This window comes from Sorex fumeus, unplaced genomic scaffold (assembly GCF_029834395.1).
Source record: "Sorex fumeus unplaced genomic scaffold, SorFum_2.1 ptg000006l, whole genome shotgun sequence".
NCBI classification, from domain to species: Eukaryota; Metazoa; Chordata; class Mammalia; order Eulipotyphla; family Soricidae; genus Sorex; species Sorex fumeus.
The window spans coordinates 60,363,030-60,435,118 of record NW_026606063.1 but is presented as its reverse complement, the minus strand read 5'-3'; the positions used below and the strand labels follow the sequence as shown (position 1 = coordinate 60,435,118).

The window sequence follows — 72,089 nt, the reverse complement described above, 5'->3', positions numbered from 1 at the left end:
TGTAGACATTTTTTCATGTGCCATTTGTATTTCTTTTTTAAGGAAGTTTCTTTTCATTTCTCCTCCTCATTTTTGATGGTGATGGAGGGGTTTTTTTCATATAAAGTTCTACCAGTGTCTTGTATATCCTTTATAGCAAGCCCCTGTCTGATGGATATTGGGTAAATAATTTTCCACATTCCGTGGGATTTTTCTGTATTTTGGTCACTGTTTCTTTTGAGGTGCAGAAGCTTCTTAGTTTATGTAGTCCCATTTGTTTACAGTTATTTCCACTTGCTTGGTCTGTGTTGTTTCATCCTTGAAGATGCCTTTAGCTTCATTATCATGGAGGGTTCTGCCTACATTTTCCTCCATGTACCTTATAGATTCAGGTCTGATATTGATGTTTTTAACATATATCTGACTTTTGTGCTTGACATTAGACAGATCTGAGTTTATTTTTTTTAATGCATGTATGTGCCCTGTTTTCCCAGGACCTCTTGTTGAAGAGGCTTTCTTTGCTCCATTTCACATTTCTTGATCCTTTATTCTTTAGTCACCAAAGAAGACTGTTAGAATTGGGCAATCTCACTCTTTCCCCTGTAAGAGCTATGTTATCTTGGCCCAAATTCAAGCCCATATGATTCTTCTTGGTCCTCATGCACAGCTACTCTTGCTGTTGTGTCATCACAGCATAGCTGGGTTTCTGGACAAATGCTGTTCTGTTCTGTTCTCCCCAAATTTAACTTGGCCTGGCCATGGAGTCCCCTGATACTATCTATGATATCAGTGTTGCTGTTGTTAGTGAAGTCCTTGATGTCAATTCAGTCTTTGGCTGGATCAGTCTACAGTGGTCCCCTACTTGAGCAGATTGTCCAGTGAACACCAAAATCACCCACATATCACAAATCACAAACCATCCTTTTATTCGTCGATTGCCTTGAGCAGGCCCCAGTAACGTCTACTTCATCCTAGCCCTGAGATTATATTCAAGGCTCTTTAGGAGAATGAGCCCCATCATTGTTACTGGTATTTGGCATATTGGGTACGCCACGGGGAGTTTGCCAGACTCTGCCCTGTGGGCAGGCTACATTCGGTAGCCTGCCAGTTTGTCCAAAGAAGGAATGAGATGTCATAATAAGATGTTCAAAGTTTGTCCAAGTTTGTCCAAAGTAGGAATAAGATGTCATAATAAGATGTTCGCGGCCGCGCAGTTCCGGGAGCTGGTTTTTATAGTCTCTGAGTCTTGGCCGCTGATGGGATTACATGGCGCCAGGGGGCCAGTTGGTGGGTGTGACCCCCGCCTACTGGAATTTGGAGGATCTGGGTGGAGGATGCTTGACCCCAATAGAGTAGGCTTGGAGATCTCGGCCCCAGAACCCGCGTGGCTTTGTCCCTCTGCCGGTACCTTCAGGTGTGCGGAGAGTGGTCTCAGCATGGTGGTATCTGGTCCTGGAGGTCTTCGGCTGCCGGAGCCCTGGTCAGGGCAGGGAGGAAAGCTCAACCCGCTCCCCTCCAACGGGCCCCAGCGAGGACAGCCAGGCGCGGGGGCAGGAGACTGCACTCTTCTCTTCCGGGAGCTGGTTTTTATAAAAAAACCCACATATTAAGAGACTGTAAAACCCAGCTCCTGGAAGAGAACAGCATAGAGTCTCCTGCCTCAGAGCCTGGCTGTCCTCACCAGTGCCCCTTGGAGGGGAGCGGGTTGAGTTTCCCTCTCTGCCCCTAGCAGAGCCCCAGCAGACAAAGATCTTCGGAACCAGCCACAGCCATGCTTAAAATCACTCTCCACACGTTCAGACAAGCCTCATGCATGAAGGAAGTGGCAGAGGAACCCAGGCATGCGGGACCCAGGGCTGAGATCTCCAAGCCTGCTCAGATCGGGACTGGGCCTCCTCCACCCAGATCCCCCATCTTCCAGTAGGTAGGCATCACGCTCACCAAATGCCCCTGGCGCTGTGTTATCCCATCAACCGCCAAGACCCAGAGACTATAAAACCCAGCTCACAGACCTCTTATTGTCTAGTTCTTACCCTTAGAGAACCCAGCAGGCTACCGAAGTATCCTGCCCACATGCAGAGTCTGGCAAACTCCCCATGGCATAGTCAATATGCCAAGACCCAGTAACAATGATGGGTCTCATTCCCCTGACCCTGAAAGAACCTCGAATGTGGCACTTTCTAAAATCTCAGGGTTAGGACAAAAGAGACGTTACTGGTGCCTGCTCAAGGAAATCAATGAACAGGATGACAGTGATACTGTGATTATCAAACATTAAGTCTTCATATATATGAGAGCCTGACAGAATATTCAACCTTATTCCATTGGTCTTTGGGTCTGTTTCTGATCCATTATTATGCTATTTTAATTACTACTGCTTTGTAGTACAGTTTGAAGTTGGGGAAGGTGATGCCACCCATCTTCTTTTTTCTAAGGATTGCTTTAGCTATTCATGGAGGGTTATTGCTTCATATGAATTTCACGAGTGTTTTGTCTATTTCTTTGAAAAATGTGAAAAATGTGATGGGTATCCATATAGGGATCGCACTGAATCTGTATAATGCTTTGGGAGTATTACCATTTTGATAATGTTAATGCTCCTGATCCTTGAACAGGGGATGTGTCTCCGTTTCCTAGTGTTCTCTTTTATTTCTTGAAGTAGTGTTTCATAGTTTTCTTTGTATAGGTCTTTCACCTCTTTAGTAAAGCTGATACTTGATTATCTGAGGCACTATTGTGAATGGGACTGTTTTTTTTTAATATCTCTTTCTTCTCTTTCATTATTTGTATATAAAAAAGTCATGGACTTTTGGGTATTGATTTTGTAACCTGCCACTTTACAATACACACCTATTGTTTCTAGGAGCTTTTCTGTAGAGTCCTTAGGATTTTCTTAGTATAATATCATCTGCAAATAATGATAGCTTAACTTCTTCCTTTCCTATCTGTATACTCTTTTTTTTGCATTTTCCAAGTACATCTTTTATTCCCAAACACTCTAGGACCTCAGTACATTCTTCACAAGATATGGTGTTTTTGTACACTGTTCCTAAATTTGTGGAGGGATTTGTGACTGCCTCAACCAATAGAGTATGTTTGAAGTGCTCCTATGTAACACTTAAGGATATATTATGCAAGTCCCATACATTTAGATCTTGTTCTCTTGATGTCCTGACTGTTTGAAAAACTGTTTGAAAAACAGTTCCCATGATTTCAGAAAGCCCAGACAGCTGCAGAGAGGCCTGCACAAGGACATAGGAACCTCTGATCCCAAACTTTTGCAATCAACTATAAGCTCATGAACCATTTGAAATGCACTCTTCTGTCCATTGTTGAGTTTCTCTGGTGAACATTGCTTGGAACAAAATCAAATTTAGAGCCCTGTCCAAATTACACATTGTGAGCAAAAGAAATGACTGTTCTGTCATTGAGTCTGTTGACTATCTTTGAGTTTGTCGTTACAAAACAACAAAAAAATTGAATATACACTATTGAGAATCACCAAAAATTTGATAGAGACCCCCCCCTCTATTGGGAAGTATTTAGCTAGAATCAGTAAAAACCTGACTTAGATAGGCTTATACAAATACCAATTGCTTTCCTCATATTGATGGAAAACAGGATGTAGGGTGTTGCTACTGTTGGTTTAAAGACAGCTCTATCAGGCCTCTTGCCTCTATAATTCTTTAGTGCTTTCTCTCAGGTTTCATGCCTCAGTGTAACAGGGTGTTTGTGTGACTTCAGACTCAATGTCTGTATACAAAGAAGGATGGAAAAAGGAGGAAAAGAGGCCAAGTCAGTCCCATTTACAGCTCTAAGCCTCTCCTTAAAATTCCCCAAGCTCTCTTTATCTCTTTGCTCTGTGATATATTTCTGCTTTTCCATTTTCTCTGCCAACAACTTAGTTTAGGCTCCTGTTAACTGGCTAGAACTATTGTAATAAACCTCATCTTGCTTCTTTCATCTTTCTCTTTTGCCCTATCTGTATACTCTTGGTATCTTTTTCTTGTCTAACTGCTATGGCAAGTACTTCCAGTTCTATATTGAATAGAAGTGGTGAGAGACAATCTTGTCTTGTTCCTGGTCTTAGAGGGAAGGCATCTTAATTTTTCCCCATTGAGAATAATGCTTGTTGTGGGCTTGTGGTAGATGACTTTGACTATATTGAAGAAAGTTCCTTCAACTCCCATTTTGTTGTGAGTTTTTTATCATAAATGTTGCTGTATCTTGTACAGAGCTTCTTCTGATCCGCTACCAGGCCAGAAACTCTTGAATCAGTACATCCTTTAGCCAACGTTTTTCACTGGGGTTCTTGTGTGGGGATCTTCTACATGACCTCCTCTTTCTACTAGCTTGATGAGCGAGCTCTAGGGCCCTGGCCTGTCATTCTTCTTCCCTCTCTGTGCCAGCAGCCAGTTTACACAGTCTTGTTGACAGAACAAGTTCATGTAGTTACAGGTGTCTTGAGGTACGGGCAGCTGACCATAGAGTGATGTCTGTGGGGCAGAGAGAATAGGAGGATAGAAATCAGGATATAATTGAGAGGGAAAAGGGTTGAGGACAATCAAAGAAATTTCACAGCAATCTGGAGGCATGATGAAAACCCTCTAGAATATGACCCAATGAATCATACTCCTTAGAAATATCCCCAAATTTCCTGTTTGTTTCATAAAACTCAATTAACCTTTATAAATGATAATTTCCCCTATGGTAGAGTGAACATAACTAAAACCTAGTGTTCTAAAACAATCAACTTGGCACTAATGCTTATAACAGATTTTATATACTAATAAAGTATGTTTGTTGGCAAGTGAAGAGGTTGCAGAAATTCTCACTGAGAGGCAGCAGAAAAGCAAGCAATACTCTCTAAGAAATGGAGAGCTTAAGGTTTATGACACCTGCTGATCCAACTGAGCTCGTGTTTGAAACACTGGGTCCCAGTAAGAGTGAGAGCTCTTATAGAATATCTGACAGAGGGTGGGATTGAAACATTTTCAAGCAGCTGGTGGAAAAGTACCAAAGCACAAATTCTCAAGAATGTTATCTGTAAAACAAAGGTGAGTCTGTGTCAGGGATATGAGCACATTTGGAGCACACTCTGCGGTTACAGAGCACACTCTGCAGTAACTATCTCAAGGACATCCAAAGGCATTCCATGGTTTCATCATGTCACCCAGACTCAGCTTCCCCTTGACTTTTCCTGCTTTCAGGTGTTAGCCTGTTTGAAATGAAATAGGAGTCTACTTGCCTCATCAAAGAGAGAAGGTGTTTTCAGATATAAAATGTTTAAGTAAGCATTATGATAAGTACACCCAGCTGTATCATTACATTTAAACTCTCCTGGATGTATGCACACTTGCTTTGATAGGCATAAGATGAACAGAACTGGAAAGGTTTATTTAGAACTTATAGAAAGACAAAGGTCAATGGAAGCAGGAAGATGACACTCCCCCTAGGGCCAGCTGATTGATCTAGCAATGCAAATGCAGGCTTGCTGTAGAGTTGGAGCCTGTAGAATGTGGGAACAAGTTGGGTGGACCAAATGAGCTGACTGAGCTGGACATTTGGCCTTAGATAGGACAAGGAAAGGGAGAAATTCAAGAGTCAGACTTTTACTTGAGCAATTAGGTTACTGGGAGGAGGTGGCAGGAACAGACTGAGCAGGCTTGCCAAGGCTATATTTAAAACATGTGAAGTCGAAGATGTTTATGGGATAGTGAGGTAACATGCCAGGTACAGTGAAAGACAGGACCCTGGAGCTCATCCTAAACCATCTCCTGTACTGACACAGAAATTTCAGGCCATTCACTTGAGTTTTCCATTAATAATTCCATTATTAATAGTAATTAATAATAATTGCTATTATTAATTACCTGTGAACTTGAATATCACATCAGGAACCCCACTGATAGCTTTTAATGACCATCCCAAAGACTAGTCACTCTGAAGAACTGGTTCTCCTAACTGCCTGGTCAGGCCACCGTGCCCTAGGCTATATTTCACAGTCATGCCTCCTACCTGACCTAATGTGAGCCCTGCACTTGTCACACTCCCCCTCAGGCCTGGGACTCCTCCTTGTGTTGCTGACAAGGAGAAGAGACAAAGATGTGCACTCAGAGGGACAAGGGAAAGAATAAGTTTAGTTAACACCAGTGTCAGCTCAGCGGAGTCATCTTCAAAGGCTGAGAAAGTGGCTCAAGGTTCAGAACCCATTTCTATAAGTTCATGTCCAGGCTGTGTAGGGGATCATGCAAAGTCACACAGGACAAGGTGATACAGTTTACAAATATGTCAAGATGATTTAGACACAGATTTGACAAAAGTAGGACCAGAACCAGCCTTTTCCTAATAGTGGTGATGATAAATACAGCAGGAGCCAGACCTCCCTTCACCAGAATCAGACCTCTCCTCATTAAAATAGGTGTAGGCCTCATAAATCGGTACACAGGAATCAGGGTTCCCTAACACCTGAACCCCAGCTTCTATCCTCTGCAGCTCTGGAAAGTGCTGATTTTCACACCTATCCCTCTGACTCTAGTTTACTCTGATTCAGCTCTTCTCCTAAACATCCACAACTGCTCTGTCCCTGGAAAGAGAGGTAGGGAGAGAGGAGGTAGAGAGGGAGAGGAAGAAGGTGAGGGAGAGGGAGAGAGAATCCAGAACCATTACTCACTTGTGGCTGAGCCTGAGTTGGACATTTGGAAGACATTTGGAAGGATGTCAGCATCCATAAAAACCCCTGCAAAGCTAAGCCCTTCACACCTGGTCACTCCTTCTCCCAGGGGCAGTATCACCAATATTCCCTTTCTTATACTCTCTACCACTGCTCATGGCCCACTCAGTTTCTCCATTATGTTCTCCCTTCCTCATCTTGCTAATCACTGCAGTCCCTCCACATCATTTGACTTTCTTAGTCACCACATAAATTTACCTCTTTTTCTTTAAATTGATTTATTTTTATTTTTTAATGAATTACTGTGAGATACAGTTGTAGATTTACAAACTTTTATGATTATGTTTCAGTAATACAATAATCAAGTACCCATCCCTCCACCAGTGCCCATTCTCCACCACCAATGATTCCAGTATCTCTTCCGCCATCCCTTCAACCCCCTGCCTCTGTGGCAGGCACATTCCCTTTTACTTTCTCTCTCCTTTTCAGTGTTACAGTTCGCAATACGGGTACTAATTCTTGTCCAGCCTTTAAGGTAAGGCTCAAATACCTTGAGAAAGAAAAGAAATTCTATAAAATATGAAGAGCATACTTCATCCCATGAATTCAGGTACCACCATTTCATAAGTAAGAGGACAAGCTCAAAAGATGACTAGAGTATCCCATGGTCAGTGGCAAGGCTGAAAGTCAAACCCAACTGTTGGTGCCAACATCTGTTTTCTTGGCCACTGTCTTTTTCTACCTCCAAATGCAACCACTTTCAGACTCACCCTCACACTGCAATCAACTGTTGTCCAGACCATGAGTAAAACCAATCATGGAGTATCTCTTAGGTGAACCTCCTTCTAATATTTTTTAAGTCCTCCTAAGAAGTTTCAGTGCAGATCCATGATTGAGAACCACTATGTTACCCTTGTTTCCCCTTCACCTTTTCAAAGGCAGCATTTGTTCTATCTAAACTCCTTGGCTTTTACTACTCTGTTCAGTCATTACATTTGGGTTCCAGTCACCAGATAGGACTTGTCAAGCAAAACGAAACAAGGCTAATGCCACCTGACCTTGTGTAGTTTGTTTTGTATAGGAGGTAATCAACTAAACATAGTAGAAACACAAATGTGAAAAAGCAAAACTTTTAAAATTTCTAGAAAACCATAACCTAATAGCTTTGTGAATCAAGGTTAAGAGAGTTGTTTTTTTTGGGGGGGAGGCGCGGTAGTCATACCTGGCAATACTTACTCAGGGGTTACTTCTGGGTTCTTCACTCAGGAATTACTCTTGGCATTGCTTGGAGTACCATACGGAGTTGCCAGAGCTCAAACCCGGGTTGGTCACATGCAAGGCAAACGCTCCCCACTATAATATTGCTCTGGCCCCAGTAGAGATCTTTAAATGAGACAAAAGAGTGGGTATGGTGGTGCCAGCAGGTCAATCTGTACCTGTGAGGCGAGTGCATCAGCAACCTGATGGCACCTTCAGATTTTCAGATACCCCCAAATTGCTGCTGTGCCTTTGGCCAGACCCCAAAAACTTGGGGCCAAGTTTACCAAGAAAGTAAACGGCCAAAAGTTAGGTATGTGGAAGACACACCCACTAAACCACCTCCGGCTCAGCTATATATCGGAGGCAAGGCCTCTCTGGTTCCTGATGAAACTGCTTAATGACCACGATCCCAGAGATTCAGAAACAAATCTCAAAACCCAGCAGCTTTTGGCAGAGATGTGTCGGGTTTCCGCAATGGGTTACCAGCGCCAAACCACCCCAGAGGGGGAAGGGTGTTGTCCCTCCGCCTGCTCCCCCTTGGCAACTCGGTGGCTGCCATCTTCCAGAGGCCATTGGACAGTCAGGTTTGGGCCCAAAGTGACGAGACATACAGGGCCTCACGGACAGAGGTGGAGCCGGCCCTTTTCTCGCCGCCCCAATGAGACCTCGGGTCGCCACCCACAAACGGGCTTTCTGGCTCCTGATCAAGCTGCTTAACAGCCATGATCTAAGAGACTCAGAAACAAATCTCGGAACCCAGTAGGTTTTGGCAGAAATCCCTCCAGAATTGTTAAAATTTTGGAATTCAAAATTGTGTGGCCACTATTGCAGCCACACGACATCATTCATCATTCATTCATTCATCATCCTGTTATTCGTCGATTGCCTCGAGCAGGCCCCAGTAACGTCTCTTTCATCCTAGCCCTGAGATTATATTCAAGGCTCTTTAGGAGAATGAGACCCATCATTGTTACTGGTATTTGGCATATTTGGTACGCCACGGGGAGTTTGCCAGACATCATATGTTATTCATAATCAGCAATAGAAAACAAATTGTATACTATTGCCTTTTCAGCAGATCTGGGTGTTGGGGTAAAATCCCAAATAATAATGGTGCGTCTAGTGTCAAAATATTGAATGTAATCAAAGTAGAGAAAGAGTAATGTGAATATCATCTGCCCCACAGGTAGGGGGAGGGCATTGGATGGGAGGTGTACTGGGGTTTTTGGTGGTGGAAAATAGGCAGTGGTGAAGGGGTGGGCGTTTCATTTTATGATAGAGATTTGAACCCGAAAGCTTTGTAACTACTCTCACAGTGATTCAATAAATAAAATTATAAAAAGGGGGGAGGGGAAGTAAGGTGGAGTTCATGCCCAATTCAATCAGCCTAATCAATGGCTGAATAAATAGCAATACTCCTACATAAAAAAAATAAATTAAAAAATAAAATGAGACAACAGAGACAAAATGGAAAGCCAATCTATTTGACCTGATGTTTAATGTCAACTTTTTTCATTGATAAGTGCAAATATTTTATTGTATTTTACTCTTTTTTTAATTTCCAGTGAGATAGTACAAGGGTTAGGGCACATGCAAGTAAAGTATCTGACCCAGATACAGTCCCCAGGACCACATTCTTGAGCATCACCAGATGTTGCCCTAGAGGGCCCCCACCCCAAAACACACCAAACACTGTAAAGGTGTTCCTGATGGTCCCCAGAACTACAAGGCATAACATCACCCCATTCTAGGCCCTAGCACTGAACTTGGTTAGCTAAGCATTACCAGGAATACTCAGCAGTTTCCCTGGCACTGCTTGGGAGCCCACCCCAAAATAAAATCAATTAAAAATTCAGATATTATTTATAAGTGAAAGGACAAGCCACAAACTCTGATGTAGTATTTGTGACATGTTCATCTCACACATATTTAAAATATATAAAGAACTTCTACAAATAAGTGGTGGATGCCAGTCAGAAAAAAAAAGTATGCTTTATAGAAAAGAAAGTAGATATGGTTAGTAAAAAAATTTGAAGAAACTCACTCTCATTAAAATTTAGATAAATTGAAACCAAGCCACACTAGATACTATTATAAACCAAATAAATTACTCAAACAGTAAAAGTCTGACAACGTCTATTGTTACCAGGAATGTGGTGTGACTGGTACACAGATCAGGGTTATGTAAATTGGGACTACAAACAACTGCAATAAAATGTAACAATATTAGGTGGAGCAGGATGTGAGTAGGACCACATAGCAGGTGGGGCAGGAAACGGTTCACAGAAATTGAGAGGTAAGGGATGAAAAAGTTACCCAGCCAAAGGAAGCCATGGATGCTCCAGAAAGGGGAAAATAGCATGATAGAATTAAGACAAGAGTCTGTAAGAACTAGATCATAAGAGTAAGAAACCAAGTCCAAGAAACCTGGTGATATTGAAGGGTTTTAAACAAGGGTGTAACTCAATCAATTATTCATACAAAAGTCAGAGGTTCCATCCATGGGTCATTCCCGATATAGGCGCTAGTTCCATCTGTTTTAGAAATCTCAGCCTGTTTGGAGAGTGGAGGACCCAGGGCTGGGGAACTTGTCACAAGACAAGAAACAAAAGGACCCCTATTGAAGTGAGCTGAAGATTGTCTGCATGATGGAGTCAAGAGGGAGAGGACAGAAGTGCAGAAAGACATGAAATTTGGGAAGGCGGGAGGAATCAAAACGATGATTGATCAGATGTGGGTTCACATAGTAAGTGAGAAAATGACAGACACCCACATAACCAGGCATCTGGGTAGATGGTGAGACATTCACAGGCTCAGAAACAACCAGGAGGTCAGTGCAGAGTAAGTTCAGGGCCGAACAGAAACCCACATAAAAGCTTGGGGAAAGCATGACCATGGAAACCCATGTCTTATTCCAGAAATGGACATGGATACAGATTTCTGAATAAGATTAAGATTAAACTAAATTAAGATGGAAAAAAGTGGTCTGGTGTGAAATGCTGTTGAGAAGTCAAATTGCAGTTGGCAGTGGGTGGGGTGTGAGGGTTTGTCGGGAGAAGGAGCATTGCTGGAAATAATTGTTGATGGTGGAGGCAAGCCTGCTCTTCACCAGGGAAGTTTCCCTCCGCAGTGGAGGGAAGTGAAGGGGAGGCAAGGGCAACAAAGCAGCAGTTTGGGAACAAGGCAACAGCATGGATTCTGCATCTTTTCTTTAGTTGTGTTTTGGGAAAACAGGCGTTGCATCCCAGGTAGAGAAGTTCCTCCAGAAGGCAGGTATTCCATTTCAACCCCAGCAGGGTTATATTCCAATTCTCTGACAATAACTACCTGGAGGAAGTGCCAGCCCCACATCTCAAGTCTGTGATCCCACTAAGACCATTCCAGTTCTGATGCAGGCTTCTTTTCCCCAAACAACCATCAGGCCGTCTAGAAATTCAGAAGTTTCTCTAACATCCTCAGGTATGATAATTAATTACAAAAAAGCAACAACTCAGAAAAATGCTCACCATTGTCAGATATTCATACACTTCCAGAAATAGATGTGCTTCGTTTAAAAAAGTGTTAAGATTGAGGAGAGGGGGTGGATAAGTGGTTTATGGGAACCCGCCTGGAAAGCCAGCACCAGTTCCATTTATGGAAACTTTCCATAAGGAAAGCCCCTTTGGTGGGTATCCCATAGCCACTTTTATCTCTGCTACCTCTCCAGTGAAGATTCATTCGAGATAAATACAGTTTAGAAATTTCTGCACCAATAGCCACTAGTCCCTGTTGATTTGTAAAAGCTTGTCGTGGTTAGATAGCATAAATAAGCAAATGTCTGTAAATGTTTGCCCTTTTCTTCCTATGATTGTGGATTTAAACAATAAATACATCATGTGATGAAGAATCAGGGATCTCAGTGCACAAGGCTGTTAGCTCTGTGACCCCATGGTTTTCTCTCATGTCTGTCTTGTTTTCTTAATCCTCGTGACACCCCTGCTTCCTACATGTCCTGTTCACTCAGGGCTGGTCCCTGGTTTATTATTATATTATAAAGGGTACAGTAGAGGAGGACCAATTAAAAGACAAGACACCTAAGGAGAGACAAAGGAGAAAATACAGGGTCCGTGCCCTTTACAGTGGAGTCAGATCATATCACTCTCCCAAAAGGGCCATCAACCAAAGTTCCTCCAAGCTCCAATATGCAGAGATGCAGGGGCATTTCATTATCTGAGTATGATGGACTAAATCATTGATCCAGTCTCCCAGGAGCCATCATGGAGGACTGAGAGGAAATAACTCCCAGTTCCAACCTCTCAACCTATCATTGGTCCTTCTTGAAAGCACCTTCCATCCTGCAGGCTTTCTAGGGACCCTGCCATGTGTCTGGTCATTATCTGTCACCGAGGAAATGTTGAAAGGTATTGAAAACCTCAACAAAAATCCATGATAGAAATCAAGATACACCAAATTTGATTCTATAACAGATAACAAGGTTGAAGCCACACATAAAATAAATGGTGTGAGGAGGAAGAGCCTCTACTGGCTTCAGTATTAAGACAGAAGCTGGGTTGGTGGGATACCAGTTGGAGTGTGGTGGAAATGCTGAGAAAGCTCTCATCTATCATGGTATATGTTTTCAAGGGCCTTGTGTGAGGGAAGTTGGTGGGGTCAAGATTGGAGGTCCATGGTGAACATTTAAGATCACTGCTGTGGACAGCTGGCTAGGTGAGTTTTGTCTGACCTATGGGGTATGTAAAAACCCAGTGGAGGGTGCCCATGCATGCAAGTGGCACCCATCTGTGTGGCTAATAGGTGCTCCACCCTTCTCTAGATGCCTCTATGGAGATGCAGAAGCAGCAGCAATACACTGGACCTGAGATTTTGGTGAATGTGGAGAAGGAAAATGGAAAAGGCTGTTAAGAGAATGGTTAAAGTTCAAAACATATGGTGCTCTAGCAATAGCACAGCGGGTAGGTCATTTGCCTTGCATGCGGCCAACCTGGGTTCAAGTCCCAGCATCCCATATGGTCCCCTGAGCACCGCCAGGGGTAATTCCTGAATGCAGAGCCAGGAATAACCCCTGAGCATCGCTGGGTGTAACCAAAAAAAAAAAGTTCAGAACATAGACACTAAAGCAAAAGCATAAAGAGATAATACAAAGGGAGAATATCCCTGGTGAGAGATCCTGATATGGGGAGTAATTAGGACTTGGAACGTACGGAAGTGAGAAAGCAGGAAGGTTGTGGCCAGAGAAGAGAGGCCTCTGCAGAAATTGCAGAAATGGAGCCTTTCCAACGAGTGACTGGCCTTGGTGGTGACATGAAAGGAGGGCTTTTCCCTAGCCTCTAATGCAAATTCCTCATATTCGAAAGCATAATTTCCCTTAAGGGAAATACCATGTTTAATTCCTCTTGGTATTTTTAGCAGAACTGAAAATATTGTACAGAAGATACACGTGTTGGGGACAGAAGATGTTAAGATGTTATGGATGCTGCAACACTTAGGATACTGTTCTGTGGGCAAACCCCTAAGAGCTCCATTTGGACAAAGTCCTCAGGGAACCAAGGAAATAAGGAGATTATAATGCACATGGGGAAGAGGATTTCCCACGCCCACTGCAGCCTCAGGCCAAATGAGCACTGTATGAGTAAATTTTACTTGCTAACACATTCTGCTCTTTTCATTCTCAAATACTTAAACATAACTAGAAAACTGCCCCTTTAGACTATCAGTACCATCAAAGATTTTATGGCAGTTGTGGAAATGATGTCACACTCATTGAAAAGGAAAGAAAAGAGGAAGGATGGCAAAGGAATACTGTCTGTGTATTGATAATGATCCATTTCTTACTTATCATTGCTTGCTTATCTTTGTAACTACCCTGACTTAAAACAGAAGGACACCACACCAGTCCAAGAATATGAGTGACACTGATTCCCTTTTTGCTCTTTCCAACCCACCCAAGGAGAGCCTTCTAAAATCCTTTCAGAGGACATTTAACCCATTGGTAGAGTGCTAGGCAAGATAAGCAAGGTGTCCCAGGATAGGTGACACAGAATTTTGTTGTGGACCTCTAGTTGCTTACAGACCAGTAGGAAGAGCCAGTTATATTCCCATACAGTACCACTCCATAGCACAGTGGATAGGGCATTTGCCTTGCACGCCGCCAACCTGGGTTCTATTCTTCCGCCTCTCTCAGAGAGCCCAGCAAGCTGCCGAGAGTATCTCGCCAGCACAGCAGAGCCTGGCAAGCTCCCCATGGCATATTCGATATGCCAAAAACAGTAACAACAAGTCTCACCATGGTGACATTACTGGTGCCTGCTCAGGCAAATCGATGAACAATGGGAGGACAGTGCTACCGTGCTACAGTCCCACTCAGAAGTCCCTACTAACCAACAAGGATACTTGTCCCCAGAGAGGCCAAGCTGAAAGGTTCTTTTCTGGATATTAAGGGGTGATAATTCTAGCATATGAGGTATTGCTAGAATTCCTTCTTACTAGAAGCTAAAATAAGTAGGGGGAAATTCATTTGGCCTGCAACAAAGGGAATCTAGGTCTGAGTCTGAGACCAGCATCTCATTCAAGGAACAGTTATTCTCCCTGGGTTCTAAAAATGGCCTTGGGTGCTCCAAGCCCCTTGGACAAAGTGATCTTAAGAGCCTGAAAACCTGTGAACTAAGACCCTGCTGGGCAAGGTTGTTCTCTGTACTGGAAATTTAGAAGGAACTCCCCTGTGGAAGTGAAAGAGGACAGAGGAACTCTTTAACCTTGTCAGCCAGAAGCAACGAAGTCACCACACAAGACAAACCCACATGAGTTCCCACCAAAGGCACTGAATTGAGTAACTCCAACTTTCCAAGACTAAATTCATTTGAGAATGAGGGAAATAAAAACCTAACCAAGGAGTTAACGTGAGTCAGGCAGCAGAGACTTGTCAAAATCCACCTCCACCCTGCCCTGGGGACAATATGAGTTAAACCAGAGGTACTTGCTCCCCTTGCACTCATAAGCTAGAGGAGTACTGTTCTTCCTAAATAGCAGAGAAGTTATCAATTCAGATAGTGAGATGGAAATTCACAGGAGTAATGTATTGCCCAGTGAGAAGTGGCAAGAGCAGAACATTAGTGGAATGGTAAATGAGAGAAGAATAAGCCAGCTTAGCCTCTGTTAGGGGTGAGATCGACAGGTCAGTTCAAGGATCAGGCTGGAGACCTGGTGCTGACTCAGTCCACAAAAAGAAGAGGGCTGAAAGATAAGAGCCAAGGGGTCACAGGTGCCAGTTATAGGAACCTCAGAGAAAGAAACCCCACCTGAATTAGCCCATGATAATGCAATAGGATGTATTAAAATTATACACCAAACCCAGAGAAATGGAGAAGGAAGGAATATTTCTCCTGCTCAGGGACACTGAGAGTCTAAGTACCCTGTGCCTCCCAGTATACAAGCATCCTGATCACAAGAATGAACAGGATCCCATTTGGAGGTAGATCTTCTTGGCCACCTGATGAGCCAACAGTGAGTTACCCAGGCACTCATGATTATTTCCAAATGGGAACACACCCCTTTGAAGTAATTGTCCTAAACAGTTTCCCAAATGATGTCATTGGGATATATGGGGATCGAGGGAAGTAGTAAGCTTAAGACAGAGATTGCTACTGCTCTTCTGTTTGACCCACCTCAGTCTCCTGGGGAAGTGCCTGAGATGGTTAAGAAAAAGTCTGCTTTGAGCCCCTGCATAGGGTGGACCTGAGTGTCCTACCATCAGGATCTGCAGAGCATGGGAACTGCCCCTCACCATCTAAGTGTTTGGAGAGCTGTAGTCTCTGGCTGAAGTGAGGGATTGCTCTTTGCAGGAAAAAAAAGTCAATCCTGATTTCTGTCCATATTTTTAGGTGTGATATCTTTCCTTGTAGAAAAGCATTTCAGGAAGAAAACAACAGTGAAGCAAAAAAAATTTATTTAGTAAATATTGTTACCATGAAATAGGCTAGCTCCTCACTGGGCCTGTAAAATTAGTATATAGAATTATATATGCTAATTTTTTAATTAGCATGCAAAAATATTTTATTAGAATATAAATCAGCATAAAATTTTCTGTGAAATTAGTATACAAAAACTCCTAATGCTTAGGATATCCAAGTTATTTGTTTAATGGTTTTTAGAGGGTAGTTTTGGATATAAGATCTATATCCAGGCTTCATGCTGGTTCACCACTGGTTTCTGTCAACACTACCATTGGTCCATTCTGGTTTCTCACTTGTTTATTTTATCTCACTTGATCTCACTTTTTTCCTCAAAGTTCACTGCAGTCCTCCTGGCCTGATGCTGAAATTCGGTATTCTGTTGCTGGGTTCCATAATCTGCCCCTCAAGCCTTATAGCTTTTCCCTTAGTTTTCCTTGTTCTCAGACAACATAGGTTAAAACTACTGGGGTCTCACCCAACCCACAGATGAAGACATAAGAGGAAGCTACCTGATGTGTGTTCTCCTTTTCAGCACTACTATTTCCACCCTTTAACCATTTTCATTATCTATCTGACTGGCTACCCCTCATAATGGTGAGATTTAAAATAACCAATTGTAACTAAATTGCTTGGCATCTATCCTGCTCTTCAATCTCCATCTTAACCATATGGAGAGAGGGAGAGGGAGGCAGGGAAAGAGAGACTTGTACAAGAGAGAATACAGAGAATGCAGACTTTTCCAAAGAGAGTCCCAAGGAGTAAGCAAAATAACAACAACAAAAACAAAACAGCCCAAAATGAGATTCCGGTGATCCTACAATGATGAAGCACATCACTTGCTTTTTTGAAAAAATTGGTTTTAGAGTGTTTTCCTCAAGCTCCCCTCACTTGAACTTTCTTTGTAGATAAGAGTGTATTGCCCAAGAATAGCTGAGATCAGCACCAGGAGGATTACTCCATAACTTAGAGGCCAGCCAGGTATCCTAGAGGAAAGAGCAGTTCAGATAGAGAAGGGAGCACCAAATAAAGGATGTTTGGAGGATCCTCCCAGGAGGGGAGATGCATGTCGAAAGTAGACTATGGACTGAACATGTTTGCCACTCAATGCCTCTTTTGCAGACCACAACACCCAAAAGGAGAGAGAGAACACAGGGGATTGCCCTGCCACAGAGACAGGGGGGATGGGGGGATGGGGGTGGGAGGGATATTATCCATGGTGGTGGAAAATGGGCACTGGTGGAGGGATGGGTATCTGATCATTGTATAATTGAAACCAAAGCACAAAAAATTGTAAATCTACAACTTTAAAAAAAATAAAATAAAATAAAATAAAGGGGAAAAAAAAAGAGTGTATTGTGAGGGTTTTATTAAAGGAGAGAACTTTAAACTTTTGGTGTCCTTCTCTCATATTCTTACTAGGGTATGTTGTTGCTGTGGAAGCTTTTCGTCTCTAGTGGGGGCAAAGACTGAGAGTTCTCCCTTCATTGAGACTTCACTCGCAACAGTCTGGCCTTGAATTTACACTTTCCAGAAATTCATTGCCAGAATGCCCCTTTCTACCTGCCATCTTCACCTTCATTCCATGTCTAACTACAGGAGACCCCACACCATTTTCCTTTGTATTCCTCCAGGTAGTGGTGATGCAGGTAGAGAGAGAAACATTGTCTGGTACTTAAGCATCACCCAAAAGAATAAAGGCTTTTAAGACAAAAGATCCATATCAGGAGCCTGGAAAACCATTGAAATAAAGAATTTCAGGTCAGAGTATGGTTGGATTCTTGGGAGGAGAGGCACCAGGGATCTCCAAACAAAGGCTGTGATTAGAACTCAGGAACGGACCAAGAAAAGGCCAATGCTTCTCCAGGCAAGAGTCCCATTAACTCCTACTGTATAACGAATTTATAACAAAGGAGGTTATAAATAATATTTATATTTAACTTTTCCCTTAAAGCCACTCTGGACATTTTATCTACTCAGGAAAAGATAAAATGTTCTCTCATGAGCATTCTTATCTCTCTCTTTTCCTCCATTTATTTTCCAAATAAACTCGTTTTACTTCACTATTTATCTCCTCCCGAAATTCTTTTCTGTAAGGGAAGGAGATGGATCTGGAAAGTCTGGGTAAGATTTAGGACTGACTTTCCTTTCCTTCAAAAAGAAATTTCTTGTATACTGAAAGTGAGACATCTGCACTTACTTGTTCATTGCAGCACTCTTTACAATAGACAGAATCTGGAAAAAACCTGAGTGCCTGAGAACAGATGAGTGGTTAAAGAAACTTTGGTACATCTACAAAATGGAGTACTATGTAGCTGTTAGAAAAGATGAAGTCATGAAACTTATATACAAGTGGTACTACATGGAAAGTATCATGTTAAGCAAAATGAGTCAGAAAGAGAGTGATAGACATAGAAAGATTGCATTCATCTGGAGAACATAAAATAACAAAATAGGAGACTAACACCCAAGAGTGGCCAAGATTAGTCCCAGGAGTTGTGCTCCATGGCTTGGAGAACAGCCACACATTCTAGGGGAAAAGGGAGCTCAGACAGAGAAAGGAGCACCAAATAAAGGGTGTTGGGAGGATCCTCCCAGGATGGGAGAAGCATGCTGAAAGTAGACTATCGACCAAACATGATTGCCACTCAATGCCTCTTTTGAAAACTACAACACCCAAAAGGAGAGAGAGAACAAAAGGGAATACCCTGCCACAGAGGCAGGGTGTGATGGGGGGAATGGGAGGTGGGAAGGATACTGGGACCCGTAGTGGTGGAAAATGGGCACTGCTGGAGGGATGGGTATTTGATAATTGTACAACTGAAACCCAAGTGCAAAAATTTGTAAATCTACAACTGTACCTCATGGTGTTTCACTAACAAAAAAATTTTTTTAAAAATGTAAATGATGGAGAATGGGCGCTAGTGGAGGGATGAGTACTGATCATTGTATAACTGAAACCCAAGGACAAAAATTTGTAAGTCTATATCTGTACCTCATGGTGTTTCACTAATAAAAATTAAAAAAAAAAAATTCTTGCTCCAGCCTGGGTTCCATGATGCCCTCAAGAAAGCAAGTGGTGGGAAGCAAGTGGAAGCAGAGATAAACAAATGGGACTATCTTAAACTAAGAAACTTCTGCACCTCAAAAGAAAAAGAGACCAGGATACAAAGGTAACCTGTGGAATGGGAAAGGATATTCACCCAATAACCTTCTGATAAGGGGTTAATCACTTGATCACTTGATTTCCCGTTAATCGTCGATTTGCTCCAGCGGGCACCAGTAACATCTTCATTTGTCCCTGTCGCTGCTAGTGTAGCCCAATGGCATCTGTTCATTCTAGGAACACGAAGAGCCTCAAACCGATCGTTCATGATCTTGATGAAGAAGTCTGACCATCTGGTAGGTGGGTAGCCATGCGGTCTTTTGACATCCTGTGGAATCCAGTCGGTAACGGTCGTCTCCAAATCTCATTACGTGACCAGCCCATCTGATTTTTGATGTCTCGGCAAATGAGACAGCGTCCCTGATTCTTGATCATCGACGGAGGTCGGAACTCCGGATTCTTTCTCTGGTTTGAGTGAAACGGGATATTCCAAGCATAGCTCTTTCAATTCCTCTTTGGGAGACCCGAATAGCGTTCTCATCCTGTTTGCGTAAGGCCCAGGTCTCCGAGGCATATGTTAATGCAGGAAGAACAGTGGAATCAAAGAGATGTGCCCAGAGCCGGAGGTTCTTCATCCTCTTAGCTATTTCTTCAACGCTCTTGAAGGCGTTCCAAGCTGCTCTCTTCCTCCTGCGCAGCTCAGATGCCAGGTCATTTGTCATGTTGACTTCTCGACTTAGGTACACATAGTTGTTGCATTTGGAGATGGTCATTCCTTTGAGAGTGAATGGGGCATCACATGCTACCTGTCTGAATGCAAGGTTCTGTCCCAATGGAAAACCAGCAGGACTGTACTAGAAGGGAGACATCCATGACACTGGCAACTATTGCCTGATCTGCCTATTGTCTGTCATCTACAAGTTGTTCACTCTAGTCATCCTGAATAGGATTGGCAGAACACTAGATGAAGGACAACCATGCGAGCAAGCCAGGTTCCGCAAAGGATTCAGCACCATCAACCATATCCACACAATAACCAAGCTCATCGAGGTTTCTCGGGAGTTCAAGATGCCACTCTGTCTAACATTCATTGATTTAAAGAAGACCTTTGATTCTATTGAGATGGAAGCCGTCATTGAAGCCCTAGCCAATCAAGGCATTCACACTCAATACAATAGGATCCTCCGTGAGCTGTATTACGGATTCACTACCAGGATCTCACCATCCTACAAAGGGGTTAATATCAAGGATACACAAAGCACTGGTGAAATTCTACAAGAAGAAAACATCCAATTCCATCAGAAAATGGGGTGATGAAATGAACAGAAACTTCCTCAAAGAAGAAATTAAAATGGCCAAAAGGCACATAAAAAATGCTCTTCATTACTAATCATCAGGGGGATGCAGATCAAAATAACAAAGAGATATCGCACAGCACAAAGAATGGCACACATTCAAAAGAACAAAAGCAACTGGTGTTGGCATAGATGTGGAGAGAAATAGATTCTTCTTCATTATTGGTGGGAATGCCAACTGGTCCAGCCTTTTTGGAAAACAATATGTATATTTCTCAAAAAACTAGAAATTGAGCTCCCATTTGACCCAGTAATACAACTTCTGGGAATATATCCTGAGGGAGCAAAAAAGCACAGTAGAAATGACATCTGCATGTGTACTATCATTGCAGCATTATTCACAATAGCCAGAATCTGGAAACAATTTGAGTGCCTGAAAACAGATTACTGGCTAAAGAAACTTTGGTTTATCTCCACAATGGAATAATATGCAGCTATTAGTAAAGATGAACTCATAAAATTTCCTTATAAGTGGATGGTCATGGAGAGTATCGTGCTAAGTGAAATGAGTCAGAAAGAAAGGGACAGACATAGAATGACTGCATTCATTTGTGGAATATAAAATATCATAATATGAGACCAACACCCAAGGATGGTAGAGACAAGGGCCAGGAAGATTGCTCCACTATTGGAAGCCTGCCTCATGAGCTAGGGGAGAAGGCAGCTGGAATAGAGAAGAGATCACTAAGTCAGTGATGGTTGGAGGAATCGCTCGGGATGGGAGATGTGTGCTGAAATTAGATAAAGAACCAAACATGCCTCTCATGATCTTTATTGCAAACCATAATATTCGTAAGTAGAGCAAGAGTAGCACTGTAGCACTGTCCTCCCATTGTTCATCGAGTTGCTCGAGCAGGCACCAGTAATGTCTCCATTGTGAGACTTATTGTTACTGTTTTTGCCATATTGAATACGCCGTGGGTAGCTTGCCAGGCTCTGCTGTGCTGGCGGGATACTCTCGGTAGCTTGCTGGGCTCTCTGAGAGGGGCGGAGGAATCAAACCCGCATCGTCCACGTGCAAGGCAAACGCCCTACCCCCTGTGCTATCGTTCCAGTCCAGAGAGAGAGTAAAAAGGAAAATATTCTACCATAAAAGCAGGGGGAGGAGTGACATGGGGGGGGGGGGCGGGATACTGGGGACATTGGTGGTGGAAACTGTACACTGGTGGAGGGATGGGTATTCGATCATTCTATGACTGAAACTCAAACATGAAAGTTTTGTAACTGTGGTTCATGGTGATTTAATAAAAAAGAAAAAAAGAAATCAGGTGATAGGGCATCATTTCCCATGTCAGACAGAACAAGTAGAACCCATGTGCAGTTTGACAATACATCTCCAGTGACCAATTGGGTAGAGAAGAGAATAGTAGATCTTTTTTCCAGGATGCTGCTTCTATTCTCCCCAATCTGCATAAACCACCCAAAGAAACTTTCATTGCTGAGACTCATATCTTATATCTGACAACAATATACTTTCCAGATGTCCAGTTAAGACAGGTTTTGAAGTTGAAGATTTTGGACAGAGAAAGAGCCTAGACTTGAGAATTTTAGAGGGCTGGAAAATATTTTACCTTCTTTATTTCTAGGTGTTGTAGCTAATATTTAAGTTGACATAAAATTTATGGGAATCTTGTAAAAATATGAGACTCAAAGACAGTCAAGCAACCATCCTCAGCTATAAAGAAGGACCCAGAGCTTTCAAGTGAGGAAACTTGTTCAGAATGTAAGAGGAGCAAGAAGGCTTGTAATCAAATATTTACTGTGTCTTTCAAATGAAACAAACTACCTGAAAATGAGCTTTGCTTGAGATGGCTGGGTCTTGATTGCCTTTAGCTCAAAATACTCCCTATGCCATAGAGTAATGTTTGTGGGGGGCGGGTTCTTCTGTTTTCCTCCAAATCCCTACTTACAGCATGCTCAATTTCCATGGATCTCGGATTCCTGGAAGCTTCCTTTCTAACATCAATAATGAGAACAAAAACGAATCCCCCTCAATGCATCCTTGGAGACTCCGAGGGTCCCGTGGTTAATCTCAGACCCCTCCCTTTGGCTTCTGTTTTAGGTTGCCACACCTGTGTTGCCACAGGTGAACTTTATTCATTCAGCCAGCCATTCACTCACTCATACTTGTCCCACTATGCTAGGTACCCATTACTACAAAGAAGAAGCCTCAGTTTCCCCTTGCCAGCTATTGTGAGCAGCTCCATTTTAACTGTCCCCATCCTACATATTTTACTTTCCCACATATTCCTGTATTCCTTCTGAAAACAAGAAGTTAACTTGATCATAGGTTCTACCCCAGACTTTAGGTTCACCAGAGACTGATAATGAACAATACCTAAGGCAAATAGCTAAGTAGATAACCCAAAAGGCCCTTAACTATCCAGATCATTCCAAAATTTTCATTCTCTATAACATTCTTGTCGCTTGGTAAGTAGCACAAAGACCCAATTTTCCTATCAAAATCCCACATAAAAAATATGATGTGCGCTCTCTGGAAAGAAAGATGGCGGCCGCACGGGAGCCTTGTGGAAAGCAGGTTTGAGCCGGGGCTGGCGGGAGCGGCAGGGACCTCATGGGAAGGGGGGCTTTGTGGGCCGTCCCCCACGCCCCACCGAGGTCGCCAGCTGCCCCCCACGAGCGGCTCTCCGGCACGGCCACGACTCCAGGGCACAGAAACCAATCTCTTAACTAGCTAACTTTTAATAGAAATTCTTCCAGGGTCAATAAGTAAAATAGCAGAAATTCAAAACCGCGCAGCCGCTATTGCGGCCGCACGACATCATTTTATTCTTAAACCAAGTTGTAGAAAGCAAATCATTTCACAACGCTGTTTCAGCATGTCTGATTGTGGGGGGTGGGTCGTAAACTCTAAACAATAATTGTGCATCTTCTATCGAAATAATCTATCTAGTCAAAGTAGATAGAGTATTAACTAGAACTCATCTGCCTCACAAGAATTGGGAGGGGTGGGAGGTGGGGGTCTATTGGGGTTCGGGGTTAAAAATGAGTATTGGTAAAGGGAAATGTGTTTGGTATCTACATGACTGAGACCTAAACCCGAAAGCTCTGTAACTTTTCCCACAGTGATTCAATAAATAAATAAATTATAAAAAAAATATGATGTGCTTAATTTAACCCTATATTAATTTTCTCCCTCATTAAGGAATTTCTTTTATTTTCTTTTTCAATAAACTTTATCTATTTTCTAACTCTGATTCTGAGCATCTTTATTACTCAGTATTTTCACTTTTGATAATATTGAAGAGTCATCGATGAACACAGAGACACACTGTTACCATCCACTAGGCACTGCTCCAGTCTGGGAACACTGCAGGGAGAAAAGGCTCCTCGCCCTGATCTCAAGGATCTTTCATTAGGAGAGGTCATAGTGAGTACATAATGTCCCCCTGCCACACCAACTGAGGAAATCAGAACAGAAATATTCTGGAGGAGTTAGATATGGGGGCCAAGTGTGATAAAGGATCAAAGGGGAAAAAGAAGACACATAGAATATGGGGCAGTGAGAACAGACGACTGGTTAGAGAAAGTTTGGTACAATCTACACAATGGGATACTATGCAGCTGTTAGGAAGGATGAAGTCATGAAATTTGCTTATAAGTGTATGGTCATGGAGAATATCATGTTAAGTGAAATAAGTCAGAAAGAGAGGGACAGACATAGAAGGGCTGCACCCATTTGTGGAATATAAAATAACATATTATGAGACTGACACCCAAGGATAGTAAACACAGGGCCAGGAAGATTGCTCCATAGTTGGCAGCCTGCCTCATGAGCTGGGGGAGAAGGCAGCTGGAATAGAGAAGGGATCAATAAGTCAATGATGACTGGAGAGATCATTCGGGATGGAAGATGTGTGCTGGAAGTAGATAAAGGACCAATCGTGATAGCCTCTTTGTACCTATATTGTAATAACTATAATGCCCAAAAGTAGAGAGTATGGAGTAAACTGTCTGCCATAGAGGCAGGGGGAGGGGGAGGATGGGGGGTATACTGGAGATATTGGTAGTGGAAAATGTGCACTGGTGGAGGGATGGGTGTTTGATCATTGTATGACTGAAACTCAAACACGAAAGCTTTGTAACTGTATCTCACAGTGATTCAATAAAAACAAAAAAGAATATGGGGTGGGATGGCAAAGAAGGTCCCTAAGGATGTCAATAACTTTCACTGATGGTATTCATTCAGATCACCACATCCTGGTGCCTATGTTTCCCTTAGCTGTGCCTCTAGGAAGGATTACTGTGCATAGGAAGCAAAAAAGAAAGGAGTGGTGAGTCCCCTGAACCAAGGTTTGATATAAATGGCAGTATTTCTGTGTATGAATCAAGGAGTAATGGGGGGGCTAAAAATTTGGTGGCTCATCCTGGGCTCATCCAGGAGGCCAAGATCTTTTGTGACCAGCTTGGATCCTGTTCAAGGATTTGATCATAGAATGCTCCCCTTAATCTCAGAAACCACCTTCCTAATATCAATGAAAACTGAAATTAGAGTAGAGAAATAAAAGATCCCCAAGCAGTGGTGTTGGGATAGCTCATCTGTAGAATTCCTGTCTGGTCAGCAAGAAGCCATGAGGACCAGAGTCGGATCCCTGGCAACCCCACTTGCCCAAATGTAATCACCATGACTGTGCTCTTTGGGATCCCACCCTCCATCCCAAAGTGTGCTTTGCAACTTAAGTGTGCAAGCACCACAATCAAACATACAGATCCAGAGAGCACCAGAATTAAAGTATGGAAGCACCACCACTATCAGTAAGAGCACCACAGCTCAATGTGTGAAATCCCCAGTCATCACAAAAAACACATAAGGGATGGATTAAAGAAATTCCTACCAAGAGCCAATAAAAAAACAAGCAGCATGCCTTGAGAAGTGGAAGAACACTTTCTTTCACCAGCAGATTCAGTTGAGCTTGTGCTCCATAGCAAAACAAAGGTGAGAGTTCTATTTTATATAATATCTGCTGGGTTGGGGCATGGGCAGTGAGGCATTAGCAGGAAGCTGTTGGGAGAGTAGCACTGCACTGTAGCTGTCCTCCTGTTGTTCATCGATTTGCTAGAGCAGGCACCAGTAACATCCCCGTTGTGAGAATTGTTGTTGCTGTTTTTGGCATATCAAATACTTCACGGGTAGCCTGCCAGGCTTTGCCATGTGGGCAGGATATTCTTGTAGCTTGCCGGATTTTCCTAGAGGGGCGGAGGAATCAAACATGGGTAGGCCACATGCAAGGCAAACTTCCTACCCACTGTGTACAGATGCATAAATTCCCAAGCATGTTGGAAAAGGCAGCTCAGATAGAGAACGGACCACCAGGTAAAAGATGCTTGGAGGGATTGCTTGGGATGGGAGATGTGTGCTGATAGTAGACTATAGACCCATAATGACAGCCACTTAATATCTGTATTGCAAACCACAATGTCCAAAAGGAGAGACAGAGTAAAAGAGAATGTGTCCGCCACATGAGGTGGGCGGGGGGGGAGGGGGAGCGGGGAATAGGGTGGGGGTGGTGAGAGAGATACTGAGAACATTGGTGGTGGAAAATGGGCACTGGTGGAGGGATGGATACTCGATCATATCACTCCATCAATACATGGTACCTGAGCAATGCCTGGAGTGAACCCCTGTCCCAATTAGAGTCTGGAGCATCACCAGGTGTGGCACCCTCAAATCAAAACAGAAACAATAACTAAAAAGATGTTTTCCCCATTTCCTCCAGGTCCTCCAGTTTCCCAGCTCAATCTCTGCACAGATTATCAGATGGTCGCTATATATTACTGGGAGAAATAGTCATGCCATACCATAACTAAAACTTTATGGGGATGTAAGCTCCCAGTCCAGATTGCCAAGGATATCCCTGCTCTTTATCTTAGCCCTATGTTCATGACATGACATGCCATGGTCTTTCCTGAAGCTCTCTGGTCCTCAGTTCTGCTCTGCCATAGAAAACAACCCCAATACGAGCTCCAAATCTTCCCCACATCCCCAAAGCAACCTAGGTACAGAATAGAGCACTGGCAGCTCACAGAAGCTAGAGCAAGTGTTGTATGAAGCCTGGCTGTTATCCCAAATATGTGTAGTGGATGGGGGCTATTGGTCCTTCAGTTTATACACCTGACATGGCACTTGTCCTATTCTCACTTAAACTGTGGGCATTTGCAAAAAAAAATTCTTCTCAAGAACTGCTGCAATGTCTCTTGCACCTTAGTGTCACTTCCTCTGCATATAAACACACACATACACACACACACAAACACACACACTCACCCCTCAGTTTGGGTGTTGGTGTGTTGAATGCCTCTAAGAACTACTTCTCTAGTAGAAATTGCTGGAGTTCCTATTGTCCCAAAGGAATTTAGAAAGACCTCAAGAAACTTGGAAATTGCCCAGTGAAAGAATTTGAAATTTTTCTACAAAACAATGTAGCTTCCACAGGTAAAAGAGACACATGACCGGAGAGCACCACCTCTGCCTGGTTATTCAGCTCCCATCACCTCCCTAACCTGGAGAATAATCTAAGGAGTGAGAATTGCCCAAATAAGCAACTGGGTGCTGCTCTGCCTCCAACAAGAGTCTGTTACACCATGCTGGTTGGAACCAAAAATTCTCCAAAATATAATACCCTGAGCCAAACCCAGAACTTCTCCAGGAGATCTTGGGGACTACCCGTTGTGTCTGTAATCAGCAGTATTGTTTATTGAAGACTTTGCTCTGACCTAGAAAACCTTGCTTTAGTGAGTCTCTGCTTTTAGACCAGTGCTTTATAAAGAAAATGCTTTGTAAAGAAAATGCTCTCTGTCAGAAGATGTTTGCTCAAGGTAGAAACCAAGAGAGTGGCAACATGATCCTGTCTGGCTTTCATTCATTGCATTGACCAACATCACATTCTATGCATAGAGTTACTATCCCAGCCCTGCAACAGCACATTAATAGTAATGGAAAAGAGCAAATAGTGCACAATGAGGGATGTTTAAAAAGAGTTCTAGAGGTTCACTATATACAGGAAAGGTACAACCATGAGATCAGGAAGCAGTTTGTCAGAGTGTGTGACACTATAAAGTGTAAGTTGAGCCTTTGAAGGTGTAGAAGTTGTCCAAGCTACAAAGAGGGGAAGGACTACCAGGCAGCACAAACAGGTGGTACGAAAGAATATAGGCTGGAAAGAATATCACATTTACGTGATTTGGAAAGGCTAAGCATGGGGTAGGAAACAGAAGTTTCCAAGGCAGGTGTGGTTATCCCATGACCTTGGACTCATCCTCAAAGAGGATAGGAAGTCATTGATGGGCAATGATTGATTTGATGCCACCATATTTGCTTCGTAGAGAGATCCCTGTGGCTCATGTGTGGGACACAGATGGATGGGGTTTCTATGGCAACAAGTGAAGTAAAGAGGATATGATTTAAGTTACTGAGGTGAGAAATGGAGGGCCTAAACTATGATGAGGGTGGAGAGAGATCCACAGGTCCTAGGGATTCTGGTGCTCAGAAAGTGTTCAGAAAAAAATCATTTAGAGAAATGATGTGAGGAGTGGATTGAAGAGTGAATCAACTGGTGAGTCAATTGGTTAGTCATGACTAGAATACTTTGAGGTAGAATGGCTTATCTAGTAAGAAAGACAGTAGGGTAGGAGGAGAAGGGAGTCTCCCTGTTTTACTTTAAATACTATGTATTGGGGCTGGAGCGATAGCACAACTGGTAGGGTGTTTGCCTTGCACGCAGCCGACCCAGGTTCGATCCCTGGCATTGCATATGGTCCCCCAAGCACCACCAGGAGTAATTCCTGAGTGCAAAGCCAGGAGTAACCTCTGAGCATTGCTGGGTGTGACCCAAAAAGCAAAAAATAAATAAAATAAAATAAATAAATACTATGTGTTGATTAATTAACATTAAAAGCCAAAGAAGGATTTTTAATCATGTACCATTCTATCAAAATGACTTATGTTAATATATTATTTCTAGAATGATATCATATTCCTCCTTGAAAACTTATTGTCAAGATTGAGTCCTACATGATAGTTTGAGATGTTGGAAGATTTTCCATTTGTATAATGTCAGAGAGAGAAGGGTCAAAGGCTGATGAATTCTGGAATATTATCTATGTACCTTAAATTTTGGCAGAATTTATATAACAGCTTTAGTCAACCACATATTCTCTTTCAACAATGCTTAGTAATAGAGGAAGTTCAACCACCTAGACTCTGGGTCTAGACTTCCCCAATGCACCCCCAAAAATCTTGAGTGACCTTACCAAGAACTTCCTCTACTAGAAGATAAAAAAACAATTCTGTTCCAGCCAAAAAGAAGGAAGTAACTGAAGAAGTAAAATTAACCAAGTCCTGGAAGAAAATGACAAAATCACCTCCCATTATGTAATAACAAGCAATTAATACACAGACCAACAAACAGTTTAGAAGAGAATTTTATAATCAATTTTAGGAGAGAGGTATATTAGCTTCATTTTCAAAAATGCATATGCTTCCAAGAATAGAATCCCTGAAAGTTTTTATTTTTTTGCTTGGGTGGAGGCCACGGAATGGAGAATGATACAATAAAATCTTAAAGAAAAAGGAAAGAATGCCGAAAATCCTAATGCAAAGTTTCTAGGAGCAGATGAGAAAGTGAAGAAGAAAAAGGAAAAAACTCGGAAAAGAAAGAAAAATAACTAAAAATATTGATTTGGAAAGTCCTGGGGCTACACTGAGAGAAGGAGGGGGAAAAAGTGAATTTACAAAACATGTCATAGCCAGAGACAGATGCTGAGACACTTTAACAATTTCCTACTCCTCAAGAACAATGTAGACGCTTTGGCCTTAGCCCTTCCCCACAATGTGGACCCACAAAAGGCTCCTCCAGCTCCTGAAGGTCCATGATTGCAGAGGCACACAAACCAATCTCAGAACCCAGCGGCTTCTGGCAGAAACACCTCCGGACTTAATTACTAAAATATCAGAAATCCAAAATTGCGCTGCCGTGACATCATATGTTCTACATTATTAGCAATAGAAAACAAAATATCACAATAGAAAACAAATGATGTCTTTTCGGCAGATATGATTGTGAGGGGGAAATTCCAAATAATAATGGTGGATCTTCTGTCGAAAATTTGAATGTAATTAAAGTAGAGAGAGAGTAAAGTGGAAATCATCTGCCACACAGGCAAAGGGAGGGGTGGGTGGGATGGGGGGGCATACTGGTGTTCTTGGTGGTGGAAAATGTGCACTAGTGAAGGGACAGGTGCAGAGCCAGAGCCAGGAGTAACCCTTGAAGCATTGATGAGTGTGACGCTCCCATCTCCTCTCCCTCCAAAAAAGACTATCTACTTGAAAGTTATTGCAAAAGCCAAGTAAGATAGGGAGGAGGGAATGATAGCTCATAGCAAATGTTCAATAAAGGACAAATTTTTTTAGGTATTGTCTTTAAATTTGTTCCGTAATAAAGCAGAGTGTTGCATCCTATGACCTGCCAAACAAACTCTGTCAAGCCCATCCATTTATAGGATGCTTTCTTATAATAGCCAGGCAGAATATCAGCAAGAGATTACATGTTGCACAAAGTGTAAAGCATTTCTAATTGACCTTTTACAATAAGATTTTCAGAATCCTGGTTCCAGAGCCCTTTATCTGTGGCTCATTTTCTTTTATTTTTTTAAATTTTTTATTTATTGAATCCCCATGAGAACAGCCACAAAGCTTGTAGCTCACCTTCTTATACCCATTACTGCATAAGAAGGAAGGCCCTCGTATCACATTATTTATCCAGGGGCTTTTGCTGCTAGATTGGACAAAGTTATATTTGCCTCCCATCAAAAATATAAGAACTCAGGTGAGACAGAGATGCCCCTGGAGACCTGATACCTCACGAAACCTAACTGCTGACTCCTGCATCTCAGCCTTCCTTCTTCTTCTACCTTAGGGGAAATTGGGTGTACCAGGGTTCCTCCTGATGTTTCTCAGAGTACCTGGGTCCAAGAGGGGGCGTCAACCTAATGAAAATAATACTCATTTCATTTCATTTCATCATCCTGTTATTCGTCGATTGCCTCGAGCAGGCCCCAGTAACGTCTCTTTCATCCTAGCCCTGAAATTATATTCAAGTCTCTTTAGGAGAATGAGACCCATCATTGTTACTGGTATTTGGCATATTTGGTACGCCATGGGGAGTTTGCCAGACTCTGCCCTGTGGGCAGGCTACATTCAATAGCCTGCAAGTTTGTCCAAAGTAGGAATGAGATAATAAGATGTCATAAAAAGATGTCCTGATAAGATGCGGCATTTGCAGCCGCGCGGTTCCAGGAGCTGGATTTTATAGTCTCTGAGTCTTGGCCGTTGATAGGATTACACGGCGCCAGGGGGCCAGGTGGTGGGTGTGACCCCCGCCTACTGGAATTTGGAGGATCTGGGTGGAGGATGCTCGACTCCAATCCGAGTAGGCTGGGAGATCTCGACCCCGGAACCCACGTGGATGTGTCCCTCTGCCAGTACCTTCATGTGTGCGGAGAGTGGTCTCAGCATGGTGGTGGCTGGTCCTGGAGGTCTTTGGCTGCCGGAGCCCTGAGTATTAATGAAAATAATACTCAAGTTCTCAATAATACTCAAGTTCTCAAATCTAAAAATTGGACAGCCCAACTCCAAATAACTTTAAAAAAAGAAAAGGAGATTTAGTGTCCATAAAAAGTACATAGCTGTACAAGATATTATTTATATTTTCAGATACCAGAAAAACCCATGGAAGTAATAGCAGAAAAAAAATGACTGATTCCTTGGCATATATAAAAAAAAGGCTGAAACTAGCCAGAGTTGGTAGGGTTGTGGTGAGAAAGGAATCCTCATTCAATGTCAGTGGGAATGCCATTTTGTTCGATCTTTGTGGAAAGCAATATAGAAATCTCTATGAAACAAAAACCAAAAACTCAAGAATAGAACTCCCATACAACCCACCAATACCACTTCTTGGCATCTACCTCAAACACATTTCTAAAGAAAAGCATTAATTCAAAAGAAGCTATGAATAGACCGAACACGATGGCCACTCAATACCTCTATTGCAAATTACAACACCCAAAAGGGGAAATCAAAGGGAATGCCCTGCCACAGAGGCAGGGTGGAGGGTGGGGGGTGAGGATAGTGGGAGGGATACTGGGATCATTGGTGGTGGAGAATGGGCACTGGTGGAGGGGTGGGTACTCGACCATTGTATGACTGAAACCAGCACAAAAGTTTGTAAGTCTATAACTGTACCTCATGGTGATTCGCCAATAAAAAAAAAAAATCTATGAATACTCATGTTCATTATAGCACCTAGCACGATACCCAAGATATGGAAAAAATCCAAAAGTCCAACTAAGGATGAACAAATCAAGAAGATCTATAATATATATATGTGTGTATATATATATACATATATATTGGAATACTATTTAGCTGTAAGAAAGGAAAAAAATCACCAAATTTTCTAGAACATAGATGGGACTCAAGTCAATCAAGTAGAGTGAAGTGAGTCAGAAGGAAAGGGACAAATATAGAAAAGTCTCTGTCATGTGTGGTATTTAAAGATACACAGTCAGGGAGACGAAAAAGGCAAGGGCAACAGTACTAGAGAGATGGTCCACAGAATCAAGTTTGTGGAGAGAAGGTTTTAATCAGAGGGGCCTTTGGGACCTTTGTGGAAGAAAATTGGTACTCCTGTACTGAGTGTGGTGTTGGAATGATGAATGCCTGAAACCATCATTAACAGTATTTTAAATCACAGTACCTCAATGAAGAATTTTTAAAATGATTTAATAAAATGACGGATTCTCAAAGACGTTAGGGTGTTAAAGCTAAGGTAATATGGGACTGAGCAAAAGTGGCAGGAATAGTCATAGTTTAGTTCTTGTCTCTGTAAGAAGATAAACAAGGAAGCAGTGAGTCCACAGCAAAGAACTAATGTCATTAACTCACACATGATGCTAAAACAATTAAACCACCATAATTTTTGCATGTCTTCTTTTTTAAAAATGATTAAAAAACATTTAGGTGAGGTCAGTCTTTATAAAAGATTAACCAATGACCAATTGTAACAGAACCCAAGAGTTGTCCCACAAAACTGTTTATCAAGGAGAAGGGTTCAGGTGAAATGGAGGATGAAAATGGACCTCAGGACTTTTATAGAGGACACTGCCATGTTGCTGCTGGTGGTGATGGTGGAGACGGTATTGGAACATTACACTCATGAAACTCTATCATTAACAAGATTTTAAATGGTGCCTAAAAACTCACTTAAAATTAATTTTTAATTTGAGGTTAGAAACCCAGAGCTGATATAAAGTGGTACCAAGTCACTCATGACTCTAAATACCAGTCTCTTATCTTGAAAGAATGTTCTGCCTAGGTAGAGAGTAACTTCCAGCTAAAGAGAAGTTGAACAACTCAAGAACTAAAGAATTTCCCAAGACCTGGAGCTCCTCACAACATCCTGGCCAAATCCCTATTTCTGCTCATTCTATTTCATCATAGCCATTGATATCATCATCACTCTGATAGCATCCCCCCGCCCCCCAGGAAAACTGTAGTGAGATGTTTTCTACTCACTGAGGACAGGAAGGAAATAACATGTCTTAAGAGATCTCCTTGGAGAAACAGATTTGATACAAACATTGGGAAACCTTCCTGTTTGACATAAGAGATTTCACTTCCTGAGATGTACAGAATGCTACCAACTTTGGGGTCCAGACTTCAGGACCAGGATGAGACATGGAAGAACTAGATTAAAGGAACGTTGTCCCATGGCCTGGAAGTTTTTCTAGGGTAGAAAATTGGGAGCATATGCAATTATATGCTAGGCACCACTTTAATTATACTGAGATTACACCTGTCATGTCACTTCTCTTGGCCTTATCCTTTCATCAGCTATTTATATTCAAATAGCAATCAATGGCTTCCTCTATATAATCCCAACAGATAATCATTAGAGATTCTTTCAGCAGGAAGATTCTGAAATCTTAGAATGCTAAAACTACTTCCAGTTATAAGGGGAAAGAGATAGTTTAAGATCCCTGATTCTCCCTTCCCTGAGACCCCGGTTCCCTGCCCCCATTCTTTTAGTACCAGAAACAGTTGGATTAGTTCAGAAATGATTCTTGATCCTTCCAATTCTCTTTCTTTCATCCTTTCACTCAACAACTGATCACATCAACAGACTAAAGGGATTTCTCTTGTCTCCATCAGGAGAACCCACAGAACCACCAGTCTGTTGAGCCTAGCATGAAAACTTGGAGGAAAGTAACAATACCTTCAGCAAAGCCTGGGGACAAGAGATTAATTAACAGAATGCATTCTATGAAGGAAAAATAGCTACATACACTAGGATCCCCAGATAAGATCTCTGGGATGTCTGCAGAACCAGACATCCAATTTTATGAGGGCTCAGAGATGAGAATTGGATATTGCTTACCAGACTCATAAGAAATGAATAAATTCAACAGAATTGTTTTTTTAGATTCTTCTAGCAGTAAAACCCCTTTAGGGGAATGGGCCATACCAGGGGGTGCTACTCCTGATGGTACTCAGGGCTCATATGGTGCCAGGGATCAAACCTCTCTGGCATTCAAAGCATGTACTCTAGCTCTTTGAGCTATCTCTATAGCCAAAAAGTCCCATAGTTTAATATTGACATCAACTGCATCATGGTGGTAAGAAAAAAATAATATTTATTTGGATAATGACTTTCTTGCTAAAAGTGTGTCTTGTTTGTTACCATTTTCCTTTCCACAGACTAGAAACTCATGTCTTCTTTTAATTAGTATCTCATTATATTAACAATGAGATACTAATTACTCTTCTATTAATACAAGAAGCTCCCATGAATTTTCTTTATTTTTTAACTTGGTTGTGAAATCAGTTAACCAAAGGAAAAATTTCTCATCTCCCCACTTCTGCTTTTGAAGGCCATAAAAGAGAAAGGAAGAAATTGACAGAGAACATATCTCTGCAAGGTGCCACTGGCCAGTCTAAGATTCTGTATTCTTCGGCCAATCTTTATTGCTCAGGTAGACCTTTAATTCTTCCTTATAATGAGATACTAAAAACTCTGTCTCTCTTTCTCTTTTTCTCTCTCTCCCTCTCTTTTACACTCTCTCAACCCCATTCAAAGGCTAGACTTTTGCAAAGCTTCCAGATGCCATAATTTTAGAATTTATGAACTCTTTTGAGAGTAAATACAGCTTACTTAGCAGCTGACATCTGAGAACTCAGTCACAAAGCCTTTGCTCCAATACTATTCCTGTTTGGGTCTGTTTGAGCAAATTCATTCCTCTGAACACAGAGGATGTCTCTTTCTTGAATTCATTTGAGAATTATTTCTTTGCATGTCTGCCACATAGTGGGTGCTAATAAAACGTCACAAGGGAAAAAGCAGCCTTCATGCGAATTGGCACTCACCTTCTGCTCTTTTCACAGGTTTCCACTGCAGCTATGGCAGCAGTACCTGAACTCTCCTGTCAAATGGCTTGTAACAGGTCAGTGGGAATGCAGGACCAGTAATGTGAGCAGGATTCCTTTCAAATGTGGGTTATTGGATGTGCTTGGAGACCAGATTTTTCTTCCAGGTCACCTCATTCAGTAGTCAACCAGGTTTCAAATTTCCCTGGTTTAGAGTCTGATTTCCCAGTACAAGTCAAGCCTTGGTCTCCATAAGCTCTCCAAATGTTGCTGTAAGATCTTCCTGCAGTTAGCAAAGTAGCAAGTATTCCAGGGAGTTTGATGTGGAGGTTCCCTGGCAAAGTCTGGCTTGCATGAGAAGGAACACTAAGATTTTAACAGCCTACTGGGCTTCAAACTAGGTCTCAGGAGCCAATAGAGATTCCCGGGGTAGCAGCCCTATCTCCCAGACTATTCTATGCATGTAATCATGGAACTGGCCAACTTCAGGCAGCCCTAAGGTACATTTTTATGATACCTCAAGCATCCCCAGGTGAAGCCCTGGAGGCCTCAAAAGCCACCAACATGGCCTGAGTATCCCTGGCACCATAGGGTCTGCCAGAGCAGCATTACAACCTCGAACTCTTGCATTGAACTTCCAACCTGGTTGATGGAGAATTACCCTCTGAGCCTCTGGACTTCCTGAGCACCACTTGAGAGTCTTGGAGTCTCACTCCTCACAAAGGGACATGTTTGTATGCAGTTTCCTACAGATTGGAGATTCCTTTCAGTGGAGGCAAGCTAAGCTAAGGCTAGGAGACACGATTGAGCCATCCCTATGTTTCTATTACAGTCACAATGAGAGTAACCTGTTCTTCGAGGCTGAAGATAGCCCCCAGCCGTTGGAGGTAAGTGCCTGGGCTTAGCTCCCAAGCCATGGAGGGGCTCTCTCAGGAACAAGTGCAAGGAAAAGGATTCTGGGCTGCCTCATTCCTCTGGTATTTTGTGAGGAGAAATTATGTCTTCCAGTGATCCAGATTGCAGGCTGTGCCACATGCCAACAGCAACCACCTTAGTCACAAAAGCTTAGCAATGGTGACCATGGTTGCAGAGGGGAAGGGAGATGACAGTAGATGTCATGTTTGCTACCTCTTAGAAGGAAGGTTCTGATGTAATTTGATTCTTAGGAGAGGGGCTCAGACTATTGTAATCACTTGAGTCAAACTCTTAGAGCCAGACAAGATGATGTCTGCCCTGTTTAAGGGTGGGATCATGTTTTGGCTCCCTGGATTTGAGCCCATAATAAGTCATAGATGATGCAAACATAAAAGTAATTGGAAGTTGACATGAAATAGTTTATTTTCAGCTCTGCTGAAATGGGCAACCCTTTGGGCCTCAATTTGAAAAACATAAAATTCAGTGATCTTAGTTCCAGGCTTCCTGGAACCTTTAGTTCTGAAATACTGACAGTTGTTGCTAAGTTTATCCCAGCAATAAGAGTTTCCCTGACTTCCATTTATTGTTTCATATTGATCTGCAGGCGTTTTTTTCCTCCTATATAACCGGAAAATGTACAATTTTGTATATCACCTTGCTTGGTGATCCAGACATGAGTCCAGCTAGATCACTTGTACAGTTGTACAACTTAGTAGGCATATCTCTCTCTCTCACTCTCTCTTTCCTATCTCAGCTCATAATCCAGCTTTTCAGATATTAAAACCAGAGTAGCTGGTTACTCTCACTTTGGGTGTAACCCTATGACCTCTGTCTGGCTGTTTTTCCAACATCTTGGCACTGGCTCTCTCATTAGAGCCACTTCTCTGGCAAGGAACTTCTCTCCCACTTAGATTTACTCTGTACTGTAAGAGGATTATCATGACTCTGTGTAACCCCAGTTAAGCTTTAATAGTTTCTCTGAATGATGAGAAAGATAAAACATGTTTTTTTTATTTTAGTAACACTTATAAAATGCTAATGAGAATGCATGCTAAGAAAAAAAACAATATTTGTATAGAATAGTTGAAAACCTGTTGAATGAGCATAGATGTATACAAAATATAAAGATCATTATTGCCTGATGTCCACTCAATGCCTCTTTTGAAAACCACAGCACCCTAAAGGAGGGAGAGAACAAAAGGGAATGCCCTGCTACAGAGGCAGGGTGGGATGGGGGAATGGGGGTGGGAGGGATACTGGGATCAGTGGTGGTGGAAAATAGGCACTGGTGGAGGGATGGGTACTCGAACATTGTATAATTTAAACCCAAGCACAAAAATTTGTAAGTCTACAACTGTACCTCATGGTGATTCACTAATAAAAATTTTTTTAAAAGATCATTATTGCCACAAGAATTTAAATTCATAGTGTTAAAGCATTATGAATACAAGAAGAGATTAAACATAAGATGGTCTATGTTGATGTTAGGTGGAGCATTGTGATAAAATGTAATCAAGACAGAAGTGAAATTTATTCTAAAGGAACACCATGCATGGCATTCAAATGTCCCATTCTAGTTTAGGATTTTCCTTTATCTTGCCAAGTGCCTTCAGGAAAGCCAGTTAGCGATGCCGAGCATTTGAGGGATCAGTGTTTATCACCAGAAGCTCAATAATCTCTGAGGCCCCTTTCTCCTCTCTGTTGTCCTGATAGTTCATGGGCTGGGTCACCTTAACACGTCCACTTTCTGGTTCTCTCCTTAGTGCTTCTCCCAAGACCTGGATCTCAACCTCTCGAAAGATAGCAGTTTGCAGCTGCAATTCTCGCACCAGTGCTACAACAAGAAGCTCAGACATGTCGTGTCAGTCATTGTTGCTGTAGAGAGGCTGAAGTCTTTTCTCGTCCCTGACTCAGAGGTCTTCCAGGATGACGACCTCAGGAGCATCTTTTCCATCATCTTTGAAGAAGGTATTTAATACAAGCTAAAGACCAACAGGGAATGTCCTTCCCAGAGTTTAAACTCAACAGTCAACTAACCTTCCCACCCACTGCTGAAGCAATTAAAAAATAGAGGTCTTAGCCAATGGTGTCTCTCAGAAATGGAGTATTTGCCTTGCATGTGTGATGCCCCAGGGTTCGATACCCAGCACCACAAAATAATAAAAATAATAACAATAATAAAGTAGAAGATCTAGGGACTAGAAAGCATAAAGAGGTGGAGTATACAGTAGTCGTGAATATTCAGTACCACATGACCTGAGCATCGTCAGACATGGCTTTGGAAGACCCAGGCTCCACCAGACCCAGCACTGAAACATGAGGCTCCGAAGCAATGTTGGTAACTCCCCAGGCCAAATTGTTTTGGTTTTGAATCCACACATGATGGTGCTTAGAAGAGAAATCCCACTCTGTGCAAGGAGAATTGTTCCCACTGGCAGGGCTTGGAAGGCCAAGTGGTGCCAGGTATACAACCTGTGCCTCCTGTAAGCAAAGAATTTGCTCAGCCCATTGAGCAATTTCTCCAATCGGGGAAATTTTGTTTGATCCAGAAAAAAGGAAGGAAGGAAGGAAGGAAGGAAGGAAGGAAGGAAGGAAGGAAGGAAGGAAGGAAGGAAGGAAGGGAAGGAAGGAAGGAAGGAAGGAAGGAAGGAAGGAAGGAAGGAAGGAAATTGAAGGCCCTCAGTGAAGAGAGGAGAAAGCAGAAATGTCTAGAAACTAAATTAACCCTCTCTTTAATTGAAACTATTTTTGTAATAAGATATGAATAATACTCACACTTGCAAGTCATTTGATCATGCTTGAAGAGCTTTCACTTATGTTATTTTCTGTCGGCCTTATAGCATCTCTTTGGGGCAAAAGTTACTGACATGACTAGTTTGCACTATAGTTTACTATAGTTGGCCCACAGTAAGCAATAGAGCTGAATCCTTAATCCACATCTTAGGCATCCATATCTTAACCCCTGTCCCCCTTCCCACCAGTGCCACAATGGGATTTGGGTTGTGCATGATCAAATAGATGTCCCATAAGAAAACAAGCTCTCCTACTCCACATGATCAGGCCTGTCCTTCTGCTTTCCTGCCTAAACAATGATATCCTCCATATTCAGAACCCATCGAGTGTGATGAGGATAACTATTTGTGTGACGCACCCCTGCAAATGATGCAATGCAGAATCCGGGACGTACAACAAAAATGTCTGGTGCTGTCTCCTGCATATCAGCTGCATGCGGTCCACCTCACAACAGAGTCTCTGAACAAACAAGGTAACTTAGAACTTCTTAATTGCTTTCTTGGCCTTCTTCGCCAGATGATTGCTTGCTCAGTCTCCATATTTTCAATCAAGCTAGATGTTTAAAGAGAAAATTGGCAACAGAAGGAAAAAGAAAGCATCATGAAAGAGCAGAGGAGCTGAGTGTCTTGCCCGTGCACTGACACCAGATTGAGTCCCTTAGTACGTTCATATTTCAGCAAGAGATGGGACTGAGAAAGGAGGTTGCTCCTGCTACCCCAGGACAACAGTCCTGCCAAGCCATTCCCTGAGAGTGTTACGTCAGGGCTCCCAAACAAGGGGGTCATTTGATTTGCTGTAAAAGATATAACTGCCTGTGGATTCTTTCTTCCTGTTGCTGAGGTTGAAACTACAACAGTGGAGAAATAATGTGTCGCATCCTCATTCCAATTCCTGTATTCTTTCGGCTCAATACAAGATGGTTCCTTATGGAGACATTTTACTGACAATCAGGAGCTTACAGCTTGCTTCCGTAGGTGGTAAATGTTACGAGTCTGCGTAGACAATTCCTTGTGGGAGCCTGCCTGGTGCCTTGCCACTGTAGCTGGGTGTAGGAGTGCAGCGGTGTGATGGAGACAGACACAGAAAGGAGTAGCTTGTTCTCTGCCATTGGCAGAAGGCTTCCAGATGCAGTCCTGTACCTTTAAAACTGGGGTATGAGCATGACCCTGGGGCTTCAAGTGAAACAGCTGTGACTAAGACTGAAAATGAGTGTCTCTTTTGGGAAACTTCCCATATAAGTTTCTCATTCCACACCATCTTTCCCCCTGCACCTCTGCATTTTTATTATAAATTTTCTCCTTCCTGAAACAGACTTGGTACCTGATTTCTTTGTGCTCTAGTTGTTCCTTTCCTTGCCCTTCACATTGTTCTGCTCCTAGGTAAACACATCTCTGCTAGTGGCAAGATGACTCCTTTCCTTCCTTCCTCCCTTCCTTCATTTCTTCCTTCAGTATTCAAAAATTAAGTGTCCCATGAGGTCAGAGTGGTTGAATAGTGCATAAGACACTTATCTTACATGCAGCCGACTTGAGTTCAATGAGTGATTCCTAAGGTCAAAGCCAGGAGTAAACCTTAAGCACCCAGATATGGCCCCCAAACAAACAAAAACACTTATAAGCATCCATACCCACTAATAATTTACTGCCTCTATGATAAGTCTCTAAAAAGTCTCCCTACTTTCCTTCAGTTGGAATCATTTGACTAATCCTGCTACTGTCTGTGAGAAACTAAGTTGTCCTGTCTGTTATTACTGTCCTAAAATTCTCAGTGTTCTTGATCACTAAGGATGCTATGCTGTACAGATTCTGGACTTGGGGTACAGTGGATAGGCCAGTCCTGTACTGGTATGTATCCCTGACCATACAGGCCTCTCCTTTCTCCAGCTGTGTTCTACATAAGCCTTGTGGAAGGAGAAGAACACGAACACAAGATTCCTGTAGCTTTAGGCCTCAAGGATAAGAATATGTACCTGTCTTGTGCAATGATAGACGGGAAACCCACTCTGCATCTAGAGGTGAGTACCTGGGACCAAAAGTTGTTGCCAGACTCCTCAAAGGCACCCCTAAGCATCAGTTACTTTAAGACAATCACCTTTGCCCTCAGAAAATCTGAGAGCAGGCAGAGCTACTGAGCAATGTTGCATGCATTTAATGTAAATAAATTTAATATGGTGTTAAATGCAAGCAACTTTTACTGCCACCACTAAAAAGTAAATCATTTCACTAGAGTTAGTAGCCCCTGGAAGTGTTGCCACCTACAAGAAATATACAGTGTTCGGGGTTGGACGGATTGTACATTGTTAGCATTGCTCCATTTGCTAGATGGTCCTTTAAGGAATTCATCAGTTCAAGGGACCTATCATCTGTCATATTCTCCACTTTCCTGTTCCCAAAACCCAACCCTAGTTTCCCAACAAAAGCTTTATTTCCACATGAATGTCATTATAGACAGGGTCAAAGGAAAACAAATGCCAAAATATCCTGTAGGGTCAGAGAGATGGTACACAGGGCTGGAGCATGTGCTTTACATGTGGGGGGCCCGAACTGACTTCATGCACTACAGGATCTCCCCATGGCCCTGGGAGCAACCCTTGAGCTCTTAGCTAGATATGCTCTGCTCTTTCCCCACAAAAGACCTTGGAAACTTACTTTTAAAAAAATTAAGCCAAAAAAAAAAGTGGAGTTCATGCCCAATTCAATCAGCCTGATCAATGGCTGAATAATTAGCAATACTCCTACATTTAAAAAAAAATAAGCTATCTTCATTATGTTCTCAGCATCCCATATTAAGTTTTAGAAAAGGGTAAGTTCTATTTCAGTCACCACACAAGAAACTGAGGTTTCACAGATAACTTAAGAGTCTGTAACCTGCTCGTCCATTTCCTCTCTCATCAAACATTGTTACCAGAATGCCTTTGTCCCTTACCTCACACACACACACACACACACACAGAGAGAGAGAGAGAGAGAGAGAGAGAGAGAGAGAGAGAGAGAGAGGAGAGAGAGTAAGAGAGAGAGAGAGAGAAATCTTTCTTTTTAACTGCAGAGGGTTGACCCCAATAATTACCCCAAGTGGAAAATGGAAAAGAGATTCGTCTTCAACAAGACAGAAATCAATGACAAAGTTGAATTTGAGTCTGCCCTGTTCCCCACCTGGTACATCAGCACTTCTCAAGACGAACAATCGCCTGTGTTCCTGGTAAATACCAAAGGTGGCCAGGATATCACTGACTTCTCTATGGAGAGCCTCTCCCCCTGAGAAGAGTTATACCCCAACCAGAAACTGCTGAACAGTGCCAGAAGTTGGCAGAAGCAGAGAAAGCAGAGAAAGTTTTTCAACATAGCTGTGAGCAGAATTCCACTGTTGTCTCATGGTGCCCAGTTGCCTTTCCCTCAGTAGTCCCTAAGGAGATCTCCTGCCCACAGATATGGAACAAGTCCCTCTTCCCAGAACCAATCCTCAGATGTTCCCTCTTAAGCCAGGGTTCTCCCGCCTCTCCTCCTCACTCTAAGTCAATCAAGCAGATATCATTGCACCTGAGCTGCAAAGAAATTCATTGTCTTTTTTCCTGTTTCTGGTGATTAACTTCTCAAACTGTTATTTATTTGGATGGGTTTATCTATTTCATTGAAATGAATGAGGCTAAGAAGCAGCAGTGCCTGGGAGCTGAAGAGATAACACATTTGCCTTGCATGCAGTTGACCCGGGTTCGATTCCCAGCATCCCATATGGTCCCCTGAGCACCGCCAGGAGTAACTCCTGAGTGCAGAGCCAGGAGTAACCCCTGTGCTTCATTGGGTGTGACCCAAAAAGAAAAAGAAAAAAAAGGAAGCAGCAGTGCCTAAGAAAGAGCCTAGTCTTTGATGTTAAAAGAGCCTAGTCTTTGATGTCTATGGAATCTATATAATCTGGATGACTGTGTTGCCTTTGTATTCAGTCCTTTACAAGACTAAGAACATATATGTGCAGGTGATTTATGAATGAAGAAACATGATCGTACTGTTTCAGTGATTCCAAAATAAAATTAACTTGCAAAAAAAAATCTGCTTGGTAATAGATTTTTCTTATATTTGGCATAGCAAATAAAATGGGGTCCCAAAAGTAAAGAGAGAGTATGTTGGAAATTGTCTGACATGGAGGCAGGGGGAGGGTGGGAAAGGAGGGGTGTATACTGGGGAGATTGGTGGTGGGGAATGTGCACTGGTGGAGCGATGGGTGTTTGAACATTGTATGATTGTAACTGAAACATGAAAGCTTGTAACTGCATCTCATGGTGATCCAATAAAATAAAATCACGGTCCTCCTGTTGTTCATCGATTTGCTCGAGTGGGTCCAGTAACGTCTCCATCGTGAAACTTCTTGTTACTGTGTTTGACATATTGAATACGTCACGGGTAGCTTGCCAGGCTTTGCCGTGCAGGCGAGATACTCTCGGTAGCTTGCTGGGCTCTCCAAGAGTGGTGGAGGAATCAAACTCGGGTTGGCCATGTTGGCTGCATCCAAGGCAAATGCCCTACCGCTGTGCTATCACTCCACCACAAAATAAAATAAAGAAAAAAGAAAGAAAATGGGGCCCAGGGAACCAGAAGTACACACTTCACCATGGAAAGCAGCAAATATCCTGGAGATAGCAAAAATAAACTCCCTCCTCTCCTTTCCATGTTTTCAACAAATGGATATTTTGTGAACAAGGTTCATAAGAAAAACAGGAAAAGCAGAAGTATTATAGGGACTGGAGGTTGGGAGGAACCATTGGCAACTCTTCCTCTCTTTGTTCAGCAAACACTTACTAAACAAATGCTTTGGGTTAAGGGAGTACAAAAGTCAGACAGAAAAGGCCTTCCTAGGTAGATAGCAAATATCATAAGAGTAAAAATAGGGGCCCACAACAAGAAGAAGTGGGATAGATTAGTAAAGGAACGGCCAGATAGGAGTGACAAAGCCTTCTGTCACAGGTCATGCAGGATAGAATAAGGGTTAACCATATGTGGAAAAGCAGGATATTTCCACACGGTAAAAGAAAGGAAACAGAAGTCTTTTTGTGGACTAGAGCAATAGCACAGAGGATGGGGCATTTGCCTTGCATATGGCCGAACTGGGTTTGATTCCCAGCATCCCATATGGTCCCCTGAGCATTGCCAGGAGTAAGTCCTGAGTGCATGAGCCAGGAGTAATTCCTGTGCATCACCAGGTGTGACCCAAAAATTAAAAAAAAGTCTTTTTATTTATTTTTTATAAAGTTGTTCGCAATATTTGATTACATTTAATATTTGATTAACACCAATCCCACCACCATTACACCTTCCCACCACCATATTTCAGATATTTCCAACCCAACTCCAAAGCCCTGCCCCCAAGCAAAACTGAAATAATTTATTTTGTATTACTTGTAATGAATAATCCACTAAAAATTATCCAAAAAAGGTTAGATGTGTGAAGATTGTTTTATTTCACCCAGTAGCCATTAATCCATTCTATAAGAGTATAAGAGATTAGTAACATGTTTTTAAGGGTTTGAGCCTGTGTGCTTATATATGTGTGTGTGTATAAATATATATATAAATATATTTACACATCTGGTATAATATATATACATCTGTATAAATATATTTCTCCCTAAGATTGGTTACCTTCTACTTTAAACACCATCAAGTGTGTTGTGCTAATCTTGGTATATTAGTGGTGCAAAGTATTAGATGTTGTGTGGCTGCAAATGCAGCCTAATGGTCCATGAATAGATTCACTCATGGGTGAGGCTCATCCAAGCATGTGGAGAGCAGCCATGAGCATGGCAGCAGTTGAATTCTGGAGATTTTTGGCTGCTGGGGCTGGCTCCATTGGGGTGGGAGAGGAACTCACTCACCCCTCTCTGGGTTGCCCCAAATGAAACAGCCTGGTGTGGGGTCTGGAGGCATGTCTATGGTGTATCATTCTGTACTCTCTTCCTAGAGATTTATTGTTGAGTCTCTGATCATGGCAGTTGATGAGATTATATGGCACCAGAGGCAGTTTGTGGGGGTGACTGCCAAGCTGCTGGTAAAAGGGGGAGATGAGGGAAGTCACCCATTCCCAGTTCCATTGAGTCTGGAGTGAAACAAAAAGTCTTAATGAAGGGACAAGGGTGCACCAAGAAATGAGGGTATAAGAATGCATGCAGCAAGAAATAAATATTAAGGATTTCAGAAATAGTCAAAATCCACCAGGAGACTAGACATTTGCAGCTTGCATCTCAAACAAAAAACTAATTAAAATTACCTGTTTGTAATGGTGGCTGGGACTAGTACCAGAATATTAAATGCCTGTAATAAATCATCATGAACAACTTTGTAAACAACAGTGTTTATATAAAGTGTAAGGGGAGCATTGAAAATATCAATATTTTTAAGTGAAATTGCCTGTTAGTCCCTTATGCTATCTGATAAGTTGAGGAGCAACTAATCAGAAGACAAAAGGGAGACCGACTATATATAAAAGCAGGGGTCTTCCAAGTTCCAGGATGTTTTTCTTTGTAAGGAGAGAAGATAAACAGACAGAAACTAGACTGAGGTTAGAGAGTACAGTGGGTATGTTTCTTGCCTTGCATGCAGTTGACCCAGGTTCAGACTCTGCACCTGCTATCGTTCCCAGAGCCCACCAGGAGAGATACCAAAGTGAAAAGTCAAGAGTAATCCCTTTGGAACAGTGAATGTGGCCTAAACCCCAAAAAGAAGAAGGTGAAGAAGAATAAACAAGAAATAGTCTAGTTTCCTGGCATACGGCCAACAAAGGCTCAATCCCCAGCACTACACTACCCTGAGCACCGCCAGGAGTGATCCCTGAGCACAGATAAGGACTAATCCCTAAGTATAGCTGGGTGTGGCTCATACTTCCTAGAACAGCTATTCCTAAAAGAAAAAATAAAAGAAAGAAAATACAGGGCCAGAGCAATAGTAGAGTGGATAGGGCAATTTCCTTACATACAACCAACCCAGGTTTGATCTCTAACAACCCCAAAAAGACCCCTGAGCACCACCAGGAGTGATCCCTGAGCACAGAGCTAGAAGCAAGCCCTGTGCACTAATGGCTGTGGCAAAAAATACAACATAGCAATATATAAATAGGCTTATTCACAGGAAAGGAAATAGTACCTGATCTTAGAAAGAGTCAAAGATAATTAGAGTAAGAAAATTAGAGACCAGAGAAATAATGCAGTTACAGTTAACATATTTGCCTTGCATGTGGCCAGCCCTGTTGGCTCTTTCCCCAAATCCAGTCAGGAGTGATCTCCGAGCACACAGTTAGGAGTAAGCCCTGAGCACAGTCGGGTATGGCTCAAACTTCCATACACACACACACACACACACACACACACACACACACACACACACACTTTTTAAAATTGAGGTTGTAAATTTGAGATGTCAATATCCAGTGGAATACAAAAAGCTAAAGTTTAACAAAACACTGTGAAGAAGATGACTGGGAGAAGTTACCACTCAAATATTACAGGTCTGAATACAAATTACTACAACTACTGTAGAAGAAGGCCCTCCCGTTGATCGTCGATTTGCTCAAGCGGGCCCAGTAACGTCTCCATTGGAGACTTTGTTGTTACTGTGTCTGGCATATCGAATACTCTCGGTAGCTTGCCGGGCTCTCCGAGAGGGGCGGAGGAATCGAACTTGGGTCGGCCATGTTGGCCGCTTGTAAGGAGAATGCCCTACCTGCTGTGTTGTGATAATAACTGTGGAAATGCATGCATATTCTGTTTGGCACAGAAATTTCACTTCTGGAAACTTATCCTACACCTACCCGCAAAATGACACAAAATCAGACATATGCATTGCACGTAACTTGCAAGGACAAAAGACTGGAAGTAACCTAAGTGTCTGCCTTAGGAGACATCTAAATCTATGCCAGGACACTCTGCAGCTATAAAGCAGAATTAGGAATTACTCTGCACCAATATAAAAGCTCATCAAGACATGTAGATGACTTAAGAAATCATGGTTCTTTCATTTGTTTTAGTTTTTGGTTTTTTTGTTGTTGTTTGTTTGTTTTTTGTTTTGGGGGTCACACCTCAGGATGCACAGAGGTTACTCCTGACTCTGCAACTCAGGAATCACTCCCAGTGGTGCTCAGGGGGCCATATGGGATGCTGGGAATCAAACCTGGTTTGTCTGCATGCAAGGCAAATACCCTACCCGCTTGCTATCATTCCAGCCCTGGTGCTTTCGGTTTAAAAAAATAAAAGGTTTTTAAATAAAAGAGCTAGAGGCAGACAGTGCTTATCATGGGCCAGGTAATGAAGGACAGGAGAAACAATAAGCAGTACTTTTCAACATGTTTGATTCAATTTGGGAAATTCAAAAGATACTGTCAGAAATTTGAAATGTAAATGCAAGGGGTTGGATAATAAGATACATGAAGAAAAGAATGGAAGCAGAGATTTCGGCAGATACTTTCTATATCATTTCTTTTTGAACCATAGGAATATATTATCTACTTACAAATAGCATAAAAATATTTATGATCTACTCCAAAACAACTGGAGTGATAGCACAGCAGGTAGGGCTTTTGCCTTGCATGCAGCTGACCAGGATTTGATCCCTCCATCCCTCTCGGAGAGGCTGTCAAGCTACTGAGAGTATCCCGCCCACATGGCAGAAGCCTGGCAAGCTCCCCATGGCATATTCGATTTGTCAAAAACAGTAATAACAAGTCTCACAATGGAGAAGTTACTGGTGCCCACTCTAGCAAATCAATGAACAATGCTACAGTGCTATTACAAAATAACAAAATGTGTGTAAGATTTATTATGGGGTGCAGGAGGTGGAGGGAACAAGTATCAAAAAGTACCAGTATTCATTGGTTCACTGCCAATTCCCTCTCCTGCTTCTCTCTCTACACTGAGACATAGAACATGGACAGAGGCCCCAGAACCTAACAGCAGCATCAGCAGCATCACCCCAAGCCAGGCACTGCCATCTCCATGACCATCATGGTCCCTTTTGGCCTGATCTTCATTGTCTTCACCTCCATTTGGTCCGCTCCCTGGTCAGCCCCAAGATGGACCGACAGTTCCACGAGCTCAACAAACTGGCCAAGTTCACCTGCTTACAGGACCAGCTGGACTGATGAAGGGACCACCCCCTGAATCCCAGCAGTCACTATGCCTAAGCTTCTCCACACCTGAGCACTTCAGCTCTTTGGTCTTAGCCCTTCCCCACGACCTTGTCTGCCCCATTGTCCAGGATAGCCTGTGCCTCACAGGGCAGGCTCTCATCTGCAGCAGAGTGGAGGGAAGAGAATTTTTGTAAAGAGAAACTCACCACACTTTGGAATTTAAAAAAAAATTTAAAAAAAGACTCACAAATGAATCTCAGAAGAGAGCAACATGCCACAGAGATGTCTCTCCTCCCCACGCCAGGCAGATTTCACCAAGACACCTCAGAGAGGAGCAGGTGTGTCCCTCCACATGCCCCAAAAGAACCCTGGCCGCCGCAAACCACCAGAACCCCAATTGCCTCCACACTCACAGCCAACATACACAGGCTCGTCCCAAGCCCCCCAAGCATAAGGGTGAATCCGCTGAAAAACTCAAGTAAGTGGAACAAGAGGCTGAAATCTCCAGGCTTGCATGGAGTCAGGATTAAGCCCCTCCTCCTATCTCCCTGTGCTTCCATGTTCCTGCCCCTGGGTGCCATTTATGCACATTAATGACCATGATCCAGAAATTCACAAATGAATCTCGGAAGAGAGCAGCACACTGCAGAGATGCCTCCGGGCCCCCAAATCTCCATCCAGTTAAAAAATTTAACTCCAACTCTAGCAGCCTATTTAAAATTTTAGAATTCCAGGAACATGCAGCTGCCTTCAAGGCTGTGTAACATCTCATAATTTATGCCACCAATATACCAAGAGTAGCACACCACATTTGATGGGGTGTAAAGTAGAAGACAACCAATCTTGATCAAAAAAGTATAGATACATATACATACATACATACATACATATATATTACACATAGGGCAATCTGAGTGTTACAAGTAGGTAAAGGGATATTTTGATAACATTTTAGTATCAATATTGCAAACCACAATGCAATGTAAGAGAGAGAGAGAGAGAGGGAGAGAGAAGATAAAAGTGCTTGGCGTAGAGGCAGGCAGGGGGCGGAGGGAAGGAACCTGGGGACACAGGTGCTGGGAAATGTACACTGGTGAAGGGATGGGTGTTGGAATACTATATGGCTGAAATCCAATCATGAACAGCTTTGAAAGGGTCTGTCTCACAGTGATTCAATTAAGAAGTTAAAAAAATTAATGAAATAACTTAAATGTCCAAAAGTTAAACTATAACAAGTTCTTAAAGAAAATAATGTACGGAAATAGAAAGATATCCAGGTTCTTTATTAGGAGGAAAAGGTTGGGTTGCAGAAAAATAAGTACAAAATGACACTGCGTGTGTAAAAAATTATACTATATTCAAACACATGACATTAAGACTCTCTGTAAAGCAGAGAACACAGGAAGGGTATTGGCCAGACTGAAAATAGTGTTTTTCCAAACTGAAGTAGGACAGGGGAGGGGAAGAATATCAGAAAGAACTTTTTTTTTTTCCCCTTATTTTATTTTATTTTTTTTAAAGTTGTAGATTTACAATTTTTTGTGCTTTGGTTTCAATTATACAATGATCAGATACCCATCCCTCCACCAGTGCCCATTTTCCACCACCATGGATAATATCCCTCCCACCCCCATCCCCCCATCCCCCCTGTCTCTGTGGCAGGGCAATCCCCTGTGTTCTCTCTCTCCTTTTGGGTGTTGTGGTCTGCAAAAGAGGCATTGAGTGGCAAACATGTTCAGTCCATAGTCTACTTTCGACATGCATCTCCCCTCCTGGGAGGATCCTCCAAACATCCTTTATTTGGTGCTCCCTTCTCTATCTGAACAGCCCTTTCCTCTAGGATACCCGGCTGGCCTCTAAGTTATGGAGTAATCCTCCTGGTGCTGATCTCAGCTATTCTTGGGTATTAATCTCATACTTTGTTACTTTATATCCCCCAGATGAATGCAATCTTTCTGTGTCTATCCCTCTCTTTCTGACTCATTTCGCTTAGCATGATACTTTCCATATTGTACCACTTGTATGTAAATTTCATGACTTCATCTTTTCTAAGAGCTACATAGTACTCCATTGTGTAGATGTACCAAAGTTTCTTTAACCAGTCATCTGTTCTTGGGCATTCAGGTTTCTTCCAGTTTCTGGCTATTGTAAAGAGTGCTGCAATGAACAAACAAGTGCAGATGTCACTTCGACTATACATTTTTGCCTCTCTGGGATATATTCCCAGGAGTGGTATTGCTGGGTCAAATGGGAGCTCAATTTCTAATTTTTTGAGAATCGTCCATACTGTTTTCCAGAAGGGCTGAACCAGTGGACATTCCCACCAACAGTGAAGGAGTGTCCCTTTCTCGCCACATCCACGCCAGCATCGGTTGCTTTTGTTCTTTTGAATGTGGGCCAGTCTCTGAGGTGTAAGATGGTATCTCATTGTGGTTTTGATCTGCATCTCCCTGATGATTAATGATGTAGAGCATTTTCTCATGTGCTTTTTTGCCATTCGGATTTCTTCTTTGAGAAAGTTTCTGTTCATTTCATTGCCCCATTTTTGGATGGGGTTGGATATTTTCTTCTTGTGGAGTTTAACCAGTATTTTGTATATCCTGGATATCAACCCCTTGTCAGATGTGTATTCGGTGAATATCCTTTCCCATTCTGTAGACTGTCTTTGTATTTTGGTCACTGTTTCTTTGGAGGTGCAGAAGCTTCTTAGTTTAAGATAGTCCCATTTATCTATCTCTGTTTTCACTTGCTCGGCCAGTGGCGTGGCATCTTTGAAGATACCATTAGCTTCAATGTCATGGAGGGTTTTGCCAGCTTTATCTTCAATGTACCTTATGGTCAGAAAGAACTTTTGCTTTATCTATAATTCTAAATATTTTCACTAGAATAATGTAGCACTGTCCTCCTGTTGTTCATAGATTTGCTCGAGCAGGCCCAGTAATGTCTCCATTGTGAGACTTGTTGCTGTGTTTGGCATATCGAATACGTCACAGGGACCTTGCCAGCCTTTGCCATGCGAGCAAGATACTCTCGGTAGCTTGCCCGGCTCTTGGAGAGGGACAGAGAAACTGAACCCCCGTTTGATCAGTTGATCACAAGCAAGGCAAATGCCCTACCCGCTGTGCTACATTCATGAATTGCTTATGTACTTTTAAAAAAAAAATCCTTTGGTATTAAAATATTCAAAAGGCCCGGACTTTGGTTTATAGTTCTGAGGGAAAGAGTAAAATTGAGCCCATTCAGGAGCTTTCCTTGGATTGATGGCAAGTTCATTCCCTAAAACCAGCTCTCCCTTTCTCCCTTTCTCAGGGGAGAGACTGTAGTCTAGGGAAGAGAAAAAATGGCCTGTTTCTAAATGGAAAGAGTCTGAAAATTTGAATAGAGAACCAGGACCCACCCTCTCCCTAACCAAGCATAAACACACACACACACACACACACACACACACACAAACACACAAACACACACACACATGCGCGCGCACACACGCGTGCTGAGTAGAAGTCTTTACAATTAGGCCCGGAAGTCCATTTGGCTGCACCTCCAGCAGTTCATGCACACTTGGACACCACTCCTGCCATTTTTTGAGATCATGTATGCCTGGAGAGTAGGAAGTTAGTTCTTCCATATGTGATTTGATGCCTCAGATTCTGTGGCAGAAAGTCCACTGAACAAGTATATGACTTATATGACCAGGGACTGCTGAAATATATAATTCCAGCAGTGGTGTGGATGTGAATGAAGCAGGGGGAGTGGTGGCAGGGCCAGGGCACACCTGGCCTGAAAGACATATTGGAAGTGAGTGGATTCTTGAGGGTTTATTTTATTCAGACTTCTTCCTAGTCCCACAACTCATCTCCAGTACAACCTTGCTCATCAACTCTTAAACAGCTGATTGAACTGGAGTCTGGGGTGTGCATAACCTAGAAAACTGGGGTGATTCCCTCCACAGGTATAAAAACTGAGCACTGTAGCACTGTCCTCCCGTTGTTCATCAATTTGCTCAAGCGGGCACCAGTAACATCTCACAACAAATTGTAAGACTTGTTACTGTTTTTGGCATATCAGATACGCCACAGGGAGCTTGTCAGGCTTTGCCATGCAGGCGAGATACTCTTGGTAGCTTGCCAGGTTCTCCGAGAGGGACAGAGGAATCAAACCCAGGTTGGCCGCATGAAAAGCAAACGCCCTACCCGTTCTGCTATCCCTCCAGCCTAGGTATAAAAACAGTCAGAATTTCCTGCCAATTTCAATCACATCTCACCCACACCTGGCTCCTAAAGTGGAAATTAGGGAGCAAGCCGAGGTCTTAGATTCTCTTCCTGCAAGTGCAGAAGACTGTTGGTCTTACTTGCATAAATACGATTGTTTGCGACAGTGAATAATCATGAACATTCAAATCTCTCTCTGATAAACCACGAAAGGCGATGTAGCATCCAGATCAGGAAAGGTAGGGCTGAGGAGGCCAAAGAGGGCACCAGGGATCTGGGCTAGTATCTCAAATGAGGGACCTGAGAATCTCTAAGAATATTCTATCTTCTGGCAAGGGGACAGTAAGGGTGCAGATGAGGACTGTGCCTTGACAGGTGGGGCCTCTGGGGACCAACACGTGAGTTGTGACAGATTCATTCCTTTCATTCATTTCATCATTTCATTCATTCATTCATTCATTCATACATTTCATCCATTCGTTTCCAGGTCCCAAGTTTCTTCATAGGCTATTTGAAAAGGCCAGTGCTTTTTATCTTCAGACTCTTGCCTCCATTCCCTTTTTATCTCCTGCCGTCAACCTGTGGGGACCAAAAAATTATGAAATTCACCTGTCTGCTGAATGACACTCAGGGATGAGGAATGTGGGAGAGACCGCTCCAGTCACCACCTGAGCATTCTGATGTAAGGCAACCTAAAGAAGCACCTGGTCAGAAGGTGCTGTGTCATTGGTGTGTGAGGGTTGGGTTTCAATGACTATGCAAAACCCTGATACAAATAAAAGGGGCCACAGACAACGTGATTTGACTTTAAAAGGAATGGATCAGAACATCTGAAAGAGATGTGAAACATGAGCCCAGTGCCCTCCGAGGGTGCTGAGGTCTTTATTCCTGGTAGGCCTTATCTCCTGAGACACGGTCCTCTCTGGGTTGAAGAACCTGTGCAGCAAATCCAATTCCCTCCCTAAAAGGCTCTTTCTGATCCCTAAAGGAGTCAGGTGTTGTTCTCCTAATATTTTAGCTTATAGACCACATAAAAGAATTGTGAAAACTCTAGCCTCTCCCGTCGGTCAACATACATCCTTTAGGTTAATATATACAACCTTTCATCATAATTTTAAATAATTAACTGCTACTGTCATCATTTCTGAGATATTATAAGTAATTGGCACATTTAAACAAAACTGTAATGAAATAAAATCCGAGTATCACAATGATTAACTCCCACTGTCACCCATCTAAAGGAAACATTGGTGGAGAATAGGCACGGGTGGAAGGATGGGTACTTGATCATTGTATGACTGAAATATCAGCAGAAAAGTTTGTAAGCCTGTAACTGCATCTCATGGTGATTCATTAAAAAAATAATAATTTTTTAAAAACTCCCATGGATAAATTCTTCAAAAATCAGAATATTTATATTTTTTTAACCCTTGAATTGAGATTTTCATTCATTCCCTATGAAATTTTATACTAACATAATATATCTTAAGCTCAAAAATCTTATCATCCAGGAGCTGGAGGGATAGCACAGCAGGTAGGGCGTTTGCCTTGCATTTGTCTGACCCAGGTTTGATTCCCAGCATTCCATATGGTCTCCTGAGCACCGCCAGGAATAATTCCTGAGTGCAGAGCCAAGAGTAATTCCTGAGTGCAGTGCAGAGTAACTTCTGAGCATCACCGAGTGTGACCCAAAAATAGCAAAAAAAAAAATAAAAAAACAAAAAAAAACTTATCATCTTATGATACTTCTTTGCAATAATAAGATGCTTTCAATCAAACCTAATCATTTATATTTTATGTAATATGGAATACTATATTTTAGTTTTCTATATAGCCAGTCTTGCAATTGTTGTTATTGTACAATAGATCAAATCATAAATAGCTAAACACACTTATTTTTATTATCAATATCTTAGTAAGATTTTTTAATCATTGTATATTTATAAACACTGTGATTAAAAAGTTGTTTATGATTATTTGTAACAGACATTCAATATACCAACACCAGTCCCACCACCATTGCACCTTCCCACGACCATTATCTCCAATTTTCCCAATCACCCCTTAAGACTGCCCCCATAGCAGGCCCTTAATAATTTATTTTATATTGCTTGTTATAATTTGCTAAAATAATGTTTTAAAAAATCCTTCCTCAGAAGAAAGTTAGTGAAAATTATGTTTCTCACCATATGGTTTAATCCCTAAACCATAGGGGATTAGGCCCTTTATAAGAGATAACTTAACCTATAACTTGTTATATTTAGCCTTCTGTGTCTATATTTTGTTAATAAAGATTGGATTCTTTCTGTGTTACATCCCATCCAATCTGCTGTGCTACTCCTGGTTTATCAGTGTCGTAGAGCTTGAGATGTCACTCTAGGAAGTCTAAAATTTTTAATGGGGTGATACAGCTGGAGTTAGATTTTTAACTGGGTGGTGGAATTGGGGCTTGTGCATGAATGCCTGGGCTTCCGGAAACACAGGGAGGAGTTAGCCCATCCCTGACTTCGTGAGACCCTGGAGATTTCAGTCAAGAAACCTGCTTACCTGAGTTTTTCAACAGATTAATTTCTGGATGAAGCTCTTCCCAAGCAGTGGAGTTCGGCCGGGAGCAATTGTGGAGTGTGGAGGTTTTCAGAATGCTGTTTGAGTGGGTGCTGGGCTCACTCGCCACGCCTCCAGGATGCACCGGATAACTCAACCTTGGTAAGAAGAACCTCTGTAACTTGATGATCTCTTTCAAGATTTATTTATGAGTCTCTGGATCATGGCTGGTGAGTGAGTTTACATGGTGCCAAAAGAGCTCAATATTAATCCTATTCTTCTTTTATTTTATTTTTTTTTCTTTTTGGATCACACCCAGAGATGCTCAGGGGTTACTCCTGGCTCTGCACTCAGGAATTAGTCCTGGCAGTGCTGGGGGGACCTTATGGGATGCCAGGGATCGAACCCATGTCAACCATGTGCAAGTCAAACACCGTACCCACTGAACTATCGCACCGGCCCTCTTATTTTCTTTTTTAAAATGCAAGCTCATGGACAACTTGAATATACAGATAGAATGAAAGGAATTTTACTGTAGCAATGGCATTCAATTCTTTGAAGTCTTCCTCCCTTACTTGTCAAGATGTAAGAACATATGTCAATTATCACACTGTCATCTATCGTCAAAAGTTATGTTTAATGATTTACTCACCAACAATGTAGGTCCCTTCCCAGTTTTTTATTAAAGAAATAAAGAGAATTTATGTAAATTCTCCGTATGAATATTATCCTTGGTCTTTTTCTTCTCCTAAAATTAAGTCAAATAAATGGAAACTACCAAAGATACAAAAGTCCTTTGAGTCTCTTACTAGACACACAGATCTTTGTTGTGTGTGTGTGGTGGTGTGTGTGTGTGTGTGTGTGTGATGGTGTGTGTGTGTGTGTGTGTGTGATGGTGTGTGTGTGTGTGTGTGTGTGTTTGTGTTGAGAGTGTGGGCAGGGTTTGAGGATAGGCTGGTTCTGATAGCTCAATGAGCATCCTAAGATTAGAAACACGTGGAAAGCTTGCAGTTCTGATCCTTTTTTGGAGAATATAAGGGCAAATGTACAACAGGGGAAGAAGCTCACTCTGGTCTCCTTTTCTCGACTTGTGGCTACCTGCCCTGTTCACTGGACTGATGAATGCCAGGCATGGCCACAGTTGCTGTCAGAGGCAGATGACTGCAGTGTGACACACCTTTAGATCTGCTGCATGGGTGGGGAGAAAAGATTGGAATGGAAGGCCTGGGTCCATTTTTTTCCTCTGTCATAATGTGGAGTTCAGTGGATTATAAACTATAGGAAAATGATGATTCAGGAAAAACAGACCAAGATTTGTTGGATTTAGGAGTGCAAGGAGAGCAACGTTTTTAACGGAATTGGCCAGGGAAGTTCCCCTGAGAAGGTGGCTTGAGCATAATCTGAATGAAGAGAATATATCCACTGTGCAAGGATCTGGGGGAAGAGTTTTACAAGAATAAAAAAGGTCAAATTGTAAGGGTTATAGTCAGAGAGGGCTTGACATGAATGGAGCACCAGAAAAATGCCAGCTTGCTAGAACAGAGAGCAATGGTGAGCAGGGCTGGAGAAGGAGGTTTTTGGTCCAAGATTTTTGGTCCAAACCCTTGAAAGTTCTCTAACACAATGGGATGATCTCATATATGTTCTATCACTCACTCTTTTTTTCCTTCTTTTAAATTAATTTTTATTAAAAACACCATGATTTACAAAATTGTCCATTGTGCAGTTGTTTTAAGCATTTAGTGTTCCAACATCACCAGTGTGACCTTTCCTCCATAAATATCCTGATTTTCTCACAATTCCAGCCTGCCCCCCCCCTTATGAACATAACAAATTTACTTTATATTGCTTATTCCAAAAAAAACTTTTAAGAAATGGCAAATAGAGTGATTATAAAAATAAATCAGTAAAAGCCAATTTGTGATTACTATATCATTTTGACCTATGTAAATAAGAAAATTAAACCATTCAATACAATATGGCAAAATTCCTGTTCTCATTTACATGTATATGTTTTCACTCTGGAGTCTAAATTATATTGCATTAAGTTTTATTTTATAATTGGATTTCATTATGGTAATAATCATGTCTCACCTGTCATTAATACAACTTTTAAAGCAATTGTGTGTTAATGTATTTTGGAGTTTACATATAATAGGCAAGGCCTACTTATGTAAATTTCCCCCCTACACTCTCCACAAATACTGTGATTTATGACTCTCACTCACTCTTTTGTGAAGAATAATGGCCTGGGGGATCATATGGGGAGATTATCAAGAGTGAAAATAGGAAAGACTCATAAATAAATCTTGAAAAAAGAGCAACAAGCTGCAGAGATGCCTCCAGAGCCCAGCCAGGCTAAGTCTCATCAGAGACACCCTGGAGGGGTGAGACCACCACACACTCAAGCAGATCCCTGGCAGCTGAAAACCTCCATAACTTAATCACCACAATGCTCATGGTCAGACTCCACAGGCTCAGGACAAGTCTTATCCAGGAATGAATCTGTTGAAAAACTCAGGTATTTGGGTTTTGTGACCAAAATCTCCAGGCTCTTACAGTCAGGGACAGAAAACTTCTCCCACCCCCAGTTCTTCCAGGAGCCTGGCAGACTAGACCAGGAACTGCCTCTGGCACCATATAAGCTCATTAACTAGCCATGATCCAGAAACTCATAAATAAATCTTAAAAGAGAGCAACAGGATAACAGAGATGCTTCCCAAAGTCACTATTCAGTTAAAAATTTAACTTTAGCTATAGGGGGTGGAGCCGGCCCTTTCTTCTCCATTCCCCTAGCATGCCTGGCTGGCCTCTATGCCATGGAGTAACCCTCCTGGTACTTATCTCAGCTATTCTTGGGTATTAATCTCCTATTTTGTTACTTTATGTCCCCCAGATGAATGCAATCTTTTTATGTCTTCCCCTCTCTTTCTGACTCATTTCGCTTAACATGATACTTTCCATGTAGTACCACTTGTAAGTAAATTTCATGACTTCATCTTTTCTAACAGCTACATAGTACTCCATTGTGTAGATGTACCAAAGTTTCTTTAACCAGTCATCTGTTCTTGGGCACTCAAATTTCTGTTTCCAGATTCTGTTTATTGTAAAGAGTGCTGCAATGAACAAACGAGTGCAGATTCACTTAGACTATACTTTTTTGCCTCTCTGGGATATATTCCCAGGAGTGATATTGCTGGGTCAAATGGGAGCTCAATTTCTAATTTTTTGAGCATCGTCCATACTGTTTTCCAAAAGGGCTGAGCCAGTCAGCATTCTCACCAGCAGTGAAGGAGTGTCCCTTTCTCGCCACATCCGTGCCAACACCAATTGCTTTTGTTCTTTTGGATGTGGGCCAGTCTCTGAGGTGTGAGATGGTATCTCACTGTGGTTTTGCTGATCAAGCTTCTTAACAACCATGATCCCAGAGACTCAGGAACAAACCTCGGAACACAGCAGGTTTTGGCAGAAATCCCTCCAGATTTAAGTGTTGAAATTTCGGAATTTCAAAATCGCACAGCCACTACTGCAGTCACGCGACATCGTGTGTTATTATTAATCAGCAATAGAAAACAAAATTTCTATGGTTGCCTTTTCAGAAGATCTGAGTGTTGGGGTAAAATCCCAAATAATAATGGTGGGTCTGGTGTCAAAATATTGAATTTGATGAATGTAGAGAGAGAGGAATGTGGAAATCATCTGCCCCACAGGAAGGGGGAGGGTGTGAGATGGGGGTTTTGGGTGGTGAAGAATGGGCACTGGTGAAGGTACGGGTGTTTCATTTTATGACTGAGACTTAAAACTTAAACCCAAAAGCTTTGTAACTGCTCTTAAGTATATTCAATAAATAAAATTATAAAAAATTTTTTTAAAAAAGTAAGGTGGAGTTCATGCCCAATTCGGTCAGCTAATCTGTGGATGAATAAATAGCAGTACTCCTACATTAAAAAAAAAAACTAGATAATAGAAGAGAAGGTGAACATAGAGATATTATGGGTGAGATAACAGAATTGAGTGAGAGAGTCTATTTCTATTACAAAACTTAGCAGGAACAAAGTACTGGTTGAACTCTACAAGAAGAAAACATTCAACCCCATCAAAAAATGGGGTGACGAAATGAACAGAAACTTTCTCAAAGAAGAAATACAAATGGCTAAAAGGCACATGAGAAAATGCTCTACATCATTAATCATCAGAGAGATGCAGAACAAAACAACAAGATATCATTTCACACCACAGAGACTGGCCCACATCCAAAAGAACAAAAGCAACTGGTGTTGGCGCAGATGTGACGAGAAAGAGACCCTCCTTCACTGCTGGTGGGAATGCCCACTGGTTCGGCCCTTTTGGAAAACAGTATGGACAATTCTCAAAAAATTAGAAATTGAGCTCCCATTTGACCCAGCAACACCACTCCTGGGAATATATCCCAGAGAGGCAAAAAAAGTATAGTCGAAGTGACATCTGCACTCGTTTGTTCATTGCAGCACTCTTTACAATAGCTAGAATCTGGAAAAAACTTGAGTGCCCGAGAACAGATGACTGGTTAAAGAAACTTTGGTACATCTACACAATGGAGTCCTATATAGCTGTTAGAAAAGATGAAGTCATGAAATTTACTTACAAGTGGTACTACATGGAAAGTATCATGCTAAGCAAAATGAATCAGAAAGAGAGGGACAGACCTAGAAAGATTGCATTCATCTTGGGAACATAGAGTAACAAAATAGGAGACTAACACTCAAGAATAGCCTAGATAAGTACCAGGAGGTTTACTCCATGGCTTGTAGGCCAGCCGCACATGCTAGGGGTAAAAGCAGCTCAGATAGAGAAGGGAGCACCAAATAAAGGGTGTTGGGAAGATCCACCCAGGATGGGAGATGCGTGCTGAGAGTAGACTCTAGACTGAACATGATTGCCACTCAATGCCTCTTTTGCAAACCACAGCACCCAAAAGGAGAGAGAGAACAAGGGAGAATTCCTGCCACAGAGGCAGGGTTGGATGAGGGGATGGGGGGATGGGGGGTGGGAGGGATCCTGGGATCAGTGGTGGTGGAGAATGGGCACTGGTGGAGGGATGGGTACTCGATCATTGTATAATGAAAGCCAAGCACAAAAATTTGTAAGTCTACTACTGTTCCTCATGGTGTTTCACTAATAAAAATTTTAAAAATTAAAAAACTTAGCAAAAGGCCAGATTTGGCCTACAAAAAAGGTGCTGACTTCTCTAAACTTTACTTCTCTAAAGTAACTTTATTTCTGTATGGTATTCTTAAATAATTTACTATTTCTAAAGTCAGACACTGTACAGTTCTCTTTTCAACGTCTTAAGAAACTATGCTTTTAACATCTATGCCTAACCTTTTCTTCCTGTCCCATTGGAATTAAAAAAAAAATCTGGATTACTCTAACCCTGACTTCCCTGAGCATTGGGCAGCTTGGAGCCTGTCCTCTATCCATAATCCACCCCTAGTGCTAGAGTTAACAAAAGGTGAACAGTACAACTGAGCTGAGCACAAGAATCAGATTCTACTGGATTGATGCCAAGTTTCACCTGTCTGGACCATCTGATCTCAACCAGCAAGGACTACAGACAAAGGGAAGGAACCATTGTCTCAAATTCCTTTTCCACTCCCCGAATCTGAGTCATCCTGAAGGCAACAATCTGAACATAAGAATTGAAGGGCCATAGATAACTAAAGCTCTCAAAATACCTTTCCTTTGACCCAAAAATTCTACTTTTTTAGAAAAAAACCACAGTCCGGAGATTTGATAGTACAGTGGTTAAGGTGCTTGTCTTGCACTCAGCCAACCCAGGCTTGATCCCCCAGGACACCATATAGACTTCCAAGCCCCATCAGGAGTGGTCCCTCAGCGCTGAACCAGAAGTAAGTCATACCATTAAAGGTAAAGGTAAAGGTAAAGGCCCTCCCGTTGATCGTCGATTTGCTCGAGCGGGCCCAGTAACGTCTCCATTGGAGACTTTGTTGTTACTGTGTCTGGCATATCGAATACTCTCGGTAGCTTGCCGGGCTCTCCGAGAGGGGCGGAGGAATCGAACTCGGGTCGGCCATGTTGGGCGCTTATAAGGCGAACGCCCTGCCGCTGTGCTATCACCATTAGTATGGCTTAAAATTAAAAAACAAAACAAATCATTTAAAAAGGGCTTCTGCCCTGAGAGGCACACATAGGGCAAATTGCTTGCTCTATGTGTGGAATCCACATCAAGAAATTTTGGAAGCATGATGTTTTGGCAGTAAGGAAGTGGTTAATCATTGGTCCTGGCACCCCCCACCCCCCAAAAATCAGGAAAATCTATCAAATTGCAGGCATGTTGTATATATTCACTAGAAAGCTATTTAAAATAGTTTGGGTAGAGGTTTTTGTTGTTGTTTGGTTTAGGGGCCACACCCCACGGTATTCACTTTATTCCTGCTCTGTGTTCATGAATCATTCCTGGAAGTGCTGGCGGATGATACAAAGTGCTAGAGTTTGAATTAGCCTTGACCACATACAGGGCAAGAACCTTAATCCTTGCACTATATCCCCAGCCCTTCAAAATCACTGTATCACTGTCATCCTGTTGTTCATCAATTTTCTTGAGCAGGCACCAGTAACGTCTCCTTTGTCCTAGCACTGAGATTTTAAAAAGTGCCATATTCAAGGCTCTTTCAGAGTCAGGAGAATGAGACGCATCATTGTCACTGGTTTTTGGCATATTGAGTACGCCACGGGGAGTTTGCCAGACTCTGCCGTGTGGGCAGGATACTTTTGGTAGTCTGCCAGGTTATCCAGAGTAAGAACTAGATAATAAACCCTTCAAAATAGTTTTTTTTAATTCAAAGTGAACTGATCAAACAATTTTTGTTATATCCACATGATAAAATATTATGTGGCTATTAAAAATCACGTTGAAATAGATTATCTTATTTGGATAATTCTCTACTTTTTAGTAATAGAGGAAAATAAAAGAAAAATTCATCATAAACAAATTGATGAGAATATTTTATATGTGCATATCTGTATTTGCATAAATTACATGTAATATATGCATTTACACATAGAAAGTTATATCTAAATACAATAAATAGTTCTTCAGCAAGTGTCTAAAGAAATTTCCTGACACTTGGCCAAAAGTGTCTCCCCAATTTTAAGCAGTAACAGATGTCACACTAACTAAAAGTTTTCATTTTTAAAAATTGTATTTAATTAAATATATGTATATACATATATACATATGTGTGTGTGTATATATATATATATATATATACTACATACAGTCAGAGTGACACTCCACAGATGTGGGAAGCTGGCCCTTTAACTGACCAAGGGCCTACGTGCCTGTGCTATGAATGGTTATCTTGGCCTACGTGACCCTGAACAAGCGGGTCCTGACTTGTGCAAATCTGGTACTGCGTCTGCTCTGACCGCAGCCTATGCATATTCTGAGCTATGTATGGTTATCTAAAAGAAAACATTTGTCACAGCTAGCCCAAGAATAAGAAGTAACTGACACTGACTAACCAAGCATATGAAACATGTAGTTTTTGTAACTTTCCTAACCATATGTGATATGACCTAGTGATGTAATTGCCTTCTGTGATTTAAGCATAGTTTTCTGCATCGCAAAGTATATAATACCCCTGCTGCCCTGAATAAAGTCCTATCCTGTCCTGTCCTATCCTGTCTGCTGTCCTGTCTGCTCTGTTCTGTTTTCTCTGCATTATGTCTCTTGTGTCTTGTGTTCATTCAGTCGGTCCTTCCCTGCACCTATGGACCCTAGGGCCACCTCCACGGGCCGGAGAGTGGTCTGGCGGTGCCCCCTGCACACAGAGATGTCACTGAACCCCACTCTAGGCTGTCTCATCCAGGGCAACCAAGTGAGTTCCCCACCTCGCCTCAACAGATCCCTGGCAGCCAAAAACCTGCAGAACTCAATCGCTACCAAATTCATGACCAATCTCCACAGGCTTGGATGAGCCTCATCAATGAGTGTGAATCTGCTGAAAAACCCAAGTCCATGGGACTTTTGACTGAAATCTCCAGGCTTGCACAGAGCTAGGAATGGGCAACCTTCCGCCATTTCCCTGTGCTTCCAGTAGCCTGACAGTCACAGCCATGAACTGCCTCTGGTGACACATAAGCTCGTTAATGGTCATGATCCAGAGACTCACAAATAAATCTCTCAGAAGAGAGCAATACAAGAGCAACATGCTGCAGAGATACGTCCGGACTCTAAATTCATCATCCAGTTTAAAAAGAAAAAGAAAATTTAGTAAATTAACCTCAGCTGTATCATCGTATTTAAAATTTTAGAATTCCTGGAGCAACATCTCATTCTCTATACCTCTGATGTACCAAGAGTATCACACCACATTTGATGGGGTGTAAAATAGAAGGCAACCAACCTCCAGAAGCTATATATATATATATATATATATATATATACACACACACACACAAAAGACTCAATTCTTTGTTTTTGCTTTTTGCAAAGCCTGGTAAGCTACCCGTGATGTGTTCGATATGCCAAAACACAGTAACAAGTCTCACAATGGAGACATTATGGACCCGCTCGAGCAAATTGATGAACAACAGGAGGACAGTGCTATAGTGCTTTTTGGGTCACACCCAGCAATGCACAGGGGTTACTCCTGGCTTTTCACTCAGAAATTACTCCTGGCGGTGCTCAGGGGACCATATGATATGCTGGGAATTGAACCCAGGTTGGCCGCGTGCAAGGCAAACGCCCTACCCGCTGTGCTATTGCTCCAGCCCCAAGACTCAATTTTTAACATCATGTTAGCAATCTCTTATACAAGGGCTTAATGGCTCAAGGACGAAATATAACAATTCACACACTTTCCTCTAAAGAAACTTTTTTGGATCATTTTTAGTGGATTATTCATAACAAGCAATACAAAATAAATTATTTAATTCCTGCTTTGGGGTCAGGGTTTGTGAGTAAGGGTGGAAACATTCGAAATATGGTGATGGGTAAGGCGTAATGGTGGTAGGACTGGTGTTGGAATATTGAATGTAATAAAGTATTGTGAAAAACTTTATAAAAATAAAATTTAGGGTCTGGAGCGATAGCACAGCAGGTAGGGCATTTGCCTTGCACGCAGCCAACATGGCCGACACAGGTTCGATTCCCAGCATCCCATATGGTCCCCCGAGCACCGCCAGGAGCAATTCCTGAGTGCATGAGCCAGGAATAACCCCTGAGCATCGCCGGGCGTGACTCAAAAAGCAAAATAAAATAAATAAAAATAAAAAATAAAAATAAAATTTAAAGAAAAACAATATATATTAGTTTTTGGTTTTGTCTTAGCCATCAACCCACTCATTAAGTATTTCTATTACTTTCCCCAATTGGCAGGAGTAAAGAGATTGAATAAAGGTGGTATTCATATTATTCAATAAAGCTGGTATAATATTCATAATACAGCTAAAAAACATTAATATTGTATGTACTGTCTAGCTGCTCTAGGGAGAAGAAAGATTAGACCAAACTGATGGTGGAGATCTACTCTCCTGCTCGGTCTAAGAACTGGTTTTGAGGTGTCAACAGCAGGAGGGGCCTACATCGTGGTCCGAGACAGCAGTGATGCACCTGAGGCAGAAGCCCACGGCAAGTCTCTGTGTTCCTTCGCTACTCCCAGTTTCTTCAATATTTTCAAGAATGAAAACTCAATGAGTAATAAAGATGCTCAGATTCAGAGTTGGAAATGAGAAACGTTTATTGAAAGTTGAAGAGAAAAGAGAAGAAGCTCTCCCGGGAGAGGAACTTAGTATAGGACTAAGTTTAAAGGGAGTTTTGTGTAACCCCTTTTAAAGACTCTCTTGTCAATTGAATTTCTTATCATTTGACAAATGTTACAGAGGATGCAAGGAAGTTACAGGAAAATGCTCTTCCACCTAAACTCTTTTAGGTGGAAATTGCGATCTTTACATTTCCTATGCAGATCCTGGCAAGCTACCCGTGGCGTATTCAATATGCCAAAAACACTAACAATAACGGGTCTTGTTCTCCTGACCCTGAAAGAGCCTCCAATACAACAGCATTGGGAAAGATGAGTAAGGCGAGGCAGCTAAAATCTCAGGGCTGGGGCAATTGGGGGACGTTACTGGCGCCCAATTGAGTAAATCCATGAACAATGGGATGACAGTGATACAGTGATACATTTCCTATCAATTGACAAATGTTACAAAGAATGTAAAGAAGTTAGTGGTTTGTCTTTCTAGCAGTTTGTCTCAAGTATTGTGGGCTCCTATGGCCTAAGCTCCAGGGCAGAATGTTATGGTCCTAGAGAATTAATTCCTGAAATATTAAGAGAGAACCTTGGGGATGAAGTATGTGTCAGAAAGAGATGGTGCATCTGTGGCTTGCTCTCTCTAACTGGCAAAAGGAAACTAAGGCTGCCTCCTTCAGCAGGTCTCGTGCTATTTAAAGGAAAAGAAATAAAAGAGCACAACTACTCAAACCCTCCCCTGCTCATGCTCCAGACTGTGGAGCCATCCTGAAATTTCCAGAGTTCAAAGAAACCGCAAGTAGACAAGAGGAACCAGACTCTATGTGTGTTTTCCCCTGAGCTCAGGGTCTGTGGCTCAATCCTGGAAAATTGCAAAAACAAGGTGTTGAAGAAATGGTACTGAATGTAGGAAGGACACTTGCTTGCATGTGACTGATGTAGGTTCTATCTCCACCACCACATATGTCAAGTCCCCCAAGCACTGTCAGGAGTGATTCCTGAATGCAGAGCCAAGCATATTTTCTGGTGTGTACCTTTCACGCCCCCCCCCCCAAATGAAAGAAAAAAAGAGAAAATTGTTAAAAGATAGTGCATAGGAGTTAAGTTAACATGTCTTATATGCTGCTAACTCCATTCCCCAGTACCACATGATCCCCAAAAACGAACAGGGACAGCTCTCAGCACACTACAGGGTATGCCTCTGGAGAGACCCAAGAACCTATAGGCGGTCCAAGTAATCCCTGGCACCTCCAGGAGCAAGTTGAACTGCATCCAAGGAACCTCACACAAACTCACAATGAACCACCACATCTCCTGAACACTGTCTGATTGGCACTCACCAAGAAAGTCAAAATGTCAAAGCTCAACAGATAGGCAAGCTGAAGAAGACACAAAGGCTAGTAAGAATGTGAGGGTGAAGTGGAGCCATGACAGGCTCCACTTTAAGACCAAAACTCAGCAGCCTAAGCTTCAGTTTCCCCTATCAGAAAGTCCTAACTTCTCAGAAAATGATATCACCATGGGCAGATAAACTGCCTCGTGGCAACAGCCTATCAGAGTACGGGGCTTGGGCTGTGGTACCCAACCAAGCAGAGAGGGCCTAGAGAGTGGAGTCACAAGACCGGACAGGGACCAAGAATTGGAAACATAATGTTGGTCCCTGGAGTCATGGGACCGGATAGGGACCAGAATTAGGAACATATTACCAGTTCCTAGAAAAATGCTGTTATGTAACCAAACCCTCTATAAACTGCTTAGAATTCGAAGTCAGGGTCCTTTTCAAGACTCCATTGCATTGGATGAGACTCAGACCCTAGCTCAAGCTAACAAAAATGGGGCCTTGCATTTGCATCCTTGCATCTGGTTTGGTCAATGTGCGAGCGAAACTCCCTTTCTGGGACATAACAGGAAACGCTTAGGAAGGGACAGCGAACGCAAGGAAACAGGGCCAGGGGAGTGAGGAAGTCCTGCTGAGATAAAGGCAGGCCCAGAGAAAGGCCCCTGACAGACCTACACTGCTAGATAGGAGAGAGAAGGATCCAGCAAAGAGGACTGAATAGGCTCAATGAAGGAGAGAGAAAGCAGAAGGAAGCACAAGGAGAGAGCATCACAGAATTTAAACAATTCAAAGGCAAGAGAGTGGTCACCTGTCCCCAGCATCACTGAGAAAAAACTGTGGACAGAGAAGTAGCCACTAGATGGAGATTAGTACTGGTTTTAGCATGTCAGTTGTGGAGAACTACAGAATACTGAAGACTCACCAGAACAGAGGGAAGAAAGAACAGAGGGTGTGGTGGATAGGAAGCGAACAAATAAAAGTGCCAAGGAGGGGCTGGAGCGATAGCACAGCGGGTAGGGTGTTTGCCTTGCACGCAGCCAACATGACCGATCCAGGTTCGATTCCCAGCATCCCATATGGTCCCCCGAGCACCGCCAGGAGTAATTCCTGAGTGCATGAGCCAGGAGTAACCCCTGAGCATCGCCGGTGTGACCCAAAAAGCAAAAAAAAAAAAAAGTGCCAAGGAGCCCTGAGAAGAGAGAGTGGGATGGGACTAGAGAGGGGTGGGGATCAAAGATGAATTTTTCACAACAGCACACATTTTGGTATGTTCATAATTGGTGGCAACAAACGGAAGAGAAAAGAGCCTGGAGGTGAATCCTCAGCAAGCCGTGGGAGATAAAAACTGGAGCTCAAGACGAAGGCTGTCCTCGGGAACTCTACTCCCACTGGAGTGCGAGGTTAGGCAGATACATTCCTGGAGAGAAGGAGACCATTCTTGCCCCACCATTTCAATTCAACACAAGATAACAATCATCTGCTGGCCATGGGGTGGACAAAGGTGAAACCACCTCTTCCTCCTAGTCAGCCTTCTTTTCCCTTTTCCCTTACAGAAGCAGTCATGCTTAAAGTCCTGAACTTTCCCCCCTAATGTTTGTGCTGATTCTTAAGATCCTGCCTGACTCACAATGCTACCTCTGAGTAAGATGTCTACAGTTTAAAGCTGTGTCTGGAAATAACTCTCGTCCAAAAAGAAAAATGCTTCTCTGTTACAGAAGCGTCCTGGGCTGGTAGAGGAACGGTGGGTGACTAGGAAGATGCTGGCTAAAGACCCTTCAGCACTCTGGCGTGGCTGTTTTATTCACATTTGACCAACAACTTTCCATACAGAGAAAGAGAACTTTGCCATTATCTGCTCCTAAGAGGGTCTGGTCACCCCTAAACCATTCTGACTCCTTACCAACTCCTTATTAGTGGCAAATTGAGAATAGAATAGATTGTTGACCAGGGTGTAACTCAGTGATAGAACACTTACTTTGCATGTGTGACGCCTTCTGTTTGACCCTTGTACAGAGAAAGATACTGAATAGACACTCTCCAGAGAAGATAGATAGAACCAGGAAAACAATGTTCACCATGACTAACAACTATTAGGGAAATACTTAATCACTTAATCACTTAACTTCCCGTTAGTCGTAGATTTGCTCGAGCGGGCGCCAGTAACATCTCCATTTGTCCCTGTCGCGTGCTAGTGTAGCCCAATGGCATCTGTTCGCTCTGGGAACATGAAGAGCCTCAAACCGATCATTCATGATCTTGATGAAGAAGTCTGACCATCTGGTAGGTGGGCGGCCACGCGGTCTTTTGACATCCCGTGGGATCCAGTCGGTAACAGCTCTAGTCCAGCGGTCGTCTTTAAATCTCATTACGTGACCAGTCCATCTGATTTTTGACACTTTGGCAAATGAGACAGCGTCCCTGATTCTTGATCGTCGACGGATGTCGGAACTCCGGATTTTTTCTCTCATTTGAGTGAAACGTGATATTCCAAGCATAGCTCTTTCTATTCTTCTTAGGGATATACTAATCAAAATCCCATACCAAAGAGAATAGCCAAAAAGATTGGAAATAAGCATCATGGAGGAGATGAAGTAAAGGAAGTCTTGGAACACAGTTTATGTCTGGGAAGGTAAATTGTTGCAGTTTCTATGAGGAATGACATGGGTATTTCTTTTTTAAAGAATTTAAATGGTGGGACTGGAAAGTATCAAAGTGGTTAGAGCACTTGTTCTGCATGCAGCCCACCTGGTTTAGATCACAACTGGTACTCCAGGCACAACCAGGAATGATCCTTGAGCTCAGGGCCAGGAGTAACCACTGAGCATCACTGGTGTGGTTAAAACAAACCAAAAAATTTAAATGAAAATATGGTCCATTAATATGGGCATTTATCAAAAAATACGAAAACACTAATTGGAAAAGATTTGCACCCTTGTGCTCATCAGCAGCTGTACTTACAGTAGTGAAAGAACAAAACCAACACATCTGGACAAGAATCTGTGGTATGTATACTCAATGGGATATAACTTCTGCCTTTAGAAAAGATGAAATTGTATTCCTCGTAACAAAATGAATGGAACTTGGGTGATCATGTTATGTGAACTAAACAAGGAAGTAAAAGACAATCACTATTGTATGGTTTCATTCATGTGGAATGTGAATAACTAAAGGTCCACAAATGCACAAAGTAACAAAACTCGTTCCTAGACTCAGTGAAAACTATGATGAGTGCCAAAGGGAGGTGGAAGGGGAAGGAGGGAGGTATAGGTAGAGAGGTCTTTTTGGTGGTGGCAATAGCGACTAATACACACAGAGGTATGAAGCTGTGTTCCTGAAATTTCATGGTAAGCCCATTAAACATATAAAAATTATATTATGAGAAAAATAGTTTCTAGAATATTTACACACTTGACATTCATCGATGTTAATTATAAGTAGATGGAACAAAAAACCAGAATCTATCTATGCATTTCACCTACCCAACTATAACATCAGGAACATTTGCTTCCACCATCCCAGAGAAAACTTAGGACATGCCTCCAAGCAAATAATGACTAGAAGCTTGTCCCTGAAAAATTACCCTTCACCCACAGCTGTTTTTCCTGTCAAGAGAAATTCTTCGAGATTGAATTGGCAAATGAGAACCTGAGACACGTGCCAGGAAGCGCTAATCCCTCCTGCTACTGAGCTATTACTACTGACTAATCACTCTGAATTCACTGCCACAGCCAAAACCTGCCACCACTTCCTCGGGAATTCCCCAGAACTGGGAATCTGCAATCATCTTGCCATCTTGCTAGTAATGGGGCTGGGAAAAGATTATTTGTGGAACTTCCATTGCAAGAGGAAATGCTGACCTTTAAACTCATTGATGGCGGGGGTATGGTGCCGCCAGCAGGTCAATCTATACCTGTGAGGCGAGTGCATCAGCAGCCTCATAGCACCTTCAGACTTCCAGATACCCCAAAATTGCTGCTGTGCCTTTGCCCAGACCCCAAAAACTTGGGGCAAAGTTTACCAAGAAAGTAAACGGCCAAAAGTTAGGTATGTGGGAAGGCCTCTTTGGTTCCTGATTGAACTGCTTAATGGACATGATCCCAGAGACTCAGAAACGAATCTCGGAACCCAGTGGCTTTAGGTAGAGATGCGTCTGGTCTCTGCAGTAGGCTACCGGTGGTGGGACAACCCAGGTGGGAATAGGTTCTGTGCCTTGGCCTATTCCCCCTGGCGGCCCAGTGGCTGCCATCCGTCTGAGGCCACTGGATAGTCACATTTGGGCCCCCAGTGACGAGACACACAGGGCCTCACGGGATGAGGGTGGAGCCGGGTTTGTCCTCCCCACCCCAACGAGACCCCAAGTCATCGCCCACGAATGGCCTCTCTGGCTCCTGATCAAGCTGCTTAACGGCCATGATCCCAGAGACTCAGAAACAAATCTCAAAACCCAGTGGCATTTGGCAGAAATGCATCCGGACTCCACAGTACGTTACTGTTGCCAGGCCACCCCAGGGAGGAAAGGGTGTTGTCCCTCCGCCTGCTCCCTCTTGGCGACTTGGTGGCTGTCATCCTCCAGAGGCCATTGGACAGTCAGGCTTGGGCCCGCAGTGATGAAACTTGTTGGGTCTCACGGGATGGGGGGAGGGGGGAGGTGGAGCCGGGCCTGTCCTCCCCACCCTAACAAGACCCCAAGTCATCGCCCACGAATGGCCTCTTTGGCTCCTCATCAAGCTGCTCAACGGCCATGAGCCCAGAGACTCAGGAGCAGATCTCTAAACCTAGTGGCTTTTGGCAGAAATCCCTCCAGATTTAAGTGTTAAAATTTCAGAATTTCAAAACCACATGGCCCTACTGCAGCCACATGACATCATATATTATTCATAACCAGCAATAGAACACAAATTGTCTATTGTTGCCTTTTCAGCAGATCTGAGTGTTGGGGTAAAATCTTAAATAATGGTGGGTCTGGTGTTGAAATAGTGAATGTGATCAAAGTAGAGAGAGAGTAATGTAGAAATCATCTGCCCCACAGGCAGGGGGAGGATGTGGGATGGGGTATACTGGGATTTTTGGTGGTGGAGAATGGGCACTGGTGAAGGTACGGGTGTTTCATTGTATGACTGAGACTTAGACCCAAAAGCTTTGTAACTGCTCTCACGGTGATTCAATAAATAAAATTATAAAAACTGGAAAAAAAAATAAATAAACTCATTGATGGCAAGGAAGCCTTCCTCTGGCAGTTCCATCCAGCAAGGGCTAAGTAGCTCTCATTTCTGCTATGATCTCAGTGGCACTCCAGCTATTGTTCGGGACCAAACGCCAGCTACCCTTTCTCCTTCCACCCAGCTTCCACCCAAACTCAAAAAGTCTTTGATTAGTACTGGTTGAACTCCACAAAAAGAAAACATCCAACCCCATCAAAAAATGGGGGGGAGGAATGAACAGAAACTTTCTCAAAGTAGAAATCCGGATGGCAAAAAGGCACATGAGAAAATGCTCTACATCATTTATCATCAAGGAGATGCAGATCAAAACAACAATGAGATATCATTTCACACCACAGAGACTGGCCCAAATCCAAAAGAACAAAAGCAACTGGTGTTGGCGCAGATGTGACGAGAAAGAGACCCTCCTTCACTGCTGGTGGGAATGCCCACTGGTTCGGCCCTTTTGGAAAACAGTATGGACAATTCTCAAAAAATTAGAAATTGAGCTCCCATTTGACCCAGCAATACCACTCCTGGGAATATATCCCAGAGAGGCAAAAAAAGTATAGTCGAAGTGACATCTGCACTCGTTTGTTCATTGCAGCACTCTTTACAATAGCTAGAATCTGGAAAAAACCTGAATGCTCGAGAACAGAAGACTGGTTAAAGAAACTTTGGTACATCTACACAATGGAGTACTATGTAGCTGTTAGAAAAGATCGAGTCATGAAATTTATATACAAGTGGTACTACATGGAAAGTATCATGCTAAGCGAAATGAGTCAGAAAGAGAAGGACAGACCTAGAAAGATTGCATTCATCTTGGGAACATAAAGTAACAAAATAGGAGACTAACACCCAAGAATAGCCGAGATAAGTACCAGGAGGTTTACTCCATGACTTGGAGGCCAGCTGCACATGCTAGGGGTAAAAGCAGCTCAGATAGAGAAGTGAGCACCAAATAAAGGGTGTTGGGAGGATCCTCCCAGGATGGGAGATATATGCTGAGAGTAGACTCTAGACCGAACATGATTGCCACTCAATGCCTCTTTTGCAAATCACAGCACCCAAAAGGAGAGAGATAACAAGGGGGAATGCCCTGCCACAGAGGCAGGGTGGGATGGGGGGGACGGGAGGGCAGTGGGTGGGAGGGATACTGGGATCAGTGGTGATGGAGAATGGGCACTGGTGGAGGGGTGGGTATTCGATCATTGTATAACTGAAACCCAAGCACAGGAATTTTTAAATCTACAACTGTACCTCATGGTGTTTCACTAATAAAAATCTAAATTAAAAAAAGGGGAAAAAAAGTAATGCAAAAAAAAAGTCTTTGATTCCATCTTCTAAGTTTAGGGATGAAAAAGATTCATCAAGCATTCGTGAGCATATGTCCCAAACCTGTCCCTAGGATGTTTCTCCAGATACCATGGTCCATCAGTCACTCATTTTGCTTCAGTCTGTGAA

At 42.5% G+C, this 72,089-nt stretch overlaps 1 protein-coding gene and 1 non-coding gene across 2 annotated transcripts; both read left to right on the top strand.

The window, feature by feature from the left end:
* Positions 1 to 34,328: 34,328 nt before the first annotated feature.
* On the top strand, positions 34,329 to 41,725 carry IL1B (interleukin 1 beta). The gene is made up of 7 exons (XM_056128685.1): positions 34,329 to 34,368; positions 34,778 to 34,836; positions 35,592 to 35,646; positions 37,438 to 37,642; positions 38,784 to 38,939; positions 40,351 to 40,481; positions 41,513 to 41,725. Exons 2-7 carry the CDS (start codon positions 34,793 to 34,795, stop codon positions 41,723 to 41,725), a joined length of 804 nt encoding a protein of 267 aa, XP_055984660.1. The 5' UTR covers positions 34,329 to 34,368; positions 34,778 to 34,792.
* An 18,760-nt stretch (positions 41,726 to 60,485) lies between these two features.
* LOC130038378 (U11 spliceosomal RNA) lies at positions 60,486 to 60,619 on the top strand. The gene has a single exon (XR_008794671.1). It is a non-coding gene; the product is annotated as a U11 spliceosomal RNA (small nuclear RNA).
* The last annotated feature ends 11,470 nt before the right edge of the window (positions 60,620 to 72,089 follow it).

Bases quoted from the DNA above. Each gene is read 5' to 3' on its own strand.
- IL1B (XM_056128685.1), top strand. From the start codon at position 34,793: ATGGCAGCAGTACCTGAACTCTCCTGTCAAATGGCTTGTAACAG. The intron at 34,837-35,591 runs GTCAGTGGGAAT...TTTCTATTACAG, and splicing joins TGTCAAATGGCTTGTAACAG to TCACAATGAGAGTAACCTGT. The intron at 38,940-40,350 runs GTAACTTAGAAC...TCCTTTCTCCAG, and splicing joins AGAGTCTCTGAACAAACAAG to CTGTGTTCTACATAAGCCTT.